The following is a 72,089-nucleotide window of genomic DNA, read 5'->3' as shown; positions in this document are numbered from 1 at the left end:
CTCAACCCACTGAACCACCCAGGTGCCCCCATCCCGATTAATTCTATTCTTTTTTTTTTAAGATTTTATTTATTTATTAGACAGAGAGAGATCACAAGTAGGCAGAGAGGCAGGCAGAGAGAGAGGAGGAAGCAGGCTCCCTGCTGAGCAGAGAGCCCGACGCGGGACTCAATCCCAGGACCCTGAGACCATGACCTGAGCCGGAGGCAGCGGCTTAACCCACTGAGCCACTCAGGTGCCCCACCGATTAATTCTATTCTTGATAAAAAGATCATGCCATGGTTTCTTTTTCTTAGACGACATGTGAACAAACGCCTGGAGACAGACAAAAGGAAGCAACTAACCTCTAAGCAATGGAAAAGAAAAAGAATTTGTATTTGGGATATCCTGAGGAAAAGTAAAACAATTGGATTACACGGACTCCTAGAAACAGACAAAAACATCAAATTCAACTTACTAAAATTTAAGCAGGAAGTGAAATGACTACTGTTTGTTCTTGGGTGTACCGTCCGTATACTTATTAAATATTATTATACTTGAAATGAAATATAGTTTCACAAGACTTAATTTTCACTCCTCTTCACATGGTCCTAAATACCATCTACCTGGTGTGTCACTTGCAAGGATATTGGGAAACTCAAAAGAAAAAAAAAAAAAAAATTAACCTCCCCAAACTAGCCACTTCTCTAACTACATGCAGAGTTTTTCTTCTTTATTGTATGGTAAAGTTTATAGGATCTAAAATCTCAATCTCATCCTGACCTGAGCCAAAATCAAGAGTCCGAGGCTTAACCAACTGAGCCACCCAGGAGTCCTCCTGAAACTTACTTCATTAATACTTCTTCACCACTACCTCAATGTTTTTTCAAAGCCTCCACTTATTAGCTGTAAACTTATTATTCCTCACTGCTAAACCTCTCAAGTTGGGATGATTAAATAAGAAAAAAGATCAAATGAGAGGTTTCGTTTCAGCTGCTATGAATAGAAAGCCCCCAAAGAACAGTTGTTTAAATAAGGTAGCGTATGCCTTTCTCATGTAATGGAATTCTGTCGGAGGCTGCTTGGGACAGGAATGGTGGCTCCATAATTATCAGTCTCCTTTTAGCTTCTTCAGTGCCAAGGTCATCTCAAGCTCAAAGATAAGTGCTCCGATGCCAACTGGCAGCAGGAAAGAGGAAGGGGATAGAACACCCAGACACCAGCTTTCCCTGCAGCTTATCTGAAGGAACGTAATCACCTAGACACACGAAACTGCCAGCCGCAATTTTTGGTCTCAAGTTCCACCGGCATGAATCAGAAACCAATCCAATATGCCTCATTACATTTGAGGAAGAGGGCCTGTTATCCCCTCCCTTCCCTTGGATGGAAGACGGGACTGCAACACAGAATGTTCCATACTAGTTCTCACCAAATCCTGCTGCATCTCCAGCGAACTTACCATTTTAGATCCTGTGTATGACTCATTCGGCAGTTTCACAGACACGTTCTTTGAAATTTTGGTTTATAATCTGACTCACAGCGCATTGTAACTTGGAGTTCAGACAAAGCTTCCAACGTAATATCCTGTGACACTAGTAGAAAAGGAAAACCTGATATTTTGTAGCCAGCCATCTTAATACATTTTCTTTTTAGTTCGAATACATTTTTAGTTCGGTTTCTTGGTTTTCTTCGGTATTCAATTATATCATCTGCAAAACTTCTTTATTGCATTTATTCCACATTGTGCCTTGCTCCATTACCATATTGAATTATCACAGTGCCCATTACAATACTTGCCTTCTTCTTAATTTTAATGGGACTGTCTTTAACATTTCACTATACATATTTACCTTTGGTTTCTGATATGTACTCTTAAGGGTCTTTAAGACTTGTACAGACACTAATCACGCTTTATCTCCTTTTATTTCCATGAAATAAATTAAGTTTTCTAATGTTGATCTTTATAAAACTGGAATGTGGAAACTTCCCTTAATAATAGTCTACAACCAGAGTGCCTCTGTGGCTCAGTGGGTTAAAGCCTCTGCCTTCAGCTCAGGTCATGATCTCAGGATCCTGAGATCTAGCCCCACATGGGGTTCTCTGCTCAGTGGGGAGCCTGCTTCCTCCTCTCTCTCTGTGCCTGCCTCTCTGCTTACTTGTGATCTCTGTCAAATAAATAAATAAAATCTTTAAAAGAAAATTTAAAAAAAAAATCTTTAAAAAAAAATAATAGTCTACAACCACTTGCCTCCTTGCTCAAAAGTATTACACTAATCATCCCTCTTCCAACATATCTCATTTGCTCCTTACAAAGATCTCTGAAATTCTATTTTCAAATTCCTTTCTTAGTCCTCTTTCTCTTTTAGCCTATAGGTATTTGGTTTGTTGCTTTGGTTTGGTTTTTAGGGCTTTGTCTTTTTTGTTTGTTTGTTTTTTGGGTTTTCTTGCTTGTTTGGGTTTTTGTTGTTCTTGTTTAATTATGTGTCTGTGTCACTGGGTAGATTGAGTTCTTTGAAATAAAAAACTGCTACATTTTTGGCTATCTTCAGAAATTATCAGGTGGCTCATAGCACCTCAGACGGTGGACAGCGCAGCAGGGGCCAGGCTCCCCAGCTCTGCGAAAGCTCTGGGTGCTCTGGGCCCCGCCACCGCCATGCACTAGAGGAAGGTCGGCTCTGTTAAGAGGGCGGCAAAGGGGCCCAAGAGGAGATCTGCGAGGCTGTCAGCCAAACCTGCTCCTGCAAAAGTGGAAAGGAAGGGGGGCCTGGGTGGCTCAGTGGGTTAGGCGACTGCCTTCAGCTCAGGTCATGATCCTGGAGTCCAGGGATCAAATCCTGCATTGGGCTCCCTGCTTGGCGGGGAGTCTGCTTCTCCCTCTGACCTCTTCCCTCTCATGTTATCTTTGTCTCTCATTCTCTCTCAAATAAATAAATAAAATCTTGAAAAAAAAAAAAAAGAAAAAGTGGAAAGGAAGGCAGAAAGGGGACAGGACAGGATAAGTCTTCAGACACAGAAGCGCAAACGAAGGGGAAGAGGGGAGCAAGGGCAAAGCAGGCTCAAGTGACTACAAGTGACTAACAAAGACCCGAAGGCAGACTTCCCAGCAGAAAACAGAGAAACTGAAAATGAGGCGAGTCCAGCTTCTGATAAAGCAGGAGAGAAAGAGGCCAAGTCTGATTAAAATCATTACCGTGTCTTAGCAGTTGCTCCTGTCTCCCTTCTTGTACTGTCCTGAGGAATACTTTTATCCACTGCTGTGTAAATGTAAGTTCTTTAGTAACTCTAAAAACGTTTTTAAGAAGGAGGGAATCCCACCTCAACCCAATTTTTAAGTGTAAATGCTTTTTGTTTTTAAGAGGCAAAATCCTGTGCTGGTGGTATATTTTCTGATACGATCAGAAAGGAGTGGGATGTTGAGTGTGGGAGGCTTTCATTTCTTAGGGTGTCAGCTTAACCTTCCATAGATGGGATAGTTTTTCTATTCTATAATATGAAGCATACCACACTAAATGGCAATTTGGAGTCAATCATGCATAATTGAACATTTTCAATTACTTCTATTGCCGTGTTGTTTTTGGTAGAATTGTTTCCTAAAGAAACCCAATCCTTGATCTTGGCTCTGCCCATCAGAATTTTGTGTACTCTGTCACATCTTCGTTGTGGTAGTCCAGTTTTCTAGAAATTCTGTTAATGTGCTGTGTAAGATTGAAAATTTGAGTATGTAGTGTATATGATATTAAACTGTGAATTAATGGGGCATAACAATGTAACAGTGTATCAACATTTGGAGACATTGGTACTTGATATACTGTTAAGGAAAATTTGCCTCCAGATTTTAAGCTGGGAGGTCACTGGAATAACTTTTAGAAAATAATCACAACTACATGATTTTTCCTTTTTTAGATTTTTCTGTACATATGTTAAGAATTGGGTATAAATTGAGATGTCTGTACTGATCTTCAGAATAACCAATAAAAATTCAACTATGAAAGAAAAGAAAGAAATTATCATAATGCCCGGCATGTAATCAATGTTCAATAAATACCAAAATGACTTATAGAACACTGCCTTCTGAACTTGATGATGTTAAATAAACAAATAAACACTGTTTCTCGACCTTTTGGCTAAGATCAAGTGTAGTAAACAAATAAACGAAAAAACACAGGCCAGTATCCGGGATGAACGTAAATGCAAAAATCCCAACAAAATACTAGCAAACTCAATTCAACTACCCATTAAAAGGATCATCTACAATGATCAAGTGGGGCTTATCCATGAAATGGAAGGGTGACTCAACATTTATAAGTCAATAAATATAATATACCACATTAACAGAATAAAGGGTAAAAGTCATGATCATCTCAGTAGATCGGAAAAAGAGTTTTACAAAATTCAATATCCTTTCATAATAAAGGCTCTCTTCAAGTATAGAAGGAATGTAACTCAACCAAGTCCATATATGACAAGCCCACAGTTAATATTATACTCAGTTGTAAAAAGTTGAAGGCATTTCCTTTAAGATAAGGAACAAGACAAGGATACACACTTTTACCACTTCCATCAACATAATACTGGAAGTCCTAACCAGAGTAATTAGGCAAAAAAATAAATAAATAAATAAAAGTTATCCACACTGGGAAGGAAGAAGTAGAACTAATTCTATTTCCTTTTTTTTTTTTTTAAAGATTTTACTTATTTATTTGACAGAGATCACAAGGAGGCAGAGAGGCAGGTAGAGAGAGAGAGAGAGGGGAAAGCAAACTCCCTGCCGAGAGGAGAGCCCGATGCGGGGCTCAATCCCAGGACCCCTAGATCATGATCTGAGCCAAAGGCAGAGACAACCAACTGAGCCACCCAGGTGCCCCAGAACTAATTCTATTTCTTTTTTTTTTTTAAGATTTTATTCATTTATTTGACAGACAGAGATCACAGTAAGCGGAGAGGCAGGCAGAGAGAGAGAGAACAGGAAGCAGGCTCCCCGCTGAGCAGAGAGCCCGATGCGGGGCTCGATCCCAGGACCCTGGGATCATGACCTGAGCCGAAGGCAGAGGCTTTAACCCACTGAGCCACCCAGGTGCCCCCTAATTCTATTTCTGATAAAACTATTCTTTGTCTCTTTGGTTAGTGTTTATATAGAATAATTTTTGTCATTTCTTGGTTTCCAACCTTTCTTTTATAAGGTATTATTGTTTGCCAATAATACATAGCTATTTATTTTTAAATCAAATGTGATAGTCTTAGTCTTCTAATACAATAATTAATTTATTACATTTCTTCTAATTACTAATATATTTATATTTGTTACATTTTAAACTAAGGTTTTTAGTTTACTTCTTGTATCTTGTGTGTTGCATTTTGTTTTCTTTTCTTTTCTTTCCTGCCTTCTGTTGACTTGGTAGAAATTTTTTCCTGGTTAGAAATTAAACATTCTAGGGGCACCTGGGTGGCTTGGGTGGCTAAGCATCTGCCTTTCATTCAGGTCATGATTCTAGGGTCCTGGAATCAAGGCCCACATCGAGCTCCCTGCTCTCTCTCTGCCTGTTCAGGAGCCTACTTCTCACTCTGCCTCTGCCTCTCTCTCAATGTTTCTCATAAATAAATTTTTAAAAATCTTAAAAAAAAAAGAAATTAAATATTCTATTTCTATTACTCCGATGGTTTTGTTTCCTTTGAAACTTCAACATACACACTTAATTTTATTTCTTCCTACTAAAGTCTAAAGTTAATCAATAATTACTATCATTTTTCAAAAGATTCAAAGTTATGTAACAAATTATATTTTCTTCAGGTACTTGACCCTGTTCTTCAAATAGTTATTAGTAGTGATGGTCACAATTTTAGTATTTTTAAGTTTTTTAGGTCAGTTACTTTGTTCCCCTATTTTTTCCCCTCACTTTCCAAACAGTTTTTAAGGATTTTATTTATTTATTTGAGAGAGAGAGAGAAGGAGCAGGGGGAGGGGCAGAGGGAAAGGGAGAAACAGACTCCCTGCCTAGATATTCATAAACACAAAAGCACAAATAAAATGTTGTCTGTAGGTCCTCACTGAAAGTCTTGCTGAAGGATATACTTTAGCAAGAAGAAAATTGAATTATTAAAACTTTGGAGGGATGCCTGCTACATGACTCCTAATCTGAGGGTAAAGGTAGAACATGTGACCTAGGAACCATTTTTCTCTAGTACAACATAAAGAAAATGAAGTTTTATATCCTGAGCTTAAAGGAAAAATTAAGCTAACCAAGTTAGTACAAAATTCTATGAGGGCAATGTCCACTGATAATTAAAACTTTACAGTGAGTACAGTTCTTTTGTAATTTCTCTTTATCCAATGTCTGATGTGCGGGGCTCTCCTACGATACCAAATTGATGTTTACTCTATAGAAGTCCTCTTTTTGCTATTGTCGTCATTTATGATAGACCAAGATCAGATAGATTGTTTCATTAAGCAAACCATGAGGATGAGTTAATTATCCAGTTGAACCTTTACTGGCATTTTGAATTAATGAATACGTTCATTTGTTTAGTTCCGTTTATAAAAAGAATTTATTACAATCACATCTGATCAACTTTGAAGTTTAAGAAACAGTTCTAAACATTTTTATTCAAATAATTGCTCAGCACCTTGAGTACATCTGTCAATTACTTGTTAATTGACTGAACTAGGACTACATAACTATGCATCTGTCACAAACACTCCTTCCAAATACCAGTTGACCCCTCAGTGTTAAATGCAAATTGACCTATTCATTCAACCAGCAATTTTTATGTGTTTGATTCAATTATGCCACTTTGCCACTTTTATGCTCACCACACATCTGGATTTATTTTTGCCATGGCAGTAATTGTGTCAATAAGCATCAAAATGTGTATTATTCAACTACTAGAGTCCTCTTCAATTTAAACCTAGCTTTAAAATAGATTCATTTGACCCTTAGATTCTAGCTCTAGTATTTCATTTAGTAGTCCATGTAATTATTTATAACTTTTAAAACCAGATTGATAGAAATATTTTTTAAATAATACTAATACCTGGCCCTAACATTGTTGAAAACCTATTAGGAGTAAAATTAAAATATGAGAAATCTTCAATGTCATTTTGATAAAATCTCTGAAAACAAAACATCTTAGGATTCATTTAAAGGATGAAATAAATAGACATTCAAAGCTTCATATGTGGAGATGTTTCTTTCTTGGTCTAACTCACGGGATTCTTTACAAATTATTCTCATTAAAGCTAATGATAATCTTGATTGTAACTTCCCTAGGATCTCAGTGGGAAATCAGAGGCTGGCATTTCTAAAGTTATCTAAAGATAAAGATAACATCCCAATTATTCTATAGCATGATTATCCACTACCTACAGGCCATAGTTTACTTGAATGGTTGTAATGCTCTTGTGTGTATAACACAGAAGTAAATCATCATTCACAACTGGCATTGCAAATGTTGTACCAAAAGTTTGGCAACTTGTTAGAGTGGATACTGTGTTGTGCTGCTCTGAAATCCTCCTCAGGACGGAAATGCTCACTTCTTCCGTTGCTGGGAATGTTGGTCTACAGCTCTCTGATTCTCTCTCTCTCCAGGAATTAGCCTCAGCCAAGGTCAGCCCTACCCCAAGGGTGGCCTGCATTCAATGACTGGTAGATACAGGAGATAAAATCCTGACTTCTTGCCTCCAAACATAAAAATTCTGAAGGGCCATCCCAGATGGAAGGTTTCCTATAGGGTTGTCTGAGACCACAGTTGCAACTGCTTCATGGCTCACCTTCTTGGTCTGCTCAATGGCTGCAATCATGTTTCCTAGCTGTTCGCAAGAGCAATCCCCAATGAACCTCATGCATGTCAGTCTCAGACTCTCAGAGTCTGTTCCTTGGAGAACCTGTCCTACAGCACTTTGTTTCCTTGATGTATGTGATGTTTCAGTGAAAGCAATGAAACATCTCGTGTTCTAGATAAAAAAAAAAAAAAAAAAAAAAAACCACCAACCTTCACAGTCAATAGAAGACGCTAGAAGCTAGAAAGAAAGAACTGAAAGACCTGGGTAAGCTGGGGACATTGTGAAACACACTTTGAGTTATCAGCTGGAATTCATTTTAGAACCATTCACGAAACTGGTTTTCTCAAAACAGCAGGAGGAATTTCTACTAAAGAAATGTAGCAACACACCAGGTGAACTGGAAATGAAGATGGTGCGTTTTGTAATAGCATTTAATTAGTTATAGTGTTTGCATTTCCCCTGAACACAAGTAATAATTTGTCAGTGAAATACTTCATCATTAAAAAAAGAAGAAAGAAATATCATATGTAGTATATTAATCAAAACATTTAGGGTAGGAGAACTTTAACTTCATTATAGGAGAATGCACAAATACGTAACAATTTGGGCTCTGGCCAGTGAGGTAGGATGAAGATAAAGAAAGTTAAATGAAATCTAGATCTTCTCCATGACAGTCTGATCTCCACTAGGGCTGTTGAAATGGTAGATCATTTTTGTACTTGCTGATATGGCAAAAAAAATAGCAGATCTATTAGAAATTCCATTTAAAGACTCCTAGATTCTGGGTCACTTCAACACCTGCCTCTTGCACAACTTGGGAATCTCTAAGGAAATAGCTCATTTATACCATCTAAGCATGGTTTCAGTCACAAATTATACAACTATAATTTGTTCTATAAACAAAGTTTATATAAACAAGCCCAGTAGAAACATATTTCCAGATGTTTCACTGATTATATTCATTGGGAAAGCAAAAGCTCCCCATTAATAAATTGGAAACTGATAAATCAGCCTTACACATGTTCAAAATTTGTTTACTCAGATTACACACACACACACCATTATATTTTTGCTCTTCTAAGGAGTAGAGAATAAACGCATGAGCCAGTACCTGTGATTAATCACCAACAGCTGTGCATTATGTAATTCCACATATGGACCAGAAGACACCAGCTCTAGGAGCCCAATGTCCCATTAATCCTGCTTAAGGTTTAGGGGTATATTGAGGAACACCTTTGTGTTGACAAACAAATATAATCTATTGAATTCATATTCTGCACCTGAAGTTTGTCTTTCTTTCATCCTTAGTGGTAGTGAAGACAAAAACATAGCTTTATAAACAGCATTTTTCTATGAATTCACTCTAAAAGATAAGCAGTCATATTTTTGAATAGATCTATTTTGTATATGTGTGTAGTGCTACATTAAACTTTGGATCTACCAAAACTGAAATGATATAACAGCCTATATATATACTTGACATTGACTTAATTCCCAAGTCAAATTAGAAGGAGCAATCAGAGACTTATTTTTGAGTCAACACATAGTTAAATTAATGTCACTAGCTACAATGATAATCAGGCAAGAAATTATGATAGAGATTTATACGTCCTCATTTATTAAAAAAAGGACCACAAAACCCAGACCACTGAAAATAAAGTATTAACTTTAAACTGTGTGACCAGACAGAATGTAACTGGTAAGAATAACAGCAAATTTTGTAATAACTATCAAATCCTATGATCTCATTTATAGCTCTAATTTTTAGATTTGTTTTCTTTCTCAACATTGGCTTTGCTTTGGGAAGGAGGGGGTTCTTTCTTTCTTCCTTTTTAAAAAATTTTTATATAAATTCAATTAGCCAACATATAGTACATCATTAGTTTCAGATTGTAGAATTCAATAATTCAACAGTTGCATATAACACTCAGTGTTATTCACATCACATGCCCTTCTTAATGCCCATCACCCAATTACCCCATCCCCATACCACCGTCCTCTCCAGAAACTCTCAGTTTATTTCCTATAAACTGAATGGACAGTAATCAGAGAGGGAGACAAACCATGGGCATGGCCTTTGAAAGATCATAATTTTCAAATAACTCATTCAAGAGTAATATGTTTGCAGCCCCCCCACCCCTCGTGTGCCAAGCATTACATTGTCATGTGGGACACTAAAGTGATTAAGACAAAATCTTGCCTTCTAGGGGCTTCCAGTCCAAAAGAAGAAAGACAAGAAATAATGGCAACAAAATGATGAGTACTAATGAAGACACAGATTACTACAATAGCACAGAAAGTGGGGAATTAATTCTGCCAAAGCCAAGGGAAAGTGTGGATATGGTTAGGACATTTGAAAGGGAGATTAAACAGAATTTTTCCAGTTGAGACATAAAAGAGAATTCCAGATAAAGAAGCACAAGGGGCTAAATCACAGAGACCTGAAATATATGGCAAATTCTAGAATGAACCAGAGAAAAGTGAGGAAAAGGGAAGACTTCAAAAACCTATGTAGAAGTATAGTAATATCTACTCTCAAACATTCCATGCCATATTTTAATTTTTTATGACCTCTATATTAAAAATACCATTTCAAACAATTAATTAATAATGACAGATCAAAATCAACACGGTCACTAAATCCTTTCCTCCAAAAAATTGTCAGTCAGCCTTATAAGTGCTTGATCTCTGAGTATCTCATTAAGATACATTGTATCATGAATTCCACCAAACTGAGAATGAAGAGACAAGGGTCCCTCCCGTAGTCGAGATAAATCATGTCACTTCATTGAATGCCAATTTTTTTACTCATCAGTAAAATGCTCATTTGAGGTACAACCTTGCCTAAAGGTCTCTTGCAGCTCCAAGAGACTGATTACTATTGAACTGAGTATCAACCCTAAAAGAAAATCCATTAAAGGGAAATTGTTTTTCAAAAAACAAACAAACAAACAAAAAAGGCAAGTTAAGTGAAAATGCAGCAGGCAAGGATGCAGAGGTCAAATAGAGAACACACTGACTAGTAGCTGGAAAAGCCACACATCTTAAAAAGTGACGACTTCTGTTAAATGGCAAATCCTGCTTTTTTCCAAAGGCTGCATGGAGAAAGTCCTTTGAAGGTAATTTGAAGTGTATTCTTACATTTCCCTTTCATATATACAATATAGAGAAAGAAGGGCTAGGGATCGTCCAAATTCTCTGGGGGATTTTGATAAACAAGATTGCTAAAAGTTGGTAACACATTCTTATAAAAAGCAACATGGGATGGGAAAGCAGATACACTGCTTTCTCTCCTGACTTCATGATTTCTCAGTTGTATGATCTTGGACAAGAGCTACCCCTGCTTTCGAGGCCTCAGTCACTTGATATGCAACAATGGGAGACAAATGCCGAACCCATCGAGATATAGTTATAGTGAGGAACTGCCTATGTAATCTGTTAACACCTCTGACAACGGGGTGGGTACTAGGTAAATACTAATTCATAATGATTCCTAGTGATGAATAAATTCTAATTCATAATGATTCATACATTTCATATGAGAAAGCATAAAGAATAATATGCTTTCTATCATGTTGTATTAGGCTTCATCTTAAATCAGTGTTTACTATCTTCTTTAGATGAGGCCTAATTTAGGTTCCTCAAAAATAATTTTAAAATTTGAAATTTCAAAATTCTCCTAAGTTTAGAGAAGACTAAAAATATTTTTCCACTGCCCTCTCATTTTTTTGACTGAAAACAATATATAACTTCCAGATATTGATTACTACATGGATTTTAAATTTCTGCTTGTGGGGTGCTTGGGTGGCTCAGTCAGTTAAGCATCTGACTTTGGCTCAGGTCATGATCTCTGGGTCTTGAAATCACGTCCCACATCGAGCTCCACACTCAGTGGGGAGTCTGCTTTTCCCTTTCCCTCCACCCTTCTCTCTCTCTCTCAAATAAATAAAACCTTAAAAAAATAAACTTCTGCTTGTGCAAGATCAATATATATTGATTTGGATACTTCCCTATCTTTTTTAGATGCAAACAGGATTTTTCTCAGAATTGGGAGTTTATTTCAAAGGAGAAATATATTCCAACATATCTCTTTAAAATAAAAATTTCAGAGCTTTAGACTAATAAGGCCCCACCACAATGCCATAAAATGATAGACAAAGACAGAATTACTCATGGGTTTGACTGTACAAAACTGTCTTCTGTAGAGTACTTAATTCATGAGCAATCAATCATTACTTGGAAGAGATTTCTTTTCTAGTTCCATAAGTGGTAACAATTTAAGTCAACTCTTAATTACCTGAACTATCATTAAAGGGAAACATATATGTGTAATCTTAATCTTAAAAAAGTAACTATCCAAAAATATCATATCTTGTATGAAAATGTCTTTTCAGTCATTTTTTTAGTAACCAGGATATTCAAGGTACTCTAAGAGGAGCACAATAGTGTAAGAGCCATCACTTGGCCTAAGAGCTTATCATGCAATAGGACACAGAAGACATTTACTAAAGGAAAGGGCAATACAAGACAGTAGGATAAAGCCTAGGAGTGGAATTGGTAATAAGTGCTAGGAGAGAGCAGAGGAAGAAGATATCCTGTCAGTCTGCATGATCAAAACAGTCTTTCTGAATGTGACAGGGCTTGGACTTGGTCTGAAATGATGGGTAGGATATCGACTGATGGTGAGGAGGACAAGTGGCAAGCAATACAGCTAAGTAGGACAGTAGAAGAGGTTTCATGACTGTGGGGAGATTCATAAATTACAAAATAAATTTACATCTGAAACCAAAGTAGCCAGTTAATTAAATCCTCTGGAATTCTCAACATAGGACCCTTCTAAAGGAAGGTGGGATAGTGCGAGGCACGTAAGAGGACTCAAACATGCTGATGTACTATTTATACTACACACTTTAACATAAGAATCATAAGACTTATGGTTTGTCTCCCTCCCAATCCCATCTTGTTTCATTTACTCTTCTCCTACCCCCTTAACCCCCCATGTTGCATCTCCACTTCCTCATATCAGGGAGATCATATGATAGTTGTCTTTCTCTGATTGACTTATTTCGCTAAGCATGATACCCTCTAGTTCCATCCACGTCGTCACAAATGGCAAGATTTCATTTCTTTTGATGGCTGCATAGTATTCCATTGTGTATATATACCACATCATCTTTATCCATTTGTCTATTGATGGACATCTAGGTTCTTTCCATAGTTTGGCTATTGTAGACATTGCTGCTATAAACATTCGGGTGCACGTGCCCCTTCGGATCACTACGTTCGTATCTTTAGGGTAAATACCCAGCAGTGCAATTGCTGGGTCATAGGGTAGTTCTATTTTCAACATTTTGAGGAACCTCCATGCTGTTTTCCAGAGGGGTTGCACCAGCTTGCATTCCCACCAACAGTGTAGGAGGGTTCCCCTTTCTCCGCATCCTCACCAGCATCTGTCATTTCCTGACTTGTTAATTTTAGCCATTCTGACTGGTGTGAGGTGATATCTCATTGTGGTTTTGATTTGTATTTCCCTGATGCCGAGTGATATGGAGCACTTTTTCATGTGATGGGGGGAGGGGGTTGGGAGAGGGGGGGTGGGGTTATGGACATTGGGGAGGGTATGTGCTATGGTGAGTGCTATGAAGTGTGTAAACCGGGCAATTCACAGACCTGTACCCCTGGGGATAAAAATATATGTTTATAAAAAAAAAATTAAAAAGAATCATAAGACTTAATAATATTCCATCACACACTGAAACATCTTAACAGAGCATTCACTTGGAAGGAAAATCATTTTCTGATTATGGAATGGAGCAGATATATTGGCTAATCTAAGGGATACAGGCAATACACACATGTTAAGACCTTTCTACAAATCCTGCACAGCTCTAAGTAAGTGGATAAACAGTCATTTGGTACTCTGCCAAAAACATGCCCTTCCATTCCAAAAACAAATGAGCATATAATTTTGAAACTTTCTCATCTTTTCTCTTTCCTCTGAAAGTTTCCTAACTGCCACATTTTAGGCAGGTCTTGCTATGGAGTACATTAACTAGAGAATTTTTAGGAGAATATGAGTTCTTTCAGTCAACCTAAAAAATAAAAGTTTACAAGTAAATATGCACTTCAAAGAAACTCTTTTAAAACCTTCTCTTAAATAACAGAATCTCGTTCTTTTCAACTTTATGTCAGGTTGACATCAAAAGCATAAGATTATTGAATTGTTTTTCCCGTTTGGAGCAACGCAGCTGGCATTCACTAATATAGTTCTTTTCAAAGACTTGTGAGACAAAAGAGATTTATTTAGGCTAATTTCCTCCTCCAAGGACAATCTAGGAGAGTCTTGCCTGGGGACAATGGGCAGTGTCTACATAAGACAGTGTCCATCTAACTGGAGGGCAAGATGATGAGTGTGCCCATGCCGAAATAATCCATCTGTAACCTGCTGTTTTAATTACTGGGAACTGCAGTACAAATGACACAAATAACAATGTTATAACTTAAGAAGAGGAGACATTATCTTAATTGACCTTGGTAGAATTTCTCTGTCTTAAAATAGATGAAGTACATGACTTTTTGGAGGTAGTATTACTGCTTTCCTTAGAATGTTTTTCCTGAGAACTAGATAGTAAACAGTGGCATAATAAGAAAATTTTAAAAACAAATTATCCAACAGATTGATATTTATAACAGTATTTTTATTCATTCTGCTCATTATTTTATTTCACCTATCTTTTGTCAATTTTCCCTTAATCCTAAAAGATATTCCTCTATATTTTACCTTTTCTTTATTCAATGCACAATTAAAATTTGTTTCCTTTTTAAATGTATGTTGTAAAGGTTGAATTTGTAACATATAACCGGTTACAGCATTATCCAAGAACAAATGATAAATAATAACATTATATAAGCCAATAAAATTGTACTAAGTAGCATCACTTATAATTAGGGGTTGGTGAAATTTTTCTGGACCCAGAAAGATAATAAATATATTAGATTTTGTGATTACACAGTCTCTGCTGCTACTCTTCAATTCTGTTGCAGTGTAAAAGCCACACAGATAAATGGGAGCAGCTCTATTCTAATAAAATATATTGACAAAATCACATGACAGGTTTGAGTTGGGGGTGCCAGTAGGAGCTTGCTGATCCCAGAACAGATAATAAAAAACCATCTTGTAGACGTAAAGATCCCCTAGAAATTAACTTATGCTATAAGCAGTAAGGAAGAAATTCAAATGTAAAGGCTTTCTTCCCTAACAATGAAACTCAATGCAATACTGATTGATTCATTTTTTCTTACAGTGCTCTTTATATAATTTTTTTTCTGTGCACAGAAAAACCTAACCAAACATAAATACGTCAACATTTTAAAATGTATTCTCAAGGGCACCTGGGTAGCTCAGTAGGTTAAGCCTCTGCCTTTGGCTCAGGTCACAGTCTCAGGATCCTAGGATAAGGTCCTAGGACAGAAAACCACGAAGGGCTCTCTGCTCAGCAGGGAGCCTGCTTCCTCCATCCCCTGCCTCTCTGCCTGCTTGTGATCTCTGTCAGGTAAACAAATAAAATATTTTTTAAAAATTAAAAAATAAAAAATAAAATGTATTTTCAAATGTCAGGTTAGGTGTGAAGGAAGAACTAGAGGAGGCTGATACAACACCAACTTCCTGTTCAGCCTAGAAAAAAATTGCAACATCAACATTCAACACTAATGTCCCAAATGTAGAGTCAACAAATGAGATTCTTTAAAAGATACGGGTTGTAGGTAAAGTAATACTCAAAAGAATATAAGTCTATTTCAAGGTCTTAGACATGAAAGCAACCATCACAGAGCTATGATTTAACCCCTTTGTTGCATGTTTAGTCCACCTAATCACTCACTGCTGTACCCCAAGGAACAAAGTGGATGGAATTGGCTTCCTTGAAAGAGGTGCCAAGAGAGATCTAACATGTTCAATGGGAATCTGTTTCCATGATTTGAAGCAAATCGGTAAAAACAGATATGTTCTTCTGCTTCTCATCTCAAGCATTAAAACTCAAGACACTGCTGGAGATACCCATTACTCTCCTTTCAACAGGTGCTGAATTTAGTAATACATAAGGAAAAGTATTTCCCTTTGAAGAAAAGAGCTCGAAGTGAAAATACAAAAATAACAGCAATTGTCTTAAGTAAATCCTAATCAAGATTTGTTCCAAACACCACTTCATTGACAAACTCAAAGAAAAGAAAAATCTATTTTTTTGGTGCCCTAAAATATAAAACATTCAGGATAACAGTAAATTAAAGTTGCACACATTATATTAAAACACGTTAATCTGAAGCTAACCTGTCCTTCTTAATCCCCCCAAAAAAAAAGAGCTAAATGGTCCTATCACTTATATGATTATTTCAATTCATATTTCTCTCCCTACAGCTCTTCCTCTATCCATTGACCAACACAAATCTACTCAATACCTACAATGCATGGACACTGCCCCGGTTCCCGCGTGAAAACAGAAGGGTCTTGCATTCACAGTTTAGTCTAGAATCAGAGGTCCAAAGAGATAATGGCTGTCAAAGAAAGGAACATTTTTGTGACACTGTAATTTCAAGTGTGCTAATTGTCTTATAGGATAGAGAAACAAGGGAAGAGCTGGGAGAGAGGGGAGGGGACCTCAGCTGGAGGGAACAACATGTGCAAATGTTTAGGTTCCCCTAAAATGTCAAGTCTTGGAAAATGGGAGAAGTTTGCTGTGACTGAGCCAGGAAAGAAAAGGGCCGGGGAGGCGGGCGGATGGAGCATTGCCACGAGTGGTGTCACAGACCCTGCACAAGAGGGAGACAATGGAATCCAAGAGTGGTCCAATTAGGAGAAAGAAAATTCGATGATCAGGAGGGAGACTGATTAGAAGTTTCCAGTCTGTTTTATTCTCTGTACAAATTTAAATAGACTCAAACTCAATCCTGCAGAGCTCAGGAAACTAAAGCTCAAACTCTAGAATCTTACTTTTTTTTTTTCTTTAACACATGTACACTCTCAAGATCGAAGACAAGAGCCAATGTGTTACTGGAAGACTAGCATATGTCTATGAGCATAATGGTTGAATTGTGTTACATCCCTTTGGGCAGTACTGTTAGGACCATAAAATACAATTAAGATGTATTATTGTATTTTTTTTATTTTTAATGGTTTTGTAATATGTCCTTGTTTCCTGTCTTACGAAAGCAGTAAACACACAAACATTTCATTGAACACACCCATATTATTTGGAGTTCCTCCCCCTCCAACTAAGACATGCCTCATTCTCCATTGTCTCTTCTCACTAGATTAAAAAAAAAAAAATGCAACGTGCCAAGCACAGCAAGAGTAAAGGGGAAACAAATAAGCACACAAACAAAAAACAGAGGAGAGGGGAAACAAAAAGTTTGTGAGAAAATTTTAAAAATGTGAGTAGATTATAAATATACAAATTTTAAATTGTTTTTCAGATCATTGTGGGAGATTCTTTTTTAATTTGGTTTGGATTCTGATTAGGGAAACTATTTTCATATGGGTAAGTATTAAAATAACAAGAATATTTCAACCTTAGCTCTGTCCTTGCCCTCGATATAAAATAATCAAGGCTACATTTACTGATTGCATTTCACGTATAGCAAGCAAAACTTTCAGCTTGTGTTACCAGTCCAGGCCAATTTCTCCATCCGCTTGCCATCAATCCTGATAGGTTGTAACCTCTCCTGGCTCAGGGCTTTGCTTTCCTCTATTCACATTCCTTCTCCTCCATTAGACATTGCCCTTGTTCCCAATACCTTTCACGACATGACTGCCTTTTTGTCTTCCAATACCTAGTTCATGTGTCTGTTGGTTGGTGAATCTTCGGATTCTCCTTGAGTTGGCACTTCTGAGGACTCCCTAACCCTTACTATTCTCATCTTCTAATGCAGCATTTACAAGGTCGAATTATAATTCCTTGCTTCTTTTTCTTGCAGTAAAGCATGAATTTCTGGAGAACAGCGATCATATGTGATTGCAATTTTTATGTACACCATCTTTTGGTAAAACAGTAGGTACATAATGGGCTTTCAATAGATAGTGAATTAAATAAGTCACATAAAAAATACAAAGGACAGGGGCGCCTGGGTGGCTCAGTGGGTTAAAGCCTCTGCCTTAAGCTCAGGTCATGATCTCAGGGTCCTAGGATCCAGCCCCGCATCGGGTTCTCTGCTCAGCTGGGAGCCTGCTTCCTCCTCTCTCTCTGCCTGCCTCTCTGCCTACTTGTAATCCCTGTCTGTCAAATAAATAAATAAATAAAAATCTTAAAAAAAAAAATACAAAGGACCTATGAAAGGAGACAATTGGTACTCAAATTATATAGAGAGCTGTTTTTCTAAATGGATGCAAAATCTTTGCCTGGTTTTGCTTTCCAGTGATTTAGGATAAGTCAAGGGAATTAGCCCACATTCTCTCTTAACCTTTAAATTTAGAGGCAAAAAAAAAAAAAATCAGGATTTTTACATATTTTTAATATACACATAACACATTCATAAATATATGTCAATAATGTAAATGATAATGGACTTCCTCTTTTATGTAATATTGATAAGAAATTTCTAATCCTTTCAGTGAGCATCAGAAGCTCCCTAACAAACTAAAATGATTATCAATGAATCAAAATTAAATATAAAATTATCTATTTTAACTATTCAGCATTTGAGGGTTTGGTTATTCCTTTTTTCTTCAGTTTTTTCTTGGCCTGAATTCTATCTAGCAGAAATGGTTAGCCTTGAGGCTACATAATACTAATAATTCCTTAAGTTCTTGAATAAATTACTTGCTGAGAGTTTCCGCCAGCTTTGTCCTCAGAGGTTTTTCCTGCTCTGCTAGAGGAGATGCAGCTATTATAGGTCCTTTGAAGACCTCTGGTGGTAAAAAGGAAGCACTGTTCGCCACCCACATCACAATTCATGAAGCTAAATTTCTCTGGGAGCACTTTCTTTCTAATCTTTCATTTCCATTTTGCATAGAAATAGTTCACAAACTGAGAGAGCTTCCCAAAATATGTACTCCTGTTCTGAAAATTATTTGAATCTTAGGCTTTCCAACTATAAACTGAACAAACAACAACACAACATCAGCAAGACCAACAAAAACCCAAACAAAGCATGTGGAGGTCACTCTCCCGACTGAAACATCTTCAAAGTTTGGAGATTAACATTTCCAAAAAGGCTGATTTATTCAATATTTCTCCCAAGTTGGAGTTGGATTAGGAAAAGAGAGAGTTTTCTAGTTCAACATAAAAACGCTCGCCACCAAACACAGAAAGGAATATTCCCTAGGTTGAATTTTTAAGCCTTAGCTGAATAACCATTTGTCAAGCAAGCTATAGAAGGGAGTTTACATGTGATAAAGTGACCTCTGAATTTTCTGCCTATGATTCAGCCCGTCTTGGCAAGCAAAGTCATATTAATAACTTTCCATTTATAGGAGCCATGTACTATTAGAAACTGTTCTACATGTTAATTTAGGCAAGTTGTTCCCTTCTCAAATCTGAGATTCCGTTGCCTCCTATGCAAAGACATAAGGGTAATGATTGATTAAAATTCTGAGCATCAGGGGTGCCTGGGTGGCTCAGTGGGTTAAGCCTCTGCCTTTGGCTCAGGTCATGATCCCAGGGTCCTGGGCTCGAGTTCCGCATCGGGCTCTCTGCTCGGCAGGGAGCCTGCTTCCTCCTCCTCCCTCTCTCTGCCTGCCTCTCTGCCTGCCTCTCTGCCTACTTGTGATCTCTCTCTGTCAAATAAATAAATAAAATCTTTAACAAAAAAAATAATAAAATAAAATTCTGAGCATCATAAGTTGGGTACAATGCCAGACTCATTGGTTCTGAGTACTGGCTCTGATTCAATTTGTATGGCCCACAGAAAGTTATATAAATTCCCTGAGGTTCAAATACCTGGTCTACAGTGTGGGAGACAAAACCTACCCAAAAATGTATTCATGCTTCAGTTCCTTCTACATTAACACCTAGGTAAACACTCTAAATCATTGCTATAAAATTATTCTTAATATATCCCTGAAATACATCTTCTTGCCATTTTTATCCATCAGCGTAGGTAAATCTAAAATGACAGGTGTCTACTCCTGGGTTTCACATCTTCAAATCCTTAGGAAATCATTTATGCTTCTCCCCATTAGCTAAAATTCCTTCTACTCTCCTCATAGGATATTTTTTCAAGTTTTCTTGTCACTCTCACTCACCTATGAGCCGTTCCCAGTTGGGCTGATATAAATTCAAAATAGAGCAAACAGGGGCGCCTGGGTGGCTCAGTTGGTTAAGCAACTGCCTTCAGCTCAGGTCATGATCCTGGAGTCCCGGGATCGAGTCCTGCATCGGGCTCCCAGCTCCACGGGGAGTCTGCTTCTCCCTCTGACCTTCTCCTCGCTCATGCTCTCTCTCACTGTCTCTCTCTCTCTCAAATAAATAAATAAAATGTTTAAAAAAAAAAAAAACAAAACAAAATAGAGCAAACAGCAAGGTGAAAGGTTGATAAAATTAGTAAAAGGCTATGAACTTTCTTCTCTAATAGCCTTAAAACTTCATCCACCTTGAATGGCCCGGACAAAATGAGAAGAAAAGGAATAGGAATAGATAACCTTTTTAAAATTTGTTTTTGCCTCACATTACAATGGCATGAATCTTCCACAGAGGCCCCACGACTACGATCTGAGTTATAAGAAGCAATTTGCTTCATAAATGCAAAATAAATGTGCAGATTCACCTCACACATGGTCAGAGGCCTAGGAAACTTCTTGTGAAATCATTTTTAGAGAAAACTCAATTGCCCAAGGTTTTACTGATTTGGGAGTTTCCAGTAAATGAAATAAAAGCAACCACATTTCTTATCCCTCTGCATACCAAGTGTCTCTCTTGTATTACAATATTTTACTAGAGATAATGTATATTTAGTTTGGAATTTTTTACTCCACGACGATTTCCCCATTAAAATCTCTATCGGGCTAAAAATTAGATGTTAATTTCATATTTCTATGTTTATTACACAGTATCATTATTAGTGAATGGACAATTACAGAACACAAGCTGAAACTGGATTATAAAATGAGATTCTAGAGAAAATGTGACATAGTCAAGAAAAGGCCATTTGACATAGTCAAGAAAAGGCCATTCCTTTAACAAGGAATATTTAGGCCCTCTGGGCAAGATTCACTCTCCAACTAGTGTTTCCCAGAAGTAGTCATTTGGTACCACATTCACAAACCATATAAAATAGGTCTCTAAAAGGGCTCATTTAAAAACTCAATCAAGGGAGGGCGCCTGGGTGGCTCAGTAGGTTAAGCCGCTGCCTTCAGCTCAGGTCATGATCTCAGGGTCCTGGGATCAAGTCCTGCATCAGGTTCTCTGCTCAGCAGGGATCCTGCTTCCCTCTCTCTCTCTCTGCCTGCCTCTCCTCTACTTGTGATCTCTGTCTGTCAAATAAATAAATAAAATCTTAAAAAAAAAAAAAAAAGAAGAAGCTTCCTTTAAAGGAAAAAAAAAAACTCAATCAATGGAAACCTGAAAAACCTTTATCCTGGGGTAACACCCAGCTGCCCAACATTATGGTTAGGACTGTCTTGAGCACACACTATAAGAGAGACAAGAGATAGAGAGTATAACTTGACGTGAAGACTCAGACTGGGAAAAGTAAGCTTTCTGCAATTTAGCTGCCACATTTACAAAAACAAAACAAAACAAAAAAATAACAAAAAAACTTACCTTGAAGATGTTCTGTGAGGGTTAAAAGAGACAATGTAAAATTCCTATAACGTAGTAGTCATCATCCTTTGTGTCTTACACCACCTCCCCCAGATAGAAAACATCCCATGGACTTCTTTACCTTTTTCCTTTGGGTTTCTTCAAAATTTGGACCAGTAACCACTAGATAAGTTTGGCTTTCCCCATCCTGAGAGAATAGCTGTGCTCCTTCTGGCTTCCAGGTGAAGCTGGATGAGGTGTGCTGTCTCGCAGGGCCTTCCGTTCCTTCTTTGACAGATGGCTCTGGCACTGCCCATCCTGTGGTTATTCTTCCGGAGGGCTGGGCCTCCAGGAGGGACTTTGATGTACTTGCAGGGGCTCCACCATCTGGCTTGTCAGCTGTTCCTACTTTGAGGCAGCTGGGCTAGCCTTGACGCTGGAGCTTCCAGGTGCAACTCCTCTGAGAGTTGTAAATGAGCCTCTTGGTCCTGGAGAGGTTTCAGCTGAGCTTGTTGGCCCTAGTCTATGTGATCTACGGTTTGCACAAAGCCTTCGGGGCAATGTTTCCCAAACATCATTTATGGATTGCTAGGGTGTCTGGGGATCCAACTAAACATGAAGATTCCCAGCTTCAACTCCTAGATACTTGTCTGCACTAGGTCAAGGGTAACTTCAGGGATCTGATTTGCCATCACCAGTGAGACTCATGGCTAGCAAGTTTAAGAATCATAGTTCTAGAAAAATATCTGTCACAGTAGGGTCTGTGGAACAAATACAGAAATATCAGCCAGGGAGCATGTTAAAAATCTAAATGTATGGACTTGATTCCGTGCTTATAATTGTAGAAATCTCGCTAATCTTGCCAAGATGATATTCTCAGTTCCTGGAAGAGTCTCCTTCACAATAGTAGAAGGAAGGAGAACATCTAGGTAAAAGGCCAGAGATAATGGTGACCAGCAGGGCAATGGTAAGATAGCAGTAGAAATGGTAAGAAGGAAACAGATTTTGCTATCCTTCTTAAAAATACACAAAACATTTGACTTGGGTTTGAACTTGTAAAATATGGTTTTTTTCTTCCTCTATACTGACATCATTGTTAGATGCCATCTATCTTTTTTTTTTTTACAATTGTAGGATATATTTTATAGGTACAATTTCATTTTACTCTTCATTTTTCAAAATAAAGTTACACTCAGAATCATAAATAACAAAAAATGCTGACAACAAAAAGAAACTGTTGTCACTACAATGCGTAACATTTACAAGAACCAGTTTCTATAAATGAACATCGTAAGTATTAGGATTTGGGTAAATGCCATAAAAAAATTAGACTACAAATGATAAATCTTAGAATAATGCACATCTCAATTTAATCTATGAGAAATAAACATTGCTTAATGATCATAAAATAGATAAACAAGTGGAATATATAGCAGTATTCAAAAATTGCCATCATCTAATTACTTATACTCCCTTAAAATTGGCATTTGTGCAATTAGAGATTGTCTTTCCTGTAAGCAAACATAACGATTTGGGAATGAATATAGAAATTTTGCTATTATTATACAAATCACAATGTTCAAAACTCTATTGGGGCGCCTGGGTGGCTCAGTGGGTTAAGCCTCTGCCTTCGGCTCAGGTCATGATCCCAGGGTCCTGGGATCGAGCCCCGCATCGGGCTCTCTGCTCAGCGGTGAGACTGCTTCCTCCTCTCTCTCTGCCTGTCTCTCTGCCTACTTGTGATCTCTGTCTGTCAAATAAATAAATAAAATCTTAAAAAAAAAAAAACTCTATTATTTTAAAACTCCAAAGTTCTTGATAAAAATGTTTGTATTAAAGGGACCTCTGGGTGGTTCAGTCAGTTACGCTGCTGACTTTGGCTCAGGTGATGATATCAGAGTCCTGGGATTGAACCCCAAGTTGGACTCCCCACTCAACGGGGAATTTGCTCAACCCTCTGTCCTTTCCTCTCCCACTCCTTCTGCTTGTTCTCTCTCTCTCTCTTTCAAAATAAAGAAAATCTTTTAAAAAAATGTTTAGGTTAAAATATTCTACCAAAACAACAAAGCAAAACAAAAAAACCTAACCAAAGTGCACAGATATAAAGACTACTCTGAGTTATGGAGATGGATGCACCCATTAAATTTAAATCTTATTTATGGCTTTGGCTCTTGGCTTCATGGTTTGTCTGATTATGCCTAATAAAAATGAGTCATGTTGTATAATGGGTGGTAACACTGCTAAAACTCTATAGATTCAAATATATTAGACTAAGGTTTAGAAATATGTGTGCTTCCACCACTCGGCCTGCAGTTGTGAGATTGTGCAGTAGAATGCCACTATGATTACCTTTGTTAGTTCCCCTTAATCCAAATGACCAGCTTATCCAAGAGCATACCTGTTTGGGAAGCATACTTTTCCCACTTACTCAAACTTGAGTCTCTCTTGAGATAATTAGACATGGGGTAGACATGGGGGCGCCTGGATAACTCAATCAGTAGAGCATCTGACATGGATATTTCTGACATCCAAATGGAATTAGAATGAACATTACGTTACTTGAGAAAACACAAAAGCATAATTTAGAGAAATGTAAAAATTTAAGTATGAAAGGGTCATCTTTATACTGAGTGATGTGTTAGGGTAATTAATTAATCCTGAAATACACCTTAATAAAACATACTACATTTTCAAAGATCACATAAAATTGGTGAGATAACTACCATCCCAATTTTCAAATGAGAAAATGAGAGTTCAGAGAAGTCAGGTATCTAGTTATAAATCACATTCTTAGTAAGGGGCAGGGCTGGAATTTGTACCCTGGTCTCCTGGCTCCAAAATCATAAGATTATACTTCAGGGAAAAATTCATAGTAGGCTACCATAGACATGTTGTTGAAAAGAAAGCACATAGAATTCCATTATTGCATATTCTACATGTGTCTTTTAATAATTTAGTGAACTTCAGGGTTTCTGACAACCTCACAATAGATTTAAACATCTGCAGCCTTTTTTTCTCTCTCCCTTTTCAATATTTAGTTTAATAGTATGGACCAGAGCTACCCAAGAGAACTGTCTGAAGTGATTGAAATATTCTGTATCTGCACTATCCATATGGTAGCTAAAGCCTCATGGAACTATTGAGAACTTGAAATGTCGCTAACATGACTGAGGAGCTGAATTTTCAATTTTACTTAATTTTATTATCAAATGCAGTTAATGGCCACCATTTTGGACAATGCAGTTACAGACAACGTTGTATTATAGCTCTGTTGTGAGACCCATTTCTTCTAAGGTAAAACAATGGGAAATACAAATGTAAAAAACAATTTTTAATTACAAGATATAGTTGAAATCTAAAATAAGACAACCATCTCCGTAACACAAGAATAGAGTCAAAACATAACACTGTAGCAGAACTATAACCATGGGCCAGCCAAACTTGGCATCTGTAAGAAGGCAGGTCAGCTGGAAATTCCCAACTCAGGAAGTAAGGGAAAGTAAAGTGATCTAGATCCATGCCTACTTGGGCAATAAAATAATTTTTATCATACTCAGGCTTTAGTCAGTTGTCCCAGTCTATGACCAAATGCTGCTTGAGCTAAAGCTTAAATTAAATAAGAAAAACAGAAGCAAGCAAACATAACCTAGAGGTCGGGACATGAACCATATTATCAATGGGCTTAGTAACTGGACTTTCTACATCGCCAATACCTCTGAGGAACAGGAGCCTTGGGTTACAAATACAAGACCTCGTTCTGGTCTGGAAATTCTGGAGAGTTTGTAAAACTGCCAAATAAGAAGGGATAAAAGCCGATGAGATAGAAAAACAAAAAATCCACTTAATATAAGCCAATAAATAATGAATAGGCAGATAGCTTACAATATTAAAAGAAAACAACTGATTAATTCACCACTGATAAAATGAAAACAAATATGTTTAGCATTCCTTAAAGAGCACAAGGAAGAGAGATAGCATTCATCAAAGCAGAACAATAATTTATGGAAAAAGAAAAAAACTTGAAGAAGTGGTGCAAAAATGGGAGAATTTAGATAACAAATTAGAGATCCTAAGAAATTATCAAATTATTTCATTGAACTTCAAAACTTAGAAATGATGCCAACTCCAATCCAAAGTATCATGGAGAGAAAATTAGTAAATTCAAAGATGATACAGAAAAATGCATCCAAATGTAGGCTGAAGAGATAACAAAATAGAAACTTTAAAAATCAGGTCAAGAGCTTGCACATAATTATTCTAAGAAAGGAGGAATTAAGTAAAACAAAAAATGACACATAAGTCTGGCTTTTTAAATTGGTAAAAAACAACAAATAACGGTGTTTTCTCCAGTAGATACAGCTTAGAAATGATGTGAGCAGTTTGACAGGGAAGATTGAAAAATATTTTTCAAGATTATAATAATCAACAACTTAATAAAAATGGAAATACAGGCAAAGATTATTAACAATGAAAGAATTCATAAAATGAAATAAAAGAACACTAGGATAAAATAATTTACATGGAAGTTCATAAATTATAAGAATAAATTACAAGAAACTGATAAAATTCACAAATCTAATTGAAGATTTAAATGCATTTCTTTAATCAGTGGATGAATTTGGAGTCAATTACTAACAAATAGAATTTAAACAACACAGTTAATAAACTCAATTACACGGACATACAACAGAGAATCTTACACCCCAAAAATAATCTTTTCAAGCTTGCATGAAGTATTTTCAACATTCAGTTGAACTATCAAAAGACGATTTATATTCACTTATAAATTATCAAAAGAAAGACCCTAGTCTTTTCTCTGCTCAGCCAGTAATAAAACAAGACCCATCCTGTCAAAAAGGCTGCTCTTTTCTGTGGATACTGACAATTTTAGTTTTCCTCTACTAGAAAATACTTTTGAATATTAACAGAAATCTGCTTCTATTTGGAAGATACGGAGTGGAAAAAATATCTTGCAGGGAGAAAATTCTCATTACAAACTAGGAGCTATTCTGACAAAATCCCTAGCCTGAAATATCAGTAACATTTCATTTCTATTCTCATTTCTATTCTGAAAAATAAAAGACATAGTTAAATTCTGATGGTAAGGAATATCCAGCACCTTCTTGCGCACACTTAACCCTAGTTTCCCGAAGGATACTTAGATTCTTCCCTATCGTCAGCATATTATTGACGAAGAGAAAGTAGGTAGTCGAAGTAACCAAGAGCTTTCAGTGCTACCTAAAGCTGTATGAACAATTACCAATACCCATCTTCTTTACGAAATGACTCATTGGGATGAGAGGTGCAAAGCCTTGACTATGACAAATTGGTACTTTGCTAGTGGGTTAGTTAGTTGGCTGGTTGGTTATTTTTATCTTTTTATAAAGATGTCTTTTTATAAAGGCAATAACTTACGTTGAGGACATAATTTGTTTATAATTATACATTAGATTGTGTACGTTTTCAGTACACCACTCCAGTATTGAACTCTCACAATTCATTCTTGTATAACCAAAAGATGTGTAACTACATTTAGTCTAGTTGCTGTCTGATGTTTTTTTCCCCAGTAGCAGACGTCATCACATTCTGAAATTAACTGATGATGTAGTGATATAAAAAAATCTATCTGAAGCTTGCTACCTTCTTCACTTACTTTTTTCTTATTACTTTGGTACAGAGGGACCCACATTTGTCATAAACTAATTATGCCCTGCTCATTACATTTATACTAAAATATTTGCAAAGTCAGTATGTACATATTTTTTCTAATTATATTTTCATTTTAATCATATTAAGGTCCCAATCAATTCGAAATCTGCTGAAAAAGCTGAATAGGCACAAGAACATTATGCAATTATACCACAAGTAGCATAACAACATTGGGCAATAAATACATCCATAAATATATTTGTAACTGAAGGATTTTCTTCTAGATCAGGACTTGCCTTGTTCTTCACTCCATTCTTCTGTGTGTAGGAAACTTGTGGCTGAACCTCAGACCCTGCAGATTGGCTCTCTCTACTTATTCTTAAATTCCCTACTCCCTGCCTTGCTAACATGTCAGACTGTATGGTGTATCATGTGGAAAATCATTAGACCATGGAAGCACTCAGTTACCAGTTACTGTTGCCTGAATCACCTGGTGCACCTACTAAAGAAGCCAGTTCTCCTCAGCAACCTGCAGGGCCCACCCCTCCTCTCATTGGCTGCCCCTAAAACCCTGACTTCCTGACCTGTTCAGTTAGTTCTGTGTACTCGCCAGGTCTAACAACCCACAATGCCACATGAATCCCAGGACTGGCAGCAGTCAGTTTAATCTGCTTTGTCAGGGAAAACAGCACAGGAAGATTTGTTTTGTTTCGTTGGTCTTCTAAGAACAGGTTTTTATTTTCAGGATCCTCTCCTAGTCTCCCAAAGAAAGTTGTGCTCAATAAAGAAGAGAGGGAGGCACCTGGGTGGCTCAGTTGGTTAAGCGACTGTCTTTAGGCTCAGGTCATGATCCCAGAAGAGAGTCTAGAATGGAGTCCCACATCCGGCTCCCAGGTCTGCAGGGAGTCTGCTTCTCCCTCTGACCTCCTCCTCTCTCATGCTCTCTCTCACTCTCAAACAAATAAATAAAATCTTTAAAAAATAAAAATAAAAAAAGAAGAGCGAGGAGGAAGAGGAAGGAGTGGAAGGAAAAGAAGGAATTGGTGGGAGATATTAAAAGAAAGTCATATTAAAGATTCTTTGTCATTAGAGGTGAACTTATAGAATTTTCTCAGAAAAAGATGTTAGAAGCCAACTCTGATCTAAAGCTTCCAGTTTGCATATGTAGTGAATGATCCTGCCCTAGTTGAGAAGGCAAACGGGAAATGAGATATCATAATTTTTCCCTAGCAGTTCAAGGAGCTTGCATTGTTTACTCGTGATTTATTGACAAAAAGATCAATAGCACTTTCTCTGTTTCCAGCTATTATTTCAACAGATAACAGTGTAACCTTGCTTGGATTCAGTGCCCCAGACACAAGAGAAAATGCAATTCATCAGTCTACTTTTCATTGACATTGTGTCCCAGACTGGTCCTTTTGTGGACAGATTGCAGAGTAGGTGAGATACAGAATTGGTTCCCACTATTTTTTTTGCTGGAATTTACTTTATATCTCACATGAAAATATTCAGTCTTAGACAGTTAGCAAAAATAGAATCACATAATTTAAATTGGGAAAACGATTATCTTCATACACTGTTTACCATTTAGTTAAGGTTATGTTGTTTCATATAAAACTTTTCAGATAATAATTTTGAAACTGGTCATTGATAAATATCTATTTTTAAAGCACCAAGTCAATTATATCTAATATTATTTCTCTAAATCATATAGCACTTAATCTATAATAAGAATATCATCAATTTCCATTACCACATCTAGATAACACCACCTAGCTTCTTTTGAGAGAAATTTTGTTCTCAAGTTTATTTATAGGCTTTGTTTTCCTAAGGATTTGAACTATCTTGAAGTCATAAAGAAATGCAACACGTCTGTGTCAGAAATAGGAAGCTGTGCAAAATCAATGAAAGATCAGATGTTGTTCAACTGTCCAACCATAGAGGAAGGATGGGATGAATCATGGAACATCAACCCAATGAAATAGTTTGCAGATATTTAAAAATATATCTGTAAAAAATTTATAATAACAGGAGAAAAATGTGATATGTACTGGTTTAAAAAAACACAGTTTGATATTGCTTATTCACAATTATGAAAATTTCCAGGGTAGGCATAGTAAGATACCAGAAGGAAATACATTGAAAGTTAAAAGACATTGCCTAGGAATTGTAAAATATAGAGTGGTTTTTTTTCCTCTTATTTCTCCTTTTGGTATTTCCCAAAGTTTCTGTGATAAAAAAAGTTAAAAAAAAAAATATATATATATATAAAAGATTTTATTTATCTATTTGACACAGAGAGAGAGAAGGAGAGAGAGCACAAGCAGGCAGAGCAACAGGCTGAGGGAGAGGGAGAAGCAGACTCTCTGCTGAGCTGGGAGCCCGATGTGGGACTCAATCCCGGGACCTAGGAACATAACCTGAGCTGAAGGCAGCTGCTTAACTGACTGAGCCACCCAGGCACCCCAGTAAAATAAATTTTAAAAATGAGAAACTATACAGCTCTTCTCCTTCCTTTTAGTCAGATCTCCCAGTAGGACTTCATTGTTTCATAACAATGGCATTTTCTGATCTGGGAAGTAACCTCAAAAGCAGGGAAGCAAATTCAAAACTGAAATGTTCATTTGTTTTAAATTACCGATGATTATGGATTCTTCATGATTAGTGTACATAATTTAAAGCTAACACACACAAAAAGCTAAAACTTGGAAGTCATGTAACTTTTTATTTAAATCCAACGTAGAGTGCTCATTGGGTGGCATGAAGAGTGTTACTTTGAAATCATTGGTGTTGTTTTTAAAGTGTCAAACTACCAAATGAAAACAACGAAATTTCCCAGGAAAAAAGCCATTACTAATATTGCTATGTGGGAATACAGCAGATTTAGCTATGCAAAGACTAGTGATTTATATATTTAATGAATTTACACAGGAAATGAGGCATTTATAGAACTGTAATTTAGCTGAATAGCCTAAATCTTATTTGTAATAGAAAATTATCATAACCTAGTTATCACTTCCACTTTTTAAATTTATTATTCCTTTAATAACCACTGAGAAACTAGCCTCCAAAATATGTCTTAGAGTCTCCTTCCATGTAAAATATATGACACCTAACATCATGTGAGCTCTTAATTTGATCAGATGAGAAATAATACAGTGTAATTACCTGCATTTTCAATCTGTCTTGGCCATTTCCAGATATTCATGACCACAACTTACAATTTTAAAACAACAACAATAATAAAAGGACTGACGAAACCATATATTAGTTCTTAATAGAATATAAAGATTTTCTGAGATGACAAAGAATAGAGTGATTTTTCCAGTTGGTGGGAAAGTTGTTGGCCCATTCCACAGTACCAAACAAATTAAATGCAAATCATTGTTATTCGATATTAAAAAAATAGAGTAGAACTTTTTTAAAAGTAATAGACCTAAAATAAGAGGTGTACTGTAAAATACATACTATGTGGCCTAAGACAATTCATCTGTTGAAATCCTGGATAACAACTGAAAGCAAAATATGCTTTATTGTTATAGAACTTGGACTGGGCAGAAGAACCAAGTGGCACTTGGAGACTTTGGAGGATCAAAGTTTATTTAACACCGATGGGCTCAGTTGTTCTCCAAAGATCTGAGCCCTGAGCACAAGCAGGGAGGGGAATTTATACACTTCTACTGCATACTTGGTACTTTTGGTGCGTGCAGGAAACAGGGTAGGAAAAAAGAACCAGGAAGGGCTTTGAGACAGGGACTGGAATTCCCTTGCTGGTTTGGTCAACCGTCTTAGAGTACTGTTTTGCCCTATCATTATCATAACCATGTTTGGAAAGACTACTTAGTACATAATTTAATTTCCTATAATGGCCTGAAGTCTTATTTTCTAATCAAAGTTTCAATTATCCTCCTCCATATTCTAGAACTTCTGAAGTCAAATGCAGTCTCAGAAATATATAGCTACTTCACCAGAGAAACACGGATGCACTCCAAGGGAAAAAGTTTATTGTGTGTTGGGGTGGAGGTGGGGGTGGGGACAACAGAAAGAAAAGTAGGAGAGAAAATTAGATACCTAGATAGAGTTAAACTACATGAAAAATACATGTATAAAAACTAAGGACAGCAAGGAAATATTTCAAAAATCCTTGAAAATCTCTTAGCGATATCTGGGGTTGAAGTAATCAATTAAATTCTCTATGGTCAGGCTTGCTTTGATGGTTAAGACTTCACAGTCTCTCCATTTTCGTTTTGAACGTGAATAATCATTCTTCCTTTTGGGTGTAGAAATTGAAGGAGATTGAGCATTTGGACTTCTAACTACAAGATGCCTTCCAGAAGTTATTCACCACATGCACACAGTCTCTACATACACTCATTTTCAGATGATTCATCGCTTACCCTTAAAGAGGAATGCAGAAAATAAAATCAACTTTTGAGATAGTTCTAGTGAACTCATGTGATAACACATGTGGAGCTAGACCTAAATATCCTACTAACTGGCTTATATTAGGAATTCCAAAATACAAGTTTTCTGTCCTTCAGGACAAATCAGATGCCTTTTGAATGAGAAATTAAGATACTGAATAAAGAAAACTCAGAAGTAGTGAAGTAACAATAAATCCAACGTCATGGTTGGCTATGTAGTAAAATGGAGTTTCTCCTACTCCCTAAGAGAGTTGGTAGTCAACTGAAAAATTACCCAAGGTAATTTTTATTACCAGGCAAATTTGGCAGATGTTACATTAAAGGAAACTGGATTCCCAAGTTTAAAGCTCAGAGGAGGTCTTCTTCCTAAAGGTCAAAGGCAAGAATGAGAGACTTGTTTGACTCCAGAACCCCTAATATTTTACTACACCAAACAGAACCCCATTACTGCCCACCTCCAGACGCCTTCCAGTGCCATAATCATCTAACCAAATTCAGTTAAGTATACCACACAGCATGGGAGTGGTTATTTACATTATAATGAAATGATGCTCTTGTCTGTAGAATTATAATTTGCAATTCTATCCCCATTTTCATTATAGTGACTTTTCTTAGATTAAATGGAAACTGTCTCCCCTCGGCATAAAAGAAGTTGAAAATGCAGTTAATAAGCTATACTATTTGAATCTCAGAATGCCTTTGAAAAAGTATGCAGGCAATAGAGAGCATATTTAAATTTGATACTGCTTTTAAAAAGCAAAAAACAGAACTTTTTGCTCTAATGTGAAATTGTGCCCTTCAGCATGAATCACAACAAAGAAATAATTTCCTCTTTTTCTTGAAGCTAAGTTGCTCTGAAGCCATGCTTCTGAGTCTTTTAAAAGACAGAAAATATGTCATTATATGGATCCATTTTAAATACCATCGGGCTTTCTGGGTTATTCACTGTTGGTACTCACAGTTTCCTAATCTGAAAGGCCAATGGAGTTCACTAATCCCCTATGACAATTTTAAAAACAGATTGCAGATTTCTTCGGTACTCAATGGAAATTTAAAGACATAGCTTGAAAGGATCAGGAAGCAACTCTTTTGGTGTCTGTTACCTGGCCAATTCAAAGCAAAAAGAAGCTCCCCACTTACTTTTTTGTACTCACTCAGGCAGGGAAGGAAAGTATATGGACCACTTCCATCTTCTGGCTTTATATCAGCTGGGCAGTCTTACCTCACTGCAATTTCCTTTTAGCCTACCCTGTTCCAGGCATGTTCCTCTTTGCTTCTCAAGGCTGAATCCTTCTTACCTTCAAGATTCCAACCCCAGTGCTACATCCATAGAAAGGTCTTCTCTGATAACTATAAAAGCCACTTCTGTTTATTTTCCAACATCGCACACGTTTTTCTTCCATAAGACAGAGGATTTTTCGATCTTGCTTACATCTGTATACCCAGAACATATAACAGCCCCTGGATTAGTGAAGGTGCCAATAGAAAGCAAATGAATAAATAAAAGAATGATTTAGCAAATCCATCCTATATCCAGCATTCACCTAAACATTAGAGATGCAAAGCTGGATCAGACATGGTAAACTCATGGAATTTACATGATAAGTTGGATCGAATATGGGAAACTCATGGACCAAAAGAATCCCCAAAATTTAAAATCCAGAGTTCATATCTTAGAAAGATCACTGTCAGTGGGGAAAGTACAAAAATGGATTGGAAAAGAACTGGACTGGAGGTAGGGGGAATATTTTGGAGGCTATTGCAGTAAAGTAAGCAAAATATTATGACTCCCTGAAGTAAGGCGGTCATATACAGAAATATCCCAAAGATGTCAAAGAGGGTGAATTAATTGTTTGTAAGATATGAAGAAGATGTCAGAGTTTTGATTCTGTTTATAGTCTTAGATAACTACCTAAATAAAGGTGATATGCACTGAAATAAGAATATAGTAAAAGGGACTTGTAAAAGCATAGAAAGAGGGAAGATATCATGTGTTAAGATTCGAATATATTGTGTTTGAGCTGTCCAAATTATGTGTTTTTTTCCACACGACCAAGCAATTAATTCAATAATCCATGAACAATGACAGAGGGTCCCACAGATTTAACTCCATTCTGACACTATGCATCTGGAGAAAGCCATCAAATCCCACAGGTTAAGTACTCACACCCCAAAGACTGCTCTCCCCACTCACTTTAGACACAGATTTTCATGTACAGGTTGTCAGCTGGTTCTCTGACCAACAGACTGTAGATTGGAGGTTCTGACTGTTGCCAGATGGACTGGGAAGACCTTGGGACCTGAGGCCTCAACCCAGCCCATCCAAAAGATGTCATTGGAGGCTCTTGGTCTCCCCCGAACCCCAACAAAAAAGAATTCAAGGACAGACACAACACAGTGTGGGGAGCAGAGCAAGCAGCAAAGTTTATTAAAGGGAAAGTACACTTCCAAGATGTGAGAGCTGGTGAGCTCAAAGGAGAACTGCACCCCCTGGGGTTGCAGTTTCTATTTTTCACAGACAGTTCTTAACAAGTGGATAGAATATTCTTTACTAGAGGAGGGGATTTTTTGGAAGCAGGATGGTCTCTTCAGGAATGGGGGTGATATACTTTTTCCCTTATTTGGTCAGGGTTTTCCTGTCATGGCACCCTTAGGTAGGAGATTTTGATCTGGTAATGTAGTGTAATTAAGGAATAATGTGAAATTCAGTCTATTTTGTCAGCCATCTTGGGCCCACCAGATTTGATCCATTTTCTTGTGGTTTTGTTTCAGAGTGCTACAAGGTCAGGCCTCCGACTTCTCCATGTTGGCCATGACTTCCTCTTTGCTGGCCTCCAGACATCCTGTTTTACAACCTAACTAACTGCCTATTCTAGCCACCCTCTCCTGGGCTTCAATTAATTTGTTGGAGCAGCTCGCAGAACGTAGAGAAACATTTACTTACTAGACCACCTGTTTATTATAAAAGACACTTGGTAAAGATGAAGAGTCAGTTGGATGAGATAGGTCAAGGATAGGGAAAGTGGTATGGAGCTTCCATGCTCTTAGAGTGTACCATTTTCTCCAAATCTCCATGTGTTCCTAACCTGGAACCTCTCTGAAACCAGTCCCTTCGGGTTTTTATGGAGGCTTTATTTCTCAGGCATGATTGATTAAATCACTGACTGCTGGTAATTGAAGTTCATTTCCAGCCCTTTTCCCCTCCCTGGAGTATGGGGTGGAGACTGAAAGTTCCAACCCTCTAATCAGATGGTGGTTGGTTCCCCTGGCAACCAGCTTTCATCTTAGCCAGGCTGTTTTCCAAAAGTCACCTCATTAACATAACAAAAGGTGCCTGCATTGCTCTCACCATTTAGGAAATCCCAAGGGTATAGGAGATCAGTGCCAGGAATAGAGACAGAGACGGAATATATGTTTCTTTTTGTAAACCTCAATACCACAGCCGCCTGTTGAGTATAGAATTCGAGACATTCCAGGGACATTTAGATATATGCATCTGAGTATTCAGGACAGAGATGTGGGTTAGAAATTTAAATTAGGTATCTTCGGTACATACAGAAATAGTACTACAAAACAGAGGAAGGAAGGAAATAAGCCAAAGAGTATCAGTAGAAATAGAAGACAGAAAGATCAAGGACAAAATTTAAAGGTGTACGTGTAAACTGGTACTCACGGAAACACACACAACCTATGTTGGGGGGTAGCTGTCTTAGCATTCATGAAAGGAGTAAAAAAAAAAAAAAATCCCTCAGCACCTGGTAAAGCGATTGCACTTAACAGCATAATTATAAAGTAGAACAGTCCTCTTGGGAAAGCCATGCACTGAATGGAGAGTTGGAATAAAGCCAGAAACTCTCTTCTGAGTAGAGTGGTACCAATATATCATAGCCTTTGGTAACCATTGGCCTTTAAGAAAACAAAACAAAACAAAACAAACCTGACATTTACCCCAAATGTAAAATATTTTCCTTAGAAAAGACAGAATTGTCAATATAATTCGGTGGACTAGAAAAATAGAAAATAAGATGACACAAGTTTCCATTCGTTACACTAATGTGTATGTAATCCTCCTCCTCCCAAAGGAGTCTTCCCTTTCTATAACCCCATATAATTGAGCTACGAAATTATAAGAATAACATGCTTACCATGTATGTGCCAATTTAAAAGCCCCATGATTAAATCATTATTTCTTTAATATCCAGTAAAGGCTTGGTTTCATCCCCATCACCTTGCTATGTTCTAAATCCCCACCTACGAGACGTGTATATTCATAATGATGGTTTGAAATGATACCTGGAATTATTTCTTTTTTGTTTTAAAGATTTCATTTATTTATTTGAGCTAGAACATAAGCAGGGGTATGGCAGAAGGAGAGGAAGAAGCAAGCTCCCTGCTGAGCAGGGAACCTGATGCTGGCTTGACCCCAGGACCCTGAGATCATGACCAGAGCCAAAGGCAGATGCTTAACCAACTGAGCCACCGAGGTGTGCCCGGATACCTGGAATTATTTCTTAAATCCAGAATTGTGAATGAGAGCAAATTTATTTGATTTAATTAAAATTTAAAAGCAGCAGGCTGTTTTATTTTATATAGAACTAATTATTTAAGGACATTTTATTTCAGTGAATATAATTTAATAGACTTTTGAACTTCTGTACAATTTAGCTTTGCTGGGGCACCTGGGTGGCTTAAGTGTCTGCCTTCGGCTCAGGTCTTAATCTCAGGTTCCTCAGATTGAGCCCCGAATCAGGTTCTGCACTGGGTGTGGTTCCTGCTTAGGATTCTCTCTCCCTCTCTCTCTGTCCCTCCCCATATCCCCTCACATTCTCTCTAAAAGAAAAAAAAGACAGGGGCACCTGCATGGTTTAGTTGTTAAGCATCTGCCTTTGGCTCAGATCATGATCAAAGGGTCCTGGGATCAAGCCCTGCATCTGGCTCCCTGCTCAGCAGGAAGCCTGCTTCTCCTTCTCCCATTCTCCCTGCTTGTGTTCTGTCTCTGTCAAATAAATAAATAAAATCTTAAAACACAGACACAGACACACACACACACACACACAACAATTTAGTTTTGCATACTCTCCCTTTATTCCTTCATCTCTGTTCTAATCAAATAATCAAGTCAGTGAACACCTCAGTTTCCCTGTATTAGATGGTGAGATGATAGGCATGAACTAGACTGTGTGCCTGACCATGTATAGCTCACCGTCAAGTTTACATAGCCCAGCTCCTGCTGGATTTCCATGCTGCTTCACTCCATTATGATTTATTTTGGCAAATTCTTGGTTAGGGCTCTCACCTATTCTACCTCCTTTTTTCTTTCTTTTTTTTTCTTTCTTTTTTTTTTAGATTTTATTAATTTATTTTGAGAGAGAGAGCAAGCAAGAGAGAGAGCAAGAGATAGAGAGAGCACATAAGCAAGAAAAGGGGCAGAGGGAGAAGTAGACTCCCCACTGAGCAGGATGCCCAATGCTGGGCTGGATCCAGGGACTCTGGGATCATGACCTGAGCCAAAGACAGATGCTTAACTGACTGAGCCATCCAGGCGCACCTCATCTATTCTACCTTCTAACAAAGAGCCCTATGCTGATCGAGCATACCGTACCATTTAACCCACCCAGCCCTGTGAGCAGGCAAACCCACAAATCCACTGGCCTGTTCTGGTTCTTTAACTAGTTCTGCTTAGCATTTAGCTCATTCTTAACATTTGTGTTTTTCCTCATCAGTTTTGTTTGTCTCCAGAGCAGGAAAAAAAGTTTTTTCAGAGGAGGTAACATTCGAGCTAGGACTTTAAAAAAAAGTATATGGAAAAGAGCATGAGGAAAGGCATAGAAGTCCCAGAATTACATGGATAATTTTTGAATTTTACCAATGTCTGGAGTCCCAAGAGAAATGGGAAACAATAAAGACATAAATAGAGTGAGAATCTATATTTTACTAGACTTCATTACAGTGGTAGATAACAATATCTTCTTTTTTATTGTGCAATATTTGCTTAGAAGTATGCACTATACTTAATAATCCATAACCCTCATTTAATCCACACATACTCAATGAAATGAGTCCTGTAATTTGTAAGGGAATATTCAGCCAGAGTGGCCCCACCCTGGTTGAACTGCCATTTTGTTGTAAAACTTAAATTGACCTTGCCTCCCCCAGGGGAACTTACTTCAAAGTAAGTCCGGGAAACCAGTCCCAGGTAACAAAGTCCAAATACAAGGGTGGGTCAGGCCAGGTGGAGGTATTCAATCAGTGGGGGTGCATACTGTCTCCTAGCTACCAAGGAGTATGGGCCCCGCCCTTTGGGCACCTTTTGGGTGACAATTCTGAACTAGGTGATAGGCTGGTTCAAATGTCTACCAGGGTAAATTGTAATTCATCTGGTCACCTAGCATCACTGTGGAGTTTCCTGTGTGTGTTACAGTCTCATTGGCCACCTGTGCGTGGCCAGGCCCAACCACATGGCCTTTGCTTTATAAAAGTTAGTCTGGAAAGCAGGGAGGGGTCGTCCTCTGTAAGGGGCGGCCCCGACTGCTCTGTTTGACAGTCGGTCTGATTCTTGATGCTTGGCGTGAAATAAAGCTTTGCTTGACCTTCACTTTGTATCAGTCTCACTCCCTTAATCACGGACCCATTATTGGGGTACCCATTTTGGGGGGGACCTAACAAATTAGTACCATTTTATAGAGAAGAAAACTAAACTTAGAGAACTGGAATTCGAATCTATCTCTTTCTTACCCCAGAGCACTTGTTTTTACCTTAAATTTCTTGGACAAGCCATGACACCTACTAGCACCTTGGGAATCTAAGTCCTAGTTCTCACATTGCTTCCAGAGGAAAATAGGTTATAATTGCAAAAAATTAACTTTCAGATGAACTTCTAGAACACAACCTATTTATAACAAGATGTAATTGTCTATGTAGTTTAAAACACCCTCTCTCCTCATGCAAGATGATGTTTCCTACAGGAATAGCAAAATTGTTAGATATGTGAAGTCTTAAGGGAGAACATGTGATCTCATTGAACATAGTTTCTAATTCTAACGTTTGGAAAATGTAATTGAGCATTGTTTACTTAGTGAGCATTGTTTGCTATATTACTTGCTTACTTTTTCTTTTCCATTAATTCATATTTACCCAAGACATGTCTTATGGTATCAATAGATGTCTACAAATAAAGTATCCAAAAGAAGGCATTAAAAGATACTCACACTGCATGGACTTATTGACCATTCACACCCAAGTCTGAGTTCTGAATCTCTTCAAAGCCTTTTACTTCAAAGCCTTTGCCACTTAAACCTTTGTTTCATAAACATCTTTCCATTTGATAATGCATAAATGATTCTCTCCCATCTAAAAACCACACCACCACCATCCACACACAAAATCACATTTATAATATTTCCACTAATCAAGCTTACCCATCTAATAAATATTGAGATTCCCTTATGTGCTAGACACTATTCAAGTCCAGTGGTCTGTACAGGATGCAGGATGTATATAACCCATATGTGTTTCAATACACACCCTCTCTAAGTTAAGGAAGTTCTGTGATTGAGACAATTGTCTCCTAAGGCACAACCTTACTTGGACACAGATGTGCTACTTAAAATGTAAGGGACTTCATGTTTCTCCTATTTCCTGTGGGTATTTTACAGTTATTGATTTCCATACACACTCCAAAACAGTAAATGTTAGGAATATATAATTAAAAATTGTTAACAGCAACTATTTCTAAAAACAAATACTATTGCCAGGGATGTTGTCAAAAGAATTAGTTAACCAGGGGCGCCTGGGTGGCTCAGTGGGTTAAGCCGCTGCTTTCGGCTCAGGTCATGATCTCAGAGTCCTGGGATCAAGCCCCGCATCGGGCTCTCTGCTCAGCAGGGAGCCTGCTTCCTCCTCTCTCTGCCTGCCTCTCTGCCTGCTTGTGATCTCTCTGTCAAATAAATAAATAAAATCTTTAAAAAAAAAAAAAGAATTAGTTAACCATAAATCTGCAAACTTCAAAGGGAAAAATATGCAAATCTAATATCCCTTAATTTATTATTAGCATAATATTTTGTCTTTGATTATCCACCATTCGTGTAAAAGCTTGAGTGAAATTTTAAGTGTAATTCTTTTATGGTGGCTTTTTCTCAATCACTGGGAATAGGTACTAAAGTTTGAAACCTGTATATTAATAAAATCAAAGGGATTCTGGTTTTTCCATTTAAAACATTCATAATTTTGTGAAGTTTTCCATCAGATGAAGATTTTTGATTGCAACAATGAAGGGAAAAAATAGTAACTGATTTCTGTACTTGTTAAATAAGAAAGCTTTTGTTCTATCTGGAAATTCTGTTGAAAAACATGGCAGAAATAAGTTTGCTATCCATGGAAGGAAAAAAAGAGCAAGTCACTGAGAAGCATTATGTCTAAGTTGAGAAATATTATGGCTGAGAATTGGGAAACTAGAACAATACTACTGAAGGTCAAATACTGTCATTACCATTTACTAGTTCTGTGACCACTGGCCCCACCTTCAAAATGAAAATGGTAAATAAAAAGAGATGATTCTTGTTAAGACATCTTGGCTAGTCTCTCGCAAAATCAAGTGCTCAGCAGAAACACACAACCCATGGCAAGATAAACTGACATATCTGACCCCATGCTGAGGCCCTAGTATAATGTTATCTCATTTAATTTCTCAAAAACACCTTATTACCCTCATCCTCCATGTAGCCAGTATTATGTTAAAGAAAGAAAAGAGAGATGAAGATTAAGCTTTTTTTTTAATTTTTTTTTTTTTTTTAATTTTAGAGAGAGGATGGGGAGAGAGGAGAAGAGGGAGTGGGACAAACAGACTGTTGATTGCAGAGTCCTGAGGTGGGGCTCAATTCCATGACCCTGAGATTATGACCTGAGCCAAAATCAAGAGTCAGATGCTTAACCGATTGAGCCACCCAGGTGTCCCAAAAGATTAAGTTTCTTAGAATGGAAAGATGATAACACAGAGAAGATGTGTTAGCCTGTGTTTAGCAATTCTGGATGTTACAAATAAAAGTCAAGTAATTAGCTAGATATTTAGAAGCAACTCTACTTAATTACAAACAGTTCTCAATATTCAGTGCCAAATATGAAGTCTATTTATTACCTGAGAATTTTATTGCTTCTTCTCCTCTCCATCCATTTCCTGGCATATATAGTTGTTACCAGGAAAATAAAACTAAGTCAGACTTTAGATCAATGGCACATATTTAGTGAGTAGCTCATATGTACACGGCACTGTGAAGGTCCCTGTTTAGGAGGGGAGGGGAGAACTGAACCAAGAAATAATATTGTTAAGGATGTGGGAGAGACTGAGCAAAAAGTCTTGTGAGGGAAATTAAAGATACATATCCCATCAGTATGAATAATCAAGACAGATTTTTAAATATTTAATAATAGTTAAAGCTTCAAAGTAAATGAAAACTTCCATTTAAATAACCATCCCCAAAATAAATACATTTTTTTTCCAATTATGATTCCTGCAGGCATTTTTTCCCCCTAGCACTCTTCTAACCTCCTTAAAATGTGTCTGAAATTTTTTGTTTTTCAAAATTGCTCTTTAGCCAAATTTCTTATGCTACATCTCCAAAGACAAATAGAGGGAAAGAATACATTTCCTGGTAAAATAATAATTTCCCCAGCATTATTAGTTAATCTCTGCTCACGTTGGCTGTATTTAACATTGCAGACTGTTTTGAGTCATTCATGCATTTGACTGATTTATCAATATAAATGTAAAAGAGAATTAACATATTCGTATAGTGTGCACATGATTCTTTTGCTGTTTGGATAGACCCCATTTAGTACACTTCTAAAGCTGATGGCCATTTTTCAGTCCAGGGCCAAAATTTCTCATTTCAGAATTTCCCAAGGTAAAGCGTTCAAAAAAATTATTGGAAGTTCCTTATTTTTGTTTTTTAATATCCATTTAGCAGGAAAATGTGTTTTATAATTTTAAGTGTCTAGGTATAGGGAGCTTATGAATCATGGTTCCATTTCATTTTGTGTAAGCTGGAATGTGTTAATTTATTCCTAGAATCCCACCTCCATAAGGAAGGTATAATGGGCTGTCATAATTTCTTTTTGTGGCAGAAAGAAAAAATGTTAGTGTGTGAATGGTCACAGCCTCCTTCCCTTCCCTATCCTTGCTTGGTGTCTGAGCTCTTTATTATATTGGTCCTTATGTCCTTCAGGACTATAGTCAAAGTGACATAGTAAAAAACAAGAGCAGAAAAACAGATTACTTACATTATGACAGTTAAAATCCATTCTTGGGAGAAAATAATGAAATTGGAAAAGAAGGATGAAAAAGAGAAAGAAATAGAGAAGATAAAGAGTGGTTTGAATATTCAGAGACAGTTTTGGGGGAGAGAGAGACAGTGAAAGATGAAGGTGAGGGTGAAGCAAACAAACCAAGAGCTGGGTGTGAGGTAAAGTGAAGGTTGAGGGCAGCAACATTACTGTGATGACTGACTTTGGGAGGTATTTTCATGTAGCAGATTTTTAGGATATTTTGCAGTGCTTCATGTGATAATCACTCTTGGCATTTTTCAAGAAAACATACAAAAGTAACAAATTGATTTTCAGTTTTTAGATTGATTCCTCATGCATGCCATCCCCTGTGGTACATCACCCTGTTGAAATGGGCCATGTGGTAGTTCAGCTTTATTCAGGTTACCTACTATGATACTTAATTATTGCAATTGTGTCTTTAGTGGCCTGAGCTTTTTATTAACTATTATCCCCAAGAGGACAGGAATTCTGTTTTAATCATTTTTGTAATCCTATCATCTAGAGCAATATCAGGTAAGTACTATGTGTTCATTGAACATTAATAAAAGGCTGGAAGTCTTATACCACTTTAGTCACAATAGCATAGAGAAAATATGTCTTAAGATAGAAACATTCTTCAAGGGGTGCCTGGATGGTTCTGTCAAGCGTTTGCCTTCAGTTCAGGTAATGATCTCGGGGTCCTGGGATTGAGCCCCACGTTGGGCTCCCTGATCAGCAGGAAGTCTGCTTCTCCCTCTGCCCCTCTCCCTGCTCATGATCTCTCTCTCTCTCTTTCAAATAATTGAAAAAACATCTAAAAAAATTTTCTTCAAAGTTTGGGATCAGTTATATAACAATATTTTCCCCCAAAGGTAAGACCAGGCTACATTTTTCTGCAGCAGTGATTTTCCTTTTTGTATGAGCAAATTACACATCAAATCAGCTACACAAAGCATCTTACAAAAGAGAATAAATATGATATAAGGAGCATTTTACTGATTGTTATGGAGAGAAGACACAAAGTAGACAGTAAAGATAATACATGTGTTGATGTACCTATGTAATAATCTACTACAGTTTTTAACTATATTTTTCCCAAAAAGTCAATATATTGAAATCAGATAGTTACATTCTCAAAATATACTGACTGATTATAAGTGAAGCCAGTAGGAAATTCAATATATTTGTAACTCTGAAGTTTGTAAGTTAAATTTTATTGTAAGGTAAATTATATTTTAATTGCCTTTGTCAAGAGTTTTAATTAAGGAGATTCATTCATTCATTAGCCAGATATTTATGGAGCATTACTATGTACCAGGCACTGTGCAATGTAGTAGAGACTGAACAAGGAACAGACACAATTCATACTCTGAGGAACCTAGGAAGAAGAAAATACAATACAATGACAATATAATGGAGTGCACATGGGGTAAATGAAAGGAGAGCTTTAGTCTGTGGAAGTCTGTGGTAAGTATTCATAGGTAAAGGGAAATCCAAAACTATGCCACAAACTAATTCTCCATGAAGGTGAAAACAAACAAATATAAAGACAGAGAGCTCAGGGCCAACTTGGTATATTTAGTGAAAGGCAACTTTTCAGTATTGTTAGCCCTTAGGAAATGAATAATGATGGGACTTGAGTGTAGAAAGGTAACCAAGGACATGGATTAGAGAGTGTGAGACTCGTGGCAGGGGGACTTTAGAGGACCTGAGAGACTGTCCAGGGGAGGAGTGATGAGGATCTGATGCAGGGCAGAATTGGTAAGGGAAGGAAAGAGTGGTGAGTAGGAAACACCTTTAGAAGTTTGCAACACTTAGTATCTGACGGTATGGGGAGAGGAACAAATGTAAAAAATGACTCCCAGCTTTCTAGATGTGAGGCTGTGTAAACAACAATGCTAAGCCCTGGATCTGAAAATTCTAAAAAGGACAGGAAACTGAAGAGTCCATGTTGACTCTGAGCATATTTGGCACATCCAGGTGGTGATGTCTAGAAACGCACTTAGGAGCAAACTCCTGGCTGAACAAAGAGATTTTAGAGGTTTTTTGGGTCCACATGGCCATTGAGGACTTAAGAAAACACAAAATACCTCCAATTTGTCTACTGTCTAAATCTGTAGTCTACAGTCTAAAACTAGATTTTCACATATGAAGGTTTATTGAAAACAGTGGTTCACAAACTTTTGTTTCCTCCTGCAAAACATGCGGTAAATGTGAAACACTCTTAACAGGTACTGGAAGCTTAGTACAGCAGGATTTTCCCAAACAAAAGTTAAAAAAATTCATGACCACTAACTCAGCCCTACGAGAAATGCTGAAGTAGACTCTTTGAGCAGAAATGAAAGACTATAAAGAAGAGTAAGGAAAAATAGGAAACAGAAAGGTAGAAAAAAAAAGTATATCTGTAAAAATTGTCAAGGAACCTACAAAATAAAAGAATACAAATTATGACACCGTATACCCAAAACATGGGGAGGACAGGAGTAAAGAATGAGTTTAAACTTAAGTGACCATCAACTTAATATAGGCTGCTATATAAAGAAGATGTTATATAAAAACTGAAGGGTAACCATAAATCAAAAAACCAGTAATAAATATGCAAAAAAAAAAAAAAAAAGAGAGAGAGAGAAAGAGAAGAGAATCCAAGTATATCACTAAAGAAAACCAAATTATCATGAGAGAAGAGAGTGAGGAAAGGAAGGAATATACTACAACTACAGAGGCACCTGGGTGACTCAGTCAGTTGGGCATCTGCCTTTGACTCAGGTCATCTCAGGATCCTGGATGGAGCCCCCCAACAGCTTCCCTGCTCAGCCGGAAGTCTGCTTCTCTGCTCCTTCCCCCTGCTCATGCACTCTCTGTCTCTGTCTCTCTCTCTCTCTCAAATAAGTAAATAAATAAATAAATCTATCTTTTAAAAAATACAAAACAACCACAAAACAATAAACAAGACGGCAATAAGTACATACCTATTAATAATGACTTTGATGTAAATGGACTAAACATTCCAATCAAAAGACATGACGGTATGGATTAAAAACAAAATCCATCTGTACAGATTGCCTACTAGAGACACATTTCAGACCTAAAGACACATGTAGATTGAAAGTAAAGGGATAGAGAAGCATTTTTCATGCAAATGGATGTGAAACGAAGACTGTAACAAGAGAAAAAGGACACTCTGTAATCATTCAGGGAATAATCCAACAAGAAGATTTAACAATTGTAAATACTTACTCTCCAAACCCGGGAGCACACAAATACTTAAAACAGTTAATACCAAATGTAAAGGAAATAAATGTCAGTAATACAATAATAGTAGGGGACTTTAACACCCACTTACATCAAGGGACAGATCTTCCAAACAGAAAATCAACTAAGAAACAATGGCTTTGAATGACACATTGGGCCAGATGGATTTAACAGATATGTTCAGAAAACTTCATTCATTTCAAGTGTACATGGAACATCTTCAAGAGTAGATCACATATTGCAGCAAAAGCAATTCAGAGAGGCAAGTTCACAGCAATACAGGCCTATCCCAAGAAGCAAGAAAAACTTCAAAAAATTAACCTAATCTTATACTGAAAGGAGCTAGAAAAAAAAAATACAAAACCACTAGAAGGAAGGAAACAATAAAGATTAGATCAGAAATAAGATAGAAACTTAAAGCAGTAGAACAGATCAATGAAATCAGAAGCTGATTCTTTGAAAAGTTCAACAAAATTTATAAACCTTTAGCCAGATTCACCACCCCCCCAAAAAATAGGACTCAAATAAACAAAATCAGAAATGAAAGAGGAAAAATAACTGACAACACAGAAATAAAAAGGATTATAAAAGAATATTATTTTAAAAATGCCAACAAATTGGACAACCTAGAAAAAAATGGATAAATTATTAGAAACATATAACCTCCCAAAATTGACTATATAGAAAACCTTAAAGACCCCACCAAAAAACTACTAGAACTGATATATAAATTCTGTAAGGTCACAAGATACAAAATATATGTATAGAAATCTGTTGCATTTCTATACACTAATAAGGAAGCAAGAGAAAGAGAAATTATGAAAGCAATTTCATTTATAATTTAACCAAAAATAATAAAATACCTAGGAGTAAACTTAACCAAGAAGGTAAAAGACCTGTACTCTGTAAACTAAAACACAGTGATGAAAGAAATTGAAAATGACACAAACAAATGGAAAGATATTCCATACTCATGGATTGGAAGAACAAATGTTTAAATATCCACACTATCTTATCAAAATACCGACAGCATTTTTCATAGAACTAAAACAAATAATCCTAAAGTTTAGATAAAATCACAAAAACCCCAAATAGCCAAAGCAATCCTGAAAAGGAAAAACAAAACTGGAGGCATTACAATTCCAGATTTCAAGTTACATTACAAAGATATAGTAATCAAAGCAGTACTGTAATGGCACAAAAACAGACACATAAATCAATAGACCAGGACAGAAAGTCCAGAAACAAACCAGGATTATATGGCCAATTAATCTTTGACAAAAGAGGCAAGAATATATAATGGGAAAAAAAATCTCTTCCATAAATAGTGTTGGGAAAATTGGAGAGTTACATCCAAAAGAATGAAATTGGAACATTCTCTTACACCATACACAAAAATAAAGTCAAAATGGATTAAAGATCTAAATGTGAGACCTGAAACCATAAAATCCTGGAAGAGAACACAGGCAGCATCCATTCAATATTTTTCTAGATATGCCTCCTGAGGCAAGGGAAATAAAAGCTAAAATAAAAAATAAAACTATTGGGACTACATCAAAATAAAAAGCTTCTGCATAGTGAAGGAAGCAATCAACAAAACTAAAAGATGACCTGCTGAATGGGAGAAGACATTTGCAAATGAGATATCTGATAAAGGGTTAGTATCCAAAGTATATAAAGAACTTACAAAATTCAATGCCAAAACCCCCCAAATAATCCAATTAAAAATAGGCAGAAGACTTGAACAGATATTTCTCCAAAGATGGCCAACAAACACATGAGAAGATGCCCAATATCACTCATCCTCAGGGAAATGAATATCAAAACTACAATGATATTATGTCACACCTGTCAGAATGGCTAAAATCAATACACAAGAAACAAGAGGTGTTGGCAAGTATGTGGAGAAAAAGGAACACTCCTGCACTGTTGGTGGAAATGCAAACTGGTATAGCTACTATGCAAGACAGTATGGAGTTTCCTCAAAAACTTAAAAATACATCTACCCTATGACCCAGTACTACTGGGTATTAACCAGTTGCATTACTGGGTATTTACCCAAAGAATACAAAAACACTAATTTGAGAGGTTATATGCCCTCTATGTTTATTGCAGCATTGTTTACAATAGTCAAATTACTCCAGTCAGAGAAAGACAAAATATCATATGATTTCACTCATCTGTGGTATTTAAGAAATAAAACAAAGGGGAAAAAAAGAGAGAGAGAGAAACCAAGAAACAGATTCTTAGCTATATAGAACAGACTGATGGTTACCAGAGAAGAGGTGGGAAGTGATGAGTGAAATAGGTGGTGGGAATTAAAGACTACACTTCTAATGATGAGCACTGAGTAATATATAGAATTGTTGAATGGCTATATTGTATACTATTATAACTATTAATAACAGTTATATGACTATATATTATATTATAAATACATTATATTTTATTTCATATTATATATAATATGAAACTATTATAACAGTGTATGCTAAGTATATTGGAATTAAAATTAAAAACTTTAAAAAAATTAGTCCTTGATCACAAATTTCATGTAGTTTATTAAAACTATTTTAAGAATATTATTTCTAAGACTGGAAGAATTTTATGGCCTTATTTCTTTTATAGGAATTCTCATTTTATACACACATACACATGCACACACATAGTTTGCATTAACAAAACATTTCTCTCTTTCTTTTTACATTCTAATTCATATTTTGTATGAAATGCTAGAAGTATCAATTATAGCTCATTGGCTACAATTTGTTTTAAATTACTTTGCTGGAAGGATGATTATTTCGATGTTTTTGTTAGTAAGACATTTGTGCTTACTTAATGTGTTATGGCAAAAATAATAACACTATTTTATATTTAAATTTTAATTATATTTGCTTCATATAAATGAGAAGAAAGTAGATCTCAGAAATAAACAAGGAGGGATTGGACTGAAATTCTCAAAATCTATACCCATCTAAAAATATTTTACTTCTTTACAATTTTTTTATGAGGAAAACTAAACCTGAATATCGAGAATATGACAATGTATCCTCTGAAAGCCCATTATATCTGAGTTGTTTCCAAACAGGCCCACCATTTTCGCCAAATTTGATCTTTGTAGATTTAATTTGAGTAATCCAAACAACTCTAAGTCTTCCCTTACAGTCATCCTTTTCCTTCCCACCTTCCCTTCCCCTTTCTTGCCCCCCACATCCAAGCCTGGTGACACTGGAGTATAGGGAAGAGAGGGAGAGAGTGTGGTACACAGCGTTCTCAGTGTCTGAAGAAGTGGACTGTTGAATGAGGTGGGGTACCCAAGAGAGCAATTAGCATGGACATGGCAGGTGGTCTATGAATCAGTAGATGGTGGTGGGGGCCAGCATGGATGAAGGAAAATGTGGAGGAGGCAACAGTAGTGGTTGGAGAAAGAGTTGTTTCCTTGAGTAAATAAGGTAATTTATAGAATAAAGAAGTACATACAAGCAGAGCCAGTTTTCTTTTCTCCTATTATCTCCTATTATCTGACTCTAGTGATTTCAGTGACAGCCCTCATTTCCCTGGTGCTGGATAAATCCACAACCCTCACTGCAGCATTCACTCCAAAGCCACAATGACAAGGATAGAATGTTCTCTTCAGAACCTGAATCCTTGCTCTGTTTTGGTTGGCTCAGGGATGAGAGAGTAAGATATTTGACTTCTTCCCTTTTCCTCGAGGCTAAGTGAGTGTGCTATCCTTGATTAACCACTCAGCATAGCCTGCCAAAATCAGACTAGTATTGTTTCTGGCACTAAGCAGCTTGGTGGACAAAGGATGATTTGAGTGACCATGAAGAACCTTAAGAGATTCCAACTGTTGGCATCATTAGCTTGTAACGCAGAAGCCAACGTGTGTTCCAATAATCTGTGTACAATTGCTGCTGAACTTTTCTGGAAGTGCTTAGTGATGGTGCAACCAACTTCATCCAATGCTGTTGCCGCGACGACCAACAGATAACACTACAATTTTTACCTTTGTGCTTGTGGATAACAATTTAAATTGTGTCTTGTTAGGAGCATAATTGAGCTTAAAGAGACTGGCCAGTGTTATCAACACAGTTGTTCCATATGGCTGTTTTCCAAGCAACCCTCCAAACAAGGGCTGTCGCTAACACATCAGCCTTCTTTTATTTGCATCACATATAACTCTTTGTTATTTGTTAGGATTTGCCTCCAATTCCGACAAATGCCCAAATTCAAAAGTGGAAGATATGGCAAAGATACTGTAAATAAAATCAAGGCACCATTTTGCTATAGTTTTCAACATTTTGTTCCCAACCCTGAGTACTTTGAAGCTCATTATAACATAAATATACTTGTCTTGGTTTAGATGAATCAACAAGGCCCTTTGTTTCACTGTACCAACATAGCCTCATTTTTTTTTAATGCATGCTCAAACACATGAATTGTGGTCGGTAAGAAAGGGGTAATGAGATTCGGGGAGGAAAAGAGAGGAGAGGAAAAGGACAATGTTTAGGGAGAGATACAGTATAAATAGATATTCTGAATGTAACTGAGAATATGGTAGTCATCAAAAAAATTAAGAGCAAAAAGACTGTATTCACATCTTTACAGGTTATTCCCCACTATATTAATTTCATGTGGTTACTGCAACAAATGACCACAAACTCTGTGGCTTTCAATATGGAAATTTATTCTGACAGTGTTGGAGGTGAGAATTCCCAAATCTGTTTCCCTGGGCCCAAATCAAGGTATCAGCAAAGGCTCTTTTTTCCAAATAATGTAACATTCACAGTTTCCAGGGGGTGTGGGTCTCTTTGGGGGGCTACCACACCCACTAACACACTATTACAACCACTCTTCTTCCTCTGTTACCAGTTGTTAAAACCTAGAAATGGCTTTTGGACACAAAACACCGAGCCTGAAACGATGAGACAAATCTTTATTATTTTTGGTAAATGAGCCATAGCTAGAAATATAGTCTTTCCTTTTCACTCTTGCCTGAGAGCTCCTTGAAAATGGAGTCTGTCTTGTTATCTTGGGATCTTCCATGATCAGCTCAGTATTTCCTACTAGTTATATGAAATAAGTGTCTGTGTGACAAACAAGCAAATGTGTGAATGATGGCCACGTATCATCTCGTCTGTGTTTCCTTCAACATTGACGAGATCAACAATGGAGGTCTCGGTTACAGTGAAGGTAAATGATGGGTTCGTTAGTCCTGGGGCTTTACACCTCCGATCCTTAGGGCCTATCTTGTTCCTTTTCCCAGTATAGTGTCATCTGGCTTTTGCTTCTTTCTGTGTCTTGCTCACTCCTCCAACCACAGCAGCCAGCAACTGGCTCTATTCCCAATGCTGTCGCCTCCAGCAACATATCTCTTGAGCGGAGACCCAGCGTGTGGGAATCCTTCAAGGGTAGACCACAAAAGGCCCTGCAGAGAGACACTGTTCTCAGCCAATACAGACCATCAAGACCCATGTTCTGCCTTCATCTGTGTCCTGGTTTCTTTCTGAGACATCCTTTTCTAAAACTGGGAGAAAGTCTTTTCTCCTATAAGTCAGCAAACCACACTGTGCACCTTTGGTCAGGGAAGTTTTCTTCACTTTCTTTTTCCCCTAAAATGAAAGCTTTTGCTCGCCTTTGAATGCTGTATTAAGAGAATTCCTCTGATTTCTGCCACCATTCCACCCACCAACCATGACCCCCACACTCACAAGTACCTCCACACTGACCTCCACACTCAGCCACGGCATTCTTTCTCATAGCTTATCTTTTATTCCTTTACTCTAAGAACTTCACCTTCAGACTTGGTTTTTTGATTTCTCATCTCTATTCACCCAGAAGAAAAGTATTTATTCAACTATGGGGCCTAGAGAGAGATCACCAAAGTGGAATCATGCCATGTTCGGGTCACAGATGTTTGCTCAAAAGGGAAGTTTCTCTCAAGGCTTCCTTCCCAGAGCACCATTGCACTGAAAGCGTTCATAAATTGACTGTAGGATTTGGGGTTCTAGTTGAGCAGCTGCAATCTTTCTATTTACGTTTGAATTTCAACCCATGAAACTGCTCTAAATAACTTTCTACAATGTCTCCCAAACAACATTTTTCTGTAGAAATCGCAAGATGGATGAAATAGAAATCACCTAAATCCTCACTCAGAATATACAGGCATCTTGTAGGCAAGAAGAGACTGTCTCTTAAAGATGATCGGCTTTGTTGATATAAAAAGGACACTAAGGTCAATATCATGAATGAAAAATATGAAAAACTACTTCATAGGGAGAAAAATGGCAGAGGAATAAATGAGTAAATGGAGAAAGGGAAGTAAGACCAGAAGAAGTACTAAATAATGGGACAGCTGATTTGTCCAAGATCACATGACCAGCGGTCATAAAGACAGAGTTGGAATCCCAATCTCCAAACCCCTAGTTCAGAGTTATTTCCTCTACCCAGAGTTTCCCTAGTCAGCGTGTCAAGAGTGAGATATAAGTACAGGAAATATTGATTACAAAAGAAATCCTTTTGCACAGCCAGATGGAGACTGGGATGGGAGGACTCCGTAAGCCAGTTGCTACTACCAAAAATAGCCCTGTTCTATTTCCAACAGTATGCTATGTAAATATAAATTTACTTGTGTTCTGTGATATAAAAAAGAAAAAAATGTTTGGAAGCACTGTGAAGTCTTGGCAAGACTTATGAGGCTTTGTGAGACCTATCGGGAAAGTTCTTAACTAGGATGGTAGGTAGGTGTCTTCACAAAAATGCCTTGTTTCATGAACCTGAGAGGACAGGGATCCTGAAGCCAAGTACCTCTGAGGTTCTGTGGTAGGTATAAAGATAGGTAGTTCTCCTGGAGGACAATATTATATTGAGAAGACCTATAGTAAGGAAGGAGATTTCTTGAAATCACAGTGAACAGCAGACTTGACATGTGAATAATCTTTTCACACATATCTGTAATGGATTCATCTAACATACAATAAGTATGATGATGTGAGGACCAGCAAGTAAGCCTGTGGGGGGTTCCCATTTTGGCTTCTCCCTTCCAGCAGGTAACAGACGACTTGGTGTGGCTGATATGAGGGCTTCTTATTGTCCCTGCTAATGCAATGTTACTGAGAAGGGCTTCCTGAAACAAGAATGAGACCCTCACCTCAGAAAAATCTCTAAAGCAACACATGGATAAGCAGCAGCAGCCACAGCTTACTTATAACCATACTTTCCACAGTAGCCTGATCATAATTTTCCTTTCCTGGTCCTCTTTTCTGCGTTCAGTGGCCTTTAATTCACAAAGCCCATGTCAGTCTCAAAACAGGAATCCAAATGGCATTCAATGCCCCCTTCTCTTGAATGTTGGTGGACTTAGAACATCAGTTGGTGACAGCAAAATGATGCTGTGGGACCTGAGACTCAGTCAGAAAAGGCCATGCAGCCCCCACTCATTCTTTTAAGGAACTTGCTTAGGAAGCCCTGAGCCATCATGTAAAAAGTCCAACTCCCCTAAAACCTCTGTGCTGTGAGGAGGCCCAAGCTACATAGAGAGGCCAAGTGTATGTACTCTGGTCTACTCAGCCTCAGCTGAGATCCCAGCCAACAGCTGGGATCAATTGCCAGGCATGTAAGGGAAGATGGTTCCAGGAGATCGCAACATCAGGTGTTAAGTTACTCCCGGGGACTGAGTCTGACCCGGTGAAAACCAGACTCCCAAGCCATTCCTGCCTTAAGCCTGTGTAACCTTCAAAGCATATGTAGCTATCAAACCACTCACCTGTGTAAGGTCGATACGGATTCTAAATCTTGCTGAAGCCAGCCCCAATTTAAATGTCTTGTTACTTCTCCACATCCAATGCCCCTCTGTTGCAGATCTTTGACCATTTTTAAATGGTCAACCAATTAACACTGAAGACTTATAATAACTACATTTAATAAATATTTATTAGTAACTTCTCATGTTATATCTCTGGATTATTTAGCATTAAAATCCACTTTTCTGGCAACGAAATGAGATATGTCCCCTGGGGCTAATAATACATTATATGTTTATTAAAAAATTGAAAAAATTTATTAAAAAAAAGAAAAGAGATATGGCAAATAACTGATACAAGTGGAATTATCAGAATAACAAGAATCTGCTTCCTAATCCCCAGGTCTGTGTTCCATGCCTAGGAAATGCTTTGTGACTACAAAGATAGGACAAAGAGGATGGGTACAATAAATGGCCTCCATCTCTTGTTGCTTACTTAATGCTTCCATGTTCGGTACTTTTCCCAGAGCAAATAATTCTTTTACTAACAATACAACCCCTTCTCCACAGAATCTATGTGGTGCTATGCAGTATTTGACAACACTGAAGACATTCCATGTTGCTAGTCATAGGTCCATTTATCTAGGGTGTCAAAGAAAGATAAGAGAGTCTTTCAATCCAAAAGGTTGGGTAGTTAATACACAGACCAGCCAAACTCTTAGACAACTTACCTTTTGGTGTAACATGGCTCACAAGTACTACTCTATGCTGGCCTGAAAAACAGAAATAAGGCAATGACTAATTGATTTTACATTGTGCAAATTACCAAAAGCTAATTATCACTTGAGCCTCAAGCTTGATACTAACTGGAAAATTCCTATAGGGAAGTAAATGGTATCATCTGATAGTTACTCTGGGCATCCTAGTATTAATAAGCTCTTTTTCTTTTTTTTTTTTTTTTTTTTTTTTCTTTTCTGTACTATGAGTGCCTTATGCTTTGACTGCCCAGGAATCCACTTCAAAGAGGCATCCACTTCAAAGACAGCTGTCTCTAATAAACACCTTGTCCACAGCACAACTAGATAAAGAGCTAGGCTGCCTCCCCACACCTGAGGCTCCTTTATTTTAGAGATCTTTTTTGATTTCCTTAACTGACCATTTGGCCATTTATTTTCTTCTCTTCACACTTTCAATTACTGCCCTTATATTTTAAATTTGCCAATAATGGGGCACCTGTTTGGCTCAGTCAGTAGAGCATGTGACTCTTGATCTCTGGGTTGAGTTTAAGCCCCATGTTGGGCATGGGGGCTACTTAAAAAAAAAAAAAGGTGACACTGTGAAACCCCAAACTCTACCCCAATAAAAGCAGAACCCCAGGTCCCCATTCCCCTCCCCCTCAATCTCTCTGTGTGGCCCCCGGTGTGCCAAGTGATTTCCATGACTTGTTGGTAATAAACCTTCTTTTTCCCAAAGTTTCCTTATGGTTACTGCTGAGGGCATCTTGCAATCATACAAACTCCAGGGGCTAGTCCAGCCACAACACTGGTTATCGATAGTCTGAAAATAGTAGAAAATATATTTATGTAAAGCTTCTATGTACATTTCAAACAGTCAGAAAAAGTTGGAAAATATTGAATGAGAACTAACATACCCATCATCCAATGTTAAATACTATCATTTTAGCATATGTATTTGATCCTCCTTCTTTTTAAAAATAAATAAAATGTAGCAAATACAACTAAGCAAACATAACCATAGAACATATCCATCACCCCATTCTAATGCTATTCTACTTCCTGTCTTATCATACTATAATATCCTGAAGGGTATACAGAGCTTTCAATTGAGATTTTAACACTTTACCACAGATGCTGAATTCCAAAACCAACATAATGTTCTCTGGATTTTTAAAAATTACATCAATGGGATGATCGGACCATGTTTTCCAACAACTTGCCTTTTTCTGGATCATTCATGTTAATACATTTATACATTCATCCACTTAAACACTGGTTAGTACATTTACATGAATATATTACAACATATGTATCTATTCTTTTATTGTTAGAGATTTAGAGGTTTTCCATTTTGCCCATTATAAGTGGTATCCCAAGGAATATCCTCTTGTCTATCTTCTTGTGCCCCTGAGCAAGGAACCTTTAAAGTATCAATCCAGGAGAGCAATGGCTGTGTCACAGGACATGTTCATCTTCAGCTGCACTGGATACTACACAGCAGCAATCCTAAGTGACTGCATCAATTTAAATGCCTGCCTGGAGTGTGCGAGAACTCCCATTTCCCCACATCCAAAGTGATAGGCGGTAGGTAGACATACAACTTTTTTCCATTCCAATGAGAATGATACAGTAATTCATTATTTCCATTTGCATTTCCTACACTGAAACAGAGGCTAAGGATTTTTATTGTTTTTCTTATATTTCTTGGCCACATGTCTGCACTTTCTGTGAATTGCCTTTTTACTAGTCCCTTTCAGGGACAGGAGCCCCTTGGAGGAGTCAGATGATAAAATAGTATTGGGGGTGAGGTCTGTTTTCCAGTCTCTGAGTTCAAGTCTTTAACCATGTCCATGCTTCCTTTCCCCAACTGAGTGTTTAAGTACTTAACCTCCACAGTCCATTTCCAGTTATGTTATCACCCAGGCTGCTGAAGCACCACACAGTGCTTGCTAGCTTTGACTGGTTCCCACTTATAGATGATTCCTCTTCCCCTCCTTCCCTCCTTCCAGCTTAGTCACACTTTTAACTTCTTTTGTGCTACATATTTGCATAATGAATCTGTAATAGAGGAAGAAAATGGTTGATACCTTAGCCCACCATGTTGCTTGAACTAGAAATCCCTGCCACCTTTATTTCATTTCAAGCCAGTATCTCTACCTATTGTTCTGCCTGATTTCCTTTTTCTTTCCAAGATAGCCATGGAAAATCCCTACATTTCAAAATATCTGTATCCTGTTTTTCTGGACATTTTAGAAAACTACTAGTTGATCAACTAACAACTATGTAAAGGCACTAATTTTAATGAAATGGGAAAAAATGGTGGAAGAGATTATGAGAGATACAGTGGGACAGAGAAAAGATTGATCTTTAAATCTTACCTGTACTGATAATTGAGCCCTTTCTAGGCATAGAGTAAGACTAATTCTATTTGGCCACAAGCTGTGGATTGCTCTTAGTGTAAGGTTTAGTTTTCTTGATCAAGTTACCGAAATTTCAGGTCAGGAAAGATTCCAGTTGGCACTAGGCACAACCTAGGAAAATCTTAGTCCTCCCCCAAAACCCTATTTTGGTAATGGAATCCCAAGACATTCTACTGTATCTTTAGGCAAACTTCAATTTATTTCTTTTTATTTTTTTATTTTTTAAAGATTTTATTTACTTATTTGACAGACAGGAATCACAAATAGGCAGAGAGGCAGGTAGGGAGGGGGGTTGTGGGCAAAGCAGGCTCCCTGCTGAGCAGAGAGCCCAGTACGGGGTTCAATCCCAGGACCCTGGGATCATGACCCAAACTGAAGGCAGAGACTTTAATCCACTGAGCCACTCAGGCGCCCTGGCAAATTTCAGTTTAAAACCACAGTACTTTTGGGCTGAAAATTACCTCAGGGATCAAGGAAAAAGTGAACATTGATCAAAGCAGTCATCATGGTTCAAAAAAACTTGTTAATGCTGGATGCTTTCAGAATTCAGATATTCTGTTTCCTAACTTAGAGCTTTTTGACTTTTTTTTTTTTTAACTACCTATATTAACAAAGTACCACAGACTAGATGCTTAAAATATCAGTTTATTATTTCATGGTCTAGAGGCTGGAAGTCCAAATTCAAGGTATAGGCAAGGCCATGTTCTCCAAAACCTATAGAGGAGAATCCTTCCTTGCTTCTTTCTGGTCTCTTGGTGGTTTAGGAGCAATCTTTGGCATTCTTTGGCCTATAGCTACAACTCCTTAATATCTGCCTTGCTGTCACATGGTGTTCTCCCTCCTGTTTCTATGTCTCTTTTTCTTATAAGGACACCAGTTATAGTAGATTCAGAGGCTACCCTACCCCAATATGACCTGATCTTAACTGATTATATCTATTGTGACCCTGTTTCCAAATAAGGTCACATACTGAGGTACTAGGAATTAGGACATATCTTTTTGGGGACTCAATTCAACATATAATAAACACAATCTTGATAATTTGCAAGAAAGAGCTTAATGGTGATAGCCTTGTTAAAATAGAATTTTCCCAAACTATCAGTGAGAACAAGTGTCTGCTCCTACAAGACATTATATGACAAATGGGTATTTATGCATTTCATCATTTTAAGTAGTTTTATATAAATATTTGTTATGGGTGGAATAGTATCACTCCAAAATTCGGGTCCACCTGGAACATCAGAATATGACCTTATTGGGAAACAGGGTCCTTGCAGATGTAATTAGTTAAAGATCTTGAGATGAAATCATTCTGGATTAAAGGCTGACCTTAAATCCAATCACTAGCATATGGTAAAAGAAACAGAGAACACACACAGACACAAGAAAGGAGGCCGTGGGAAGACAAAGCAAAAATTGGAGCTATTCCGGCAAAAAACAAGGAATGCCGGGAGCCACCAGGAGATCAAAGAGACAAGGGAAGATTCTCCCCTAGAACCTTCAGAAGGTTCACAACTCTGCTGGAACTTTGATTTCAGACTTCTGGCCTCCAGAAGTGTGCAAGAATAAATTTCTGTCATTTGAAGCCACCAAGTATGTGGTAATTTGTCATGGCACCTCTAGGAAACTAATGCAGTATTCTTTCTATATAGATTGAGAAAAGTTTAGTTCACCAACCCCTTACGGGTGAACAATCAGGTTGTTTCCAATTAGAAAAGAACAATTAGTTTTTCTGAATTTTCGTGTGGGTTTTTTCTTTTCACTGTGATAAACAACTACGTGAGTACAGTACATACTTCTTTGTGCATCTTGAAGTTTATCTTATCTTTGTGTATCTAGAAGTTTCACTGAGGATAAATTTCTATACACGGAATTGTTCAAAGGATTTTCAGACTCCTATGTTTAGCAAAGGTACTCCCCACAAAAGGCTACAGCAATGCATATTTCTAGAATATCCAAAAGTATCTCTTTTGTTATTCCCATGATACTCGATATTACTATTTTTCATCTTTGCAGGGGGTGGAAAATTTTTTAATCAGTTTTAACAAGTATATTCTTTATCTTCAAAAATATTGAATATTTTTTATACATTTCTTCACCATTTGCAGTCCTCCCCAGGTGAACTGCCTATTTATACATTTAAGTCATTATTCTATTCACTAAAGTCATAGATATTATAAAAATTATTTTCCAATTTATTGATTACCTTTAGATGTTGCTTAGGAGTATCTTCTAAACCCCCTGGATAGTTTTAATTTCTGCTTATGGGATCAGACTTCTTTATCTATCTCAAGCTTTTATAAATTCTATCACCTTATTCTTATGTTATTATAATTTTATTTTTACATTTTAATCAAGGTATTTTACTCTGCTATAACTTGTATGTTATATATCAAATGTTACTTTTTTTTCTTTTAGATGGCCAATGTGACAACATTATTTGCTGTAATCCTCTTCCCATTAACTTGAAAAGATCCTTTATTATATCCAATTATCATATATGTAATCAGATCTATTAATGGACTTTCTATTATATTCTATAGAATATCTATTCTCATGTCACTGAAATGTCTTTTTTTAACTTGTAGTTTTATATTATGTTGGGAGAATAGATCAAAGGGGAGAAATCGAGGAGACAAGAGGAACAGTTGGGAGTATTTTGCAATGGTTCATATGATGAAGGCCTAAATTAGGGAAGTAGTCATAGGACAGAAAAAAAGGATAGATTTTAGAAATATTTATGGAGTAAAATCAGCAAGACGTCTTGCTTAATTGGATGTGTGGGAGGCGAATAAAGAAAGAGAAACATCTAGGATGAACATGAAGTTTTTCACTTTGTTTTGCTTTTTTTACATAAGCAGTTGAATAAATGGTAATGTTATTAACTATTAAAATGAGTTTTGGGGAAGAAAGATAAGATTTCATTCTGAATATAATTATCTTGAAGTGCCTATAAGCAAAAATACTTGTTAAGCATCAAAGCGTATGATTGTGACTTGCAGGGTTAAGTTCAGGGCTGGCAATCAGAACTCAAGGATCTTGATTAAGAATGTGATTATTAAAATCACGACAGTGGACATAATTTCCCAAGGAAAAGATATCAAGCAAGAGTTCTCAAACTTAATTGCACATCAATAATCATTTGGAGATCTAGATTAAAAAAAAAAAAATACTGGCTCCACTCACAGAGATTTTCATTCACTGGGCCAAGGGTGAGGGCCAGGAGTCTTCGTCTTCCTCAGGTGATCCCGGAGGTACTGATAGAGGGTTGTGGTTCTTTGTGAGATACACTTTTATAGGGGAAGCAAAGCTATGGACCCGAACAAAACACCAAAGAGCTAAAGCTAACAACACTTAACATAGTCCAGGAAAAAGAACCAAGGAGGGAGTGTGTGAGGAATAATCAAAAAGGTAGAAAGATGATGAGAAGAAGATACAGTAGAAGAAGAAAGGGAGCACAGCCCTTCAGGACCAAGGAGACCTAGAAGTGGAAAACGCAGTATAGGGACCAAAAAGTTTAAAGAGGTGAAGAGTGCTGGGATTAAGAATCTAAGCCTTTCATGACTTGAAGGGGCAAGGGGTTAAGTCAGAAGAAAAACCACTGTGGAAATTGTGATATTTCATTCTCAACAAGAGTGACAAAATTCATGTTCCATGTGGAGCCAGTGCAGGCAGGAGGGCTCCAGGCACCCAGAAGGGGTCCCCCCGAAGGACCAGCCAAGAGAGTCCCTGCTGGTGTGAAAGATGGAAAATCAAATGCAAGCCAGTGGGGGGGTGAAAGCAGAGTCTATTGAAGATATAGAGAGAGCAGACAACACAGTGTCAGGGAGACTCAGGAAGGAAAGGAGGGAGTCTCTCCTTTGTTCGGGGCCTTGACACGGTGAATGAGAATCTGTTTGGGTTGAGGACAGTGGTCTGGTGTATGACATCTCTTGGGTATCCAGGAACTGAACAAAGGTGAGGGCCCAGGTGTTAGTTCTTGGAGTTGGGGGAGGGAGGGGTGGATGAGGGTCTTAGCTTAGAGATGTCTAGCACCAGTGGTCTGGAATGTACATATGATGGCTTCATCCAGTCATTCTTACTCAGTCCTTCTGAGGTGGTTTTGGCCTATTGATGAGGTCCAGAGCCAATGGCCAGGAAAGAATTCTTGAGATGTCTTTGTGGCAAAAAGGCGATTTTATTAAAGCATGGGGACAGTACCCGTGGTTAGAAAGAGCTGCAGCCCCAGGGTTGTAAAAGGTGCCTGATGATACACCTGGGAGCTGGGGCTGGTAAGGAAAAAGGGAGGTGTCCAAAAGGGCTTTGATATGCTAAAGAAGGCTCTCAGGGTAACGGAGGCCTTGCTATTGTCAAGCTAATGTTGTTTTCCCTCTGGAAAAGCATCAACATTAAGGCAGTTGGGAGTTTCCTGGAGGAAGGTTGTACTCTGCCTTTATCAAGTATTTGTCAATGGGCTGCAGGTTATTAAGAAATTTAATTTGATTTACATTTCCTTCTGACTTTGTTTCCCACATCTCCGTGGAGGGGAGGGTGACGTTAGGGTTTCAGGAAATTGAGTTATGGGTCTCTGAAAGTTAGGCTTTTGATAAGAATGGTTTTTCCTTATAAATGTCTAATACATTGGTAAAGTGATGGAGACTCCTGTCCTGCAGGACTGTGATCTCGATCAGTTAACCACTTGTTTTTCCCTTCCCTGATTTTGGACAGCTGGAAGTGCCGGAGAAATGTCACACATATTCCAGGGGGGGTTCGGGGGGAGTTGCGGGGTGTCAGCTTGTACTACGTCCTCAGCTTGCCTTCTGCTCCTTCATCACTTCCTTAGATGTGACCTAGAGAAAACAACTCCTTGTCCCTTACAAGGAAGACATATGCTATTTGCATTACAAGCCATGTGTAAAGAACTGGGAAAGGGGTGCAGGTCCTAGCAAAGAATAGAAGCAGGACAAGGTTTAAAAAGCAGATTTTTAAGGGGCACCTGGGTGGCTCAGTCGGCTAAGCATCCTGCCTCTGGCTCACAGTCCTGAGATCAATGGAGTCCAGCCCCTTCCCCCAGCTCCTGCTCTCCCCCGTCTCTCAAATAAATAAATAAAATCTTCTAAAAAACAAAAAAACAACAGGTTTTTAAGGAGTCCTTCAGTTTCCTTGTCTCACACAGGGAACGTGTGTTTGGGTTCATACTGTAAGGTTTTATAGGCGAGATAAACACGACACCAGGCGAGGTAGGCACAAGGTAAGATTTATTAAAGGCAATCTCCAGCAAAGTTTCAGGGCTCAGGAGAAGGCGAGCCAGGAAAGCAGCGCCGGGAGGAGGTGGGCACCCTTGGGTGAGGTTCCGTGACTCTGGAAAGCGGAGTTGGGGAAGTTGGCACCGGGAGGGAGTCGGCGGGGGTCTTTTACCTGGCCAAGGCAGGGCATGGGCTCACGTCCATATATGGTAGGGTATTTGGTGACCGGAGGGTATGGGGTGGGGGGGGTGGTCCTGATACTTCTGTTTAATGCACAGGTATCAGGTTACCTATGGAGATGTAACCTGGGCATACATCCTTTTGACGGGAGAGTCAAGGGTTGAGGAAGGGGGGGAGGGGCCTGGAAGATGGGACCTGGCAGTCATTTCTATTATTCCTCCTGCATTCCCGGAGCCACCGACCCAACACATACTCCATATTTTTTTGAATCTTTAGAAAGCATAGTGACCTCTTTGAGATGATGAACAGTTAGTTTGAAGAAATCTTTATCAAACATGTGTTTCAGTAATTTTCAAGTTAGTAGATCACATGTAGAATAAGAGCCATTCAGTTTTCTATTTCAACATGAGTTTGACACAATTGTGTACAAAACCAGTAGTATAAGTTTGATTTAAAATTAAGCTACGAGAATAATAATGAAGACATTAAATTGTTCCATAGGGACAATTTAAAACTTTTGCCAATCCTCCTACTCTCCACAGGGGGGAAAAACCTATTTCAAAAACTGCTTAAAATTCCTAGGAATTTTAATAATTTAAATAACAAATAAATTTAAACAAATTAAATTTTTATAAATTTAAATAACACATGAATTTTCATATGTAGACTAAAACAGATGCATTCATACAAATAACTAATTCATGAAGATACAGCAAAAAAGAATAAACAGCATGATTTTCTTTAATAACTTATCATAAAATAAGTCAATAAAAACATTCACCTTACTTCTTGAAAAGTATTAGATGTACATACCAAGTATTTACTTAGTATTGTTTGAGATTTGATATTATTATTATTACAAAGAACTCTGCATTTGAGAAGAAAAAACAGGGACAGTGACATTTCCTTTGAAGAAGAAGAGCTCTTTGGAAGAATAAATGACATTACTGCATGGGATTAAGTACTTTGCATATGGTACTTACACAGTGAATGGTAGTGGCTCTCTTCTTTTTCACAAGGTAGAGGAAATACGGCAAAAGCTAAAAAAGGCCTGATTGTAATTAGTAAGAAGGAAATAACTGTCATAATAAAACTGACAAATTCCTTGGTAAAATGACCACATGATCTCAAAGTTGATTGGGAAGTTGGCCAAGTTGGGGAAAAGTGAGCATTGTAACATTTTAGACTTTGAGAATTAAATATCCAAAATTTCAGAGAAAATATTGGCATCAACCCCTCAATGGGGCATTTTTAGCAAGAAGCTAAAAAATGTACTTGAACCTGCTGAAAAGAATGGAGGAGATACCCAGATAACCATGAGCTGGAACTAAGATGGATGGGAAGAAGCTACAAGAAAAAATTTCAACTCAAAATAAACATTGTTTAGTAATCAGTACCATTCAAACTGGGAAAATGGCAGCCTTGGAAGAGAGGATACATCTTCATCCTTTTGGCCCCCAGAGGAGTGACTATTTTGGTGTGAGTGTTTAGAGGCTATTAAGGCCTCTAAATAGTGAGTTGAACTTGATGGCCATTAAATTTCCTTTTATTCTAAAAGTTTATGAATCTAGCTTCAGGAGCTAGTGCTGTGGGGGAAAAAAACAGGACAAAGTAATATCACAATGGAGGAAATCCATTGAAAGAACAAGGCAAACCCCACACACCTCTCTAGCACATAAGAACATTACCACTTTGTCATTAGAAACAGGAGGTTTAAAAAAGAAATTTTAAGAAATAATGTTACTGGCAAATTAATCTGCCATGACAGGCTTAGAAAGACTGATTCATCATGCACCAATCTAGGGGGGGGATTTTGCAGACCACCTCATCCAATACCCTCAATGTATGAGATGTAGAAACTCAACTCAAGAAAGAGTGATGGGGGGTGGGGGGTGCCTAGGTGGCTCAGTTAGTGAAACATCTGATTCTTGATTTTGGCTCAGGTCATGATCTCAGGAACCTGGGATGAAGAGGGCAAGGGCTCTGTCCTCTCTGCAAGGAGTCTGCCTCTCTGACTCTCTCTCTCCTTCCATCCTTTCATCTCTCCCCCACTCTGGAGCTTGCCCACACTCTGTCTTTCAAATGAATAAATAAATCTCAAAGAAGAGAAAAAGAAGAGGAGTGATTGGTCCTAAATCACTTAGCTAATGACAGAAGCAAGACTTCAATCTGGACTTTCAGATTCTACTGCCAAACTGATTTTAAAACTTCTTTACATTTTCAGGTGACAGAATTAGCCTGAAAGAATTGTTCTTTCAACTGACATTTAAAACTTTACGTTCCAAAGGTTGTAACAAATTACACTCTACCAGATGATAACTATATAGATATTTTCACTTCTTTTAGGGCTTTCCAAATACACAGAACCTTTATTTTCCAATTATGAATCACACCCAGGTGGTGAGATACAGAAATCTTGCAAATATGTTGAAAGTCAGAATTTAATCATCTGCGTGCTTGTGAACTATTCCAACATTAAATATATTTACACCCACATTAACTAATCTTATATAATTATCATGCTGAAGTTTTTATAATAAAAAAAGTGCGATACTTTTTCCCCTTGTAAATGAGTGTGAAGTGAATATTATGGAAATGTCATGTTTATTTCTCTTTTAGTATGTAATACTGCTATTATTCAACCACCTCCAAAATACCCCAAAAGACTATTTATATAATATAGAAACTTAGAGTAATTTGGGAAAGTGATTATGAAATAAAAATGTGAAAACATGTATGATCTCAAAACATAAAATATCCAAAAAAAAATGCATGTATATAAGGCAATAAATCAAAACACTAACAGCATGAGGTTATCCCCTCCTCTGTGTTTTTCAAATTTTCTATAATGATCACATATTTCACAGCAATAATAAAAATAAAATATTCGGGCGCCTGGGTGGCTCAGTGGGTTAAGCCGCTGCCTTCGGCTCAGGTCATGATCTCAGGGTCCTGGGATCGAGTCCCGCATCGGGCTCTCTGCTCAGCAGGGAGCCTGCTTCCCTCTCTCTCTCTCTCTCTCTCTCTGCCTGCCTCTCTGTCTACTTGTGATCTCTCTCTGTCAAATAAACAAATAAAATCTTAAAAAAAAAATAAAAAAAAAATAAAAAATTCTACAGATTAAAATGAACCTAAAAAACAAGATAGTATGAAAATCTGATTTCTAAACTAAATCATAAAGCTCACCTATACTCCACCTAAAGGGATAAAATTCATTAATACATAAGATATGATTTGCTATATACACATACATTTTTAATTTTTTTAATTTTTTAAAATGATTTTATTTATTTACCTCAGAGAGACAGAGACAGTGACAATATCAAGAGAGAGCATGGGCTGGGAGGAGAGGGAGAAGCAGACTCCCTGCTGAGCAGGGAGCCTGATGCAGGGCTGGATCCCAGGATCCTGGTATCATGAGCTGAAGGCAGATGCTTCACTGACTGAGCTACCCAGGTGCCCCTTTAAATACACTTTTAAATCTTAGAATACTTCTATAGAGGGTTGTTGTAAATAAGTATTTGTCTATATGGAGCCTTGAGTAGTTCATGATAAGTAACTGAACAATCTCATCAAGTTTCAAATGAATAGGAATGCTGTATGTAGAATGCTTTAATGTTAATGCAGTACCTGGCATTAACAAATTTGCTCACCATATGCTTTCCTTTTCCTCCCTAGCTTCCTGTGCATCTATTCGGATGATGAAGAAAGTTTCTGGATCTTATTCAGCATGAATCCAGCTGGAGATCATTTTCAAATTAATATGCAACTGATAGGAACATTGTATTTATAAATTCTTTTAAAAATAATCATAATGACTTAGAGGTCTTTGTATATCAACGGTTATAGGTAACTTGGTTTTCCATATCACCATTTCTCATCCAATTTTGTCAGTTGTAATCGGCCTTTCAGACATAGTAATGGTTTATTCTAAAGAAATCCTATCAACATTAAAGAGATTTTCCATTATAATTAAACTAAACAAAGAAAACACATATGAGATAAACTGAAACTAGCTCTTGACTGGCAGTTGTTTCAAGGTGGGGTTTTTTATTTTATTTTATTTTTTTTACATTTAAACAATTTACTGAAATGTATGCTAATTTAAAATATATTTGCAAATATTATCTTCCCATGAGGACCATATACCTCTCAGAAATAAATACGTGTGCACCTTGAAAATCATGTGCAAAAAAAAACCTAAAGAAGATAAAATATCATGTGCAATAGCTAGTAGTTTATAGACACAGATTTCCACTGATTATGTACTAGCATATTATTAATCAATATCAAAAACATCAGCTAAATTGCCAATTATGTAAAACTCTTTATAAAGAGTACTATAGATTGGATATCCACTGGTATCCAGAACAAGAACAAATGGGATTCCTAAATGCCTAAATTGATCCCTCATTTCTTTTCCCAATAGTCTCTTTACTTTTTTTTTTTTTTTTTTTTTTAGGTAGGCGCCACGTCCAACAGGGGTCTTAAACTCATGAGCCTGAGATCCAAGGGTCCCATGCTCTACCAACTGAGCCAGCCAGGTGTCCCTAGTCTCCTTACCTCTGAACTCCTACATTCAATGAATGTATATCCTTATTTATCATCTCTCCACAAAGTGCTGCCACTGTTTCTGGGCATGGGTCAATACCAACCCCACCTTACAGGCAATGGCAGAGTCACAAAGCTTATGATGACAACATATATTATGAGTATTTTATTCTGACTTTCCAGTTCAGTAGTTCTCTCCAGATGTGTCTATAATCTTTTGGTGCGCAGATCCTAAAATGGTCCCCAATGATTCACACCTCCTTCTGTTCATGCCTTTGTGTAGTCCCCTCTCCTTGTTTCTGGACTGGACATAATGACTTGGCTTTTGACCAAGTTTTGTTAGCAGACTCTCTCTGTAGGTTTTCTCTGGGAAGTTGCCATGTTATAGGCTGCTCTAATGGAGAGGCCCAAATGGCAAAAACCTGAAGGATGCCTTCCTCTAATGGCCAAGAAAGAACTGAGGCCCTCAGTGCAACAATCTGGAGAGACTATATACATTTAAAGCAGATTTCTCCCTACCTGAGCCTTGAGATGAGACCCTACCCCTGGCCAAGACCTTGATTGTGGCCTCGTGAATGGCTCTGAAGCAGGCCCAGGTAAGTCATGCCTGGACTCCTCACCCACAGAAACTGTAAAGCAATAAATGTGTGTTGTTTTAAAAGCTAAGTCGGCAATTAATTATGTAGATTGGATAACTAATACAGTGTTTTGAGTTAATTTTATTTTTTTTTTCAGTTCTCCAATATTTGACACTTTTTCAAGTCTTCGGTAATTTTTTTTTATAATTTCCAGTTCTCTGCTGAAATTTTCAATCTTTTATCTCCTTGAACATAGTAGCCATATTAATTTTAAAGTCTAGCTCACTATCCAAATATTTGGTGCCACTTTGGGTCTGTTTCTATTGTCTACTATTTCTGCTGGTTTTCGTTCCTGTTGTCTTTCTTCTCCTGTGCCCAGTTATTATATGCAGATACTGTTAATATGAAGTTTGAAAAGTTATTTCTAAAAATAATTTGAGGCCTAGGAAAATGTTCTCTTTCTCCAGATTTGCATCTTCCAGATTCCAAGGGACATTAGAAATCACAGGTCATATGAATCCACTTTCAAATTTCAGACATTTCTGAGATGTCTAGATACTCCATTGTAAACTATATTCTGCATGAATGGCTTACTTCTTTCTGGCTCACCCTACCATTACTGCTAGGATGTGGTGCTTCAGGTTTCATACCAAAGAATTCTACCAGTCTCAAATTTAGAGGTCCTATACTCTAACTTTTATCCTTCTGGTCTCAGAAAGCTATTAAAATGTTAACCCTCCTCTTAGCTTCCTCTTCTAGATTAATAATTTCCCCCTCTCCAGAGCAAATGTATTCTCAATACCAGGCTCATCTTTCTGAAGCCTTTCCATTTTCTTCCAGATACCAGCTTGACAATGATTCACTACCTTGTTAGCTCTCTCATGCCTCAAGAGGGTGTTATATTTAGTCAGAAAGATCAGAATAATCTAGTCCACCATTTCTGGAAGTAGAAGTGGAAGTTTGGGTTTTTTTCTTTTTTAATGGGTTATTTCACAGTTTTCTAGCCAGTCTGTGTTTGAGTTACCAATTGGGCACCTTCTCTTAGTGCTCAACTCTGCAAAGAGCATCCTAACTATCTGTCTACGACAGGGGAGGTCAATGCTGGAGACAACCCAATTTAGGTTAAAAAAGGAAAATAAATACTAAGAGTAGTGTCTGAATATTGGTTCAAAATTGGTTGCCAATTTTGACTCTATGAAAATGGGCAAAATTTCTCCCAACTTCGCAGTAACTGTCAAAACAAATCCAGATTCATCCTGCCATTCATTTAGCAGAAGAGGAAGGGAACAGAAGTTCATATATTTTGCTGAGTAACTGTACATATCATCCTTCAACTCAAAGACCAGGTTTTGTTTATCTCAAATGAAACTGAATTTCTCTGAATTTATCATCACTATTATATTTGTTGTTAAAAAACTAAGATTTCTAAAGCCTAAAATATAATTGTAAAGGTTGACTTTTGCCACCAATAATATGAGTTCTTAATAGCAATATGGACCTCAGGCGCCATCAACTCAAAGCCTCAGGGACAAAACATGTAATGGAAATTAGTGAGGTATGCCCAATGATGTTGGCCAAGTAAAGAGAAGAAATAAGGAGGTGGGGGGTGCTGTGAAACCCTGCAGAGTATGTCCCATCTCAAGGGACCCAGAGTAGATAATTTCCAGCTCCTGTCTATTGATAACATGCAGAGCGTACATAGATCTGGCATAGAATGGGAACCTGGAGCTATCAGATCTTAATTTTCCAAAAGAATCTGAAATCTGGATGTTTTATAAGCCCTCTCTCTTTTATTGTTGATAATTAAAACAAAAAACCCACACTGGGTGGGGCAAAGATAAATAGCATAAACAAAGCTCAATTGCTAAATGAAATTGTCCCTACTGCCGATTTCAGCTTTAAATCCTGGCCACCTTCTTTATTACTCATGACTGAGAGACAATACTTCTTCAAAGACTTCAGAAAATCCTAATAAAGTGCTTATAACATAAATATTGTTAGTTTACAAATAAAAGCAAAGTTTTACATGGGCTGAACACCCAAAGAAATATTTCCCAAGTGGCTAAGTATCATGCAAGCTTTCATTTTCCCAAGATGAGGACAGTTTTTAGTAATTCAAAACTGGAATTAAAATAACAAGAAAGTACAGCTAGTAAATTTATAAAGCTACTTGGGGTATTATATTGCTGCATTATGAAATACCTCTACAATATGAAAAAAGCCATAAGGCCATGCAAAAATGAGTATGATGATCCTCATTTTGTATATATATATATATATATATATATCTCACACCTAAAAGATGCTAAATTTGCATCTTTATATCACACACAATTATCATAACAACATTCTGAGGGTGTATTTTGAATTAAAATATTAAAGTACCAAGTTTATAATCATTTACACAGTTACTTAATTCAAAAATAAAGATGATTAGTTTCTTCTGTCTTCAGAATTTTTCTAAACTGGCTGATGTATTATTGGCTTTTGCTGATTAAATATATATGTCACCAAGCGAGCACTACAGTAAAACTTCATTTATTTTGTCCCAAAACTAAAAAGGTAAAACAAACAAAAACAAAACCCAAGGAGATCCCATTTGCATTTATCAACTTGGAATTCCCATCAATTTAATTAATTTCTAGAGAATATTGCATTTTAAATCCAATGGCAGTTCCTTTCCATAATTTTAGGAACAAATCAAATTACTATAAATACAACCTTCTTTTAAAAATAAAGAAAGTCAAAATCATAACCTATACATTAAGACTCAGACTTACATATAAACTATTATACAAGTTTTAGAAGCCAGCTTCAAGTGTCAAATACTATTAACAACAATTTTACAAAGTGACATGCAGAATTCTATAGGATGACAATGAACAAAAAAATGCAATCGAGCTGAGACAGAATTCAGTACTTTTTACACAGAGGAGAAGAACTAACAAATGTGATTGAGAAATGGAAGTTAATTTGTACTAAAAAGAATGGCTTACAGAAGCATTAATTTAAAGCAGGCTGAAAGTACTCTTAAAGTTTTCTTTCACATAAGCTACATTTAGTGCAGAGATAAGCTTACTTAGATAGTAACTATTGCCAAATTTTAGTCTACAATGCACTTATTACTCCAAGACAGTAACCATGTCTATATATTTGGCATATAATTACTTAAATACTCTCGTTCTTTATGGAATTACTTTTCCCCAGTTTTTTTTTTTTAATTGCTATTGGTGGTTTTATACTTCTCATATTGAACTTTGTACAACTAAGGCATTTTTATGACAAATTCAACCTACTCCTATTAAATATTGGCCATATCGATGTTGTACACCCATGGACCTGTTTTATTTCTTTTTTCAAAATTCTCTAGTGATTTTTTTCCCATTAATTTTGCTTTTTGTACTTTCTCCTGCCTCTGCCCAAAACCATTCTTCCAATTTCTGTAGTAATAAATGAATAAATTTTAAAAATTATTGTACCTAACATTTTATGTGAATTAACCTTACCTCATATTTAATTTAGTTCAAGCATTATCCAAAATGGGCTAGAATTTAATATAAAATGCAAAATGCATAGTAATTAAGTTGTCTATTAAGATATCTCGTGAAAAAATCTAAAGCCTTCATATCTAGTATGGTCCAGGGGCCAACAACATAAAATGATTTAAAATACTCGTGTGATGAAACTTATGTGAATCTTGTTGAATAAACATTTTTTCTAGCAACTAATATAATCAAGAAATGCTTTTTCAAACACAATTCCACAATGAGGTTGTTTATAATGGAAAGGAGTTTGACATTGAATGGTTGTTCCATATTAGAGTCCATTTAAGAAAAACAACTAATTTCAATTAAAATGAAATAATTTTTCCTTTTCTTACCCACCGAGCCACCCAGGCACCCCGAAATAATTTTTTTCTGATTATAAAAATAACATGTATTTTCCAGGAATTTAGAAAATTTGAAAATTAGGGGGAAAAAAAATCCCCAGTAATATAATCACTCAAACTTGGTCAGTTACAATGGTGATATATACAGTTCAGATATGAAACAAAATTGAAATCAAATTATAATTCTGAATGTGTTTATAAATATGGTTAAATCCATGGGACTTGATAAAGTTATTTAGGGAAAGACTGTGGATAAAGAAAAGATGGAGCCTAGACAGAACCTGGAGGTATACCAATCTTTGAATGAAGATTAGAGGAAGAACAGCAAGGGGGAATGTGAAAGAATGGTCAACGAGAAAGGAGGAAAACCAAGTGTATTTTTCATCGAAGGCAATAGGAGACACTGTAACACTACATGAAGAATGAAGGAGTGGTCAGCCACGCCAAATGAGTCAGATGTACTGAGTAAAATAAGGTCATAGAACTAACGGTCTGGTGGATTTTGCTACACGAAGGTTAATGACCATCTATGCTGATAAGCAGTTTTAGGGGAACCCAAAAATGACTGGACCTCTACACCTCGTGAGACTCAACTAAAACATTCTTTGTTTTTAAGGTTTTTACGTTTTTTAAAGATTTATTTATTTACTTGAGAGACAGCGTGAGCACGCGCATGTGTGCATGGGGTAAGGGGCAGAGGATTAAAACCTTCAAGGGACTCTGCACTGAGTGTAGAGCCTGACTCGGGCTTAATTCCACAACCCTGAAATCAAGACTGAGCAGAAGCCAAGAGTCAGCTGCTCAACCAACTGAGCCACCCAGGTGCCCCTCAACTAAAAAATTATTGATTTAATGAGCTAATTAGATGGTCTTTTACAAAATAAACATATATCAATCAATAGTAGTACAAAAGCCATTTTTAAAAGCTATAAACAATATAATTGGAAAGAAAATATTCACTCACAATTACACAAAAATCTAATCATAAATAGTGGTGCCTGGATGGCTCAGTGGGTTAAAGCCTCTGCCTTTGGCTCAGGTCATGATCTCAGGGTTCTGGGATCCAGCCCCGAATCAGGTTCTCTGCTCTGTGGGGAGCCTACTTCCCCCCCTACCCCCCGCTCTCTCTGCCTGCCTCTCTGCCTGCTTGTGATCTCTCTCTGTGTCAAATAAATTTTAAAAAAATTTTTTTAATCTAATCATAAATAAATGTGTGGCAAGCTTTATAAAGGAAACCGTAAATTTTGCGAGATATAAAAGGTGCAAATAACAAGGAGATACACCAAATCTCAAGCTAAAAATTTCATTAGTTCATTGGTTTACATGCACTCAACAAACTCTCAGTGCGTACCTACTTCTCTGATTCCAGCACTTGGACTGGATCAGCAAACAAAATACACAAAGATCAAAGCTGGCAGTCTTACTTGACTTCGGTGGGAGTAACACTTGTTTCACAGTTAAACATAAGTCCGAAGTCAACTAATATAAGGCTCTCATTAAAATATCTTTCTATTAATACTTACCTATGTTTCTTTCCTTTTTTAAACAAGAATAAGAATTTTATCAAAAGCCTTACTTTCCTCCTTTGAACCACTAATGTCCTCTATTAGCCTATTTCCTAACATAATATCCATCCATTACCAAATTTCCATGAT

General features: G+C 37.2%; 1 long non-coding RNA gene and 1 pseudogene across 2 annotated transcripts; one reads left to right on the top strand and one right to left on the bottom strand.

Annotated features, from left to right (window-relative positions):
• Positions 1 to 2,632: 2,632 nt before the first annotated feature.
• Positions 2,633 to 3,160, top strand: LOC125099646 (non-histone chromosomal protein HMG-14-like; annotated as a pseudogene).
• Positions 3,161 to 31,155: 27,995 nt separating this feature from the next.
• Positions 31,156 to 56,266, bottom strand: LOC125101027 (uncharacterized). Of its 2 annotated transcripts, none has more exons than XR_007127734.1 (3): positions 54,312 to 56,266; positions 53,586 to 53,627; positions 31,156 to 32,993 (listed from the first exon to the last, which is right to left on the bottom strand). It is a non-coding gene; the product is annotated as an uncharacterized LOC125101027 (long non-coding RNA). The 2 variants fall into 2 exon arrangements; XR_007127735.1 differs by lacking the exon at positions 54,312 to 56,266 and having other exon boundaries at positions 31,156 to 31,533; positions 31,853 to 32,993; positions 53,586 to 54,053.
• Positions 56,267 to 72,089: the final 15,823 nt, after the last annotated feature.

This window comes from Lutra lutra, chromosome 5 (assembly GCF_902655055.1).
Source record: "Lutra lutra chromosome 5, mLutLut1.2, whole genome shotgun sequence".
NCBI classification, from domain to species: Eukaryota; Metazoa; Chordata; class Mammalia; order Carnivora; family Mustelidae; genus Lutra; species Lutra lutra.
The sequence above is the reverse complement of the archived record's forward strand: the minus strand, read 5'-3'. Positions and strand labels throughout refer to the sequence as shown.